At 46.4% G+C, this 72,089-nt stretch overlaps 2 protein-coding genes across 2 annotated transcripts; one reads left to right on the top strand and one right to left on the bottom strand.

The window, feature by feature from the left end:
• Positions 1-16,519: 16,519 nt before the first annotated feature.
• On the top strand, positions 16,520-19,483 carry LOC127585966 (probable G-protein coupled receptor 139). The gene is made up of 2 exons (XM_052043722.1): positions 16,520-16,661; positions 18,576-19,483. Exons 1-2 carry the CDS (start codon positions 16,520-16,522, stop codon positions 19,481-19,483), a joined length of 1,050 nt encoding a protein of 349 aa, XP_051899682.1.
• Positions 19,484-25,972: 6,489 nt separating this feature from the next.
• LOC127585965 (uncharacterized) lies at positions 25,973-53,541 on the bottom strand. The gene is made up of 7 exons (XM_052043720.1): positions 53,416-53,541; positions 49,756-50,054; positions 48,962-49,136; positions 42,362-42,602; positions 38,769-39,204; positions 33,196-34,094; positions 25,973-29,072 (listed from the first exon to the last, which is right to left on the bottom strand). Exons 1-7 carry the CDS (start codon positions 53,539-53,541, stop codon positions 29,020-29,022), a joined length of 2,229 nt encoding a protein of 742 aa, XP_051899680.1. The 3' UTR covers positions 25,973-29,019.
• Between the last annotated feature and the right edge of the window lie 18,548 nt (positions 53,542-72,089).

The raw sequence follows: 72,089 nt of genomic DNA, 5'->3' as shown, positions 1-72,089 counted from the left end.
GTATTGCGATTAACACAGCAAGTTATCCAAAGACCAATTACCGAAGCGTCACCATACAAAAATAAGCGAACAGGGAACGAATTAGAAGATAATTGGACAGATGTGGAGAACGTCGGCAACAGGGGTGGCTTTAAAGCCGCTTTGAAAAGGATGAATTAATGGTTGTGAGGGTGAAATGCAGCTTCCAGAACGTGGGATTTGGAACAATTGTACTGGTGAGATTCTGAATAGGCCAGAATTGAAAGCGAATGGGGATCTCGCGTCAATAGGGCTGGAGGCGGTGTTGGGGATAGCAAGAGGCGAGGATAAAGAGGGGCTTGCAATAGGAACGAGAACATTACCTTGCGGTCGAGCATGTTTCAAGTTGTAGGAAGGAGTGTAGGGAGCAGGGTGATGATCAAGAGAGACCGAAGGAAACAAGAGGTGGTGTTGCCCTCCCAGGAAGGGTGAAGGAATTTTAATCTGAGCCGATCTGACTGAAAGTCGTGTAAATAGAATTCATTTTTCTCCTTCTGTATATCCCTCCTCCAGACAGATTACCCGCCAATAACAAATCACCCTTGGTCTTTTCAGTCTCTCTTGCTGTATGTCCGAGCAACTTCGTTCTTCTGAACAACTTCGTTCTTCTGATGTCGACCCTACTCTGCATTGCAAAAAAAGCGTTAGATTTCCGACCTTATCGAGTTCTGATGAAACGTCAAGGAACTGAAATGTTAAATCTCCTCTCTCTCTCTCTCTCTCTCTCTCTCTCTCTCTCACCCTCTCTCTCTCTCTCTCTCTCTCTCTCTCCCTGTTAATTCGTTGCCAAACCAAGAAGTTTTTATTACGCTGAATACGAACTTAACCAATGAGCCGCAAATGTTCTAAATCTGAAATCGAAATAGAATGCATTCGAACACGCAGACGGCCAGGCGGAAGCCGTGGAGAAAAAAAATTAGAGCCAATGTTCCAGGTCAACGCGCATTCATCAAATCAGGCACCGTCAGTTCTACTTAAGATCCTTGGATCTCAAACATGAACACTTTTCACGGATGTTGCCCGACCTCCTAAGTGTTTCTAGAACTTTCTATTTTTATTTATTTTAACTTTCTATCTTTCTATTTTTATTTCTGTAGGCAAAAGAAACAGACCTCAAGCTTCAGGTCGGTGACTTTTAATCAGATGTTCACAAGCATTTTGGGACTTGGCATTTTGAAAGGAGTAAGCATTTTTTAAATAATGAACCTCTCGCTCTGCAGCTCGCTCTGTTAATCCAAGCCCATGACCAGCGTGACTGTGCTGCTGTATGCCACAGGACAATGAACGCTTTGAATTTCATTTACATTATTCCTCTGAGTATCTCTTGTGATTCGTTTCCATTGAGGCCATCGCTCTCAATCCAACCTTCAAAACCAACCCTAACCTCCATTACCATGGTGGTTATGTTTAAATATTAATTGCACTGTGCTTTCTCCTTCCTCCAGCGAACGTGCTGACGGCTGCCATCCTGTACCGGGGAAGTTGCGGTCTCTGCAAAGGAATCACGCGTTCCTTGGTGGCGATGGCGATCTCCGACCTGCTTTTGATCATCTTTCACGACTTTCTCAAAGAAATATACATTTACTCTTCCCCCAACTCCTTCCTATCCTGCAGCCCAGTGTGCCATACATTTGTATACCTGAAGATCGTCACCCTGGATAATTCCGTCTGGTTAACAGTGTCCTTCACCTTTCACCGCTTTTTCAACATTTGCAGTCCGAAGCTAAGACTCAGATATTGCACGGATAGGACGGCCGCCGAAAGGACAGGAAAGCAAGGGCAGTGAGACCGAGAAGTCCATAGTCTTATCTTCACCGTGTCCGGCACTTACATACAGCTGTGGTCCACGGAACGGTGGCATTTATCTGAACTCGAATCACAGTCACTTTCGTGGGCGGGGTCACATAAGCCTCTCTTACATCGCCAGTGAGATTGGGCTCTGACTCATGCTCCTCATCTGTGGAATGACCCAGAGCAGGTTCAGAGAGGAGGTGAAGAACGCGGCGAAACATTCAACTCGGTTTAATATTAAACCCATGAAACTGGCGCTGCAGTGGACCTGGAGCTGGAGGACGAATAGGACGCCGCGTTTACTATATTCCTTCACAAAACTGCGGCATTCTGTGACCTCTGTTCCAGCCAGAGCTGACTCATTGAACTGGAATCTTCATGGACTCAGATTTTACACCGTTTTCCAGTTCATTCTTGCCTGCTAAATCTTATCGTTTCATCCTGTTCAAAAGATGTTCAGCTCCTGTTCAAAATGATTTAAGCGAGACGTCGTGGTTCTTATATACCATGCATTCATAAGTAAAGAGAAATGTCCCGGGCGTCTTGTCCTCCTTTAATTTACCAGTTCTATCACTTAAGTTGTCTGTGGACATCCACGCCAAGGCCGCTCTCAGTTCACCCATCATTGTCTCACATTTCTCAGTTCCAGCTGTGCTCTCCACTGTAGTAAAAGGATTGCAACGATACATTATCGAAAAAAAATGTAGTTGGATTAAAATCACTGAATCTGAAACTATCAGCAGCTCCTTGAGAATTACGTCCCATATGTCACTATTATTTGTTTATGATGACTGACTGATTGCTTCATAGGGTCTGGGTTGTTAATAGGGTTCAAGAAATTAGTGCAATGGTTCTATCGCTTTCGCATTTAGGACCCTGATGCAAATGTCTTTATATGTAACAATTCATCTCTTTATCTTTCATGCGTTGCAGTCATGATAATATGTGCCTGAGGAACACATAACACAGACCCACAGCCACACGGGCGCAGACCCCACACCCATACACACACACACACACACACACACACACACACACACACACACACACACACACACACACACACACACACGGCAATGATTGGGGAAGTGGGATTTTCTGCAGTACGTTCGTTGTAAAAGTCTTCCACTGTTCAGTTACTGTTTCGCCTGCCGAGTTTTAATTCGCATTGATCTGTCCAAGTGGCATTTCCCCAGTTTTCTCCGGGAAAATCCAACGCGAACAATGAACCGAATGACCCTGTTCTTCGATGTAACTGCAGTGTATTTCCATTGAGTATTCTCTTTTTCTACTTTAGAATAACTCAGGCCCTTTTCCATGACCATTATTAAACATTTCAACCTTAAACAGTACATATGAAACTAATTCTATCTGCCTGCCCATGGTCTCTATCTCTCCATTCCCTGCCTGTACATGTGCCTGCCCAGAGCCTCTTAACGCTCCTTCCACCTGTTCTCCTGGCAGTGGGTTCTAGGCACCTACCATTCACGACAGAAAAAAATACTTGCCTCATAAGTGTCATCTGAGTTTTCCCCCTCTCATGTTAAATCTATGCCCTCTTGAGTGGTTGAAATCTGGATAGCGTTGCCTGAGGGGGTTGCTGGAAGCAGGTACACTCCGAATATTTAAGAGGCATTTAGATAAGCAGTTTCAGTACCATGGCATAGCAGAACGGCAGGGTGTAGAAACTTCAATGTTCATATTATTGGGTTGTGGGCTTCCCAAGTAGAGTATGACGTGTTAGACACTGAATTTGCCAAATTTCTGTAACCCACACCCCCTGTGTTCCTTACCATTCACACGTCTACCCGAGGTTTCTCCACATTTCCTCACGTTTTCTATCAATCACCTCGTTACCTACATTAAGTTCCCTCCCCTTTTTGGTTCCCTCTTCCCATCACCCACACATCTATCTACCTGAGTTTCTTCTCCCCTGGTTGACATTTCCTGTCCACTCCCCGCCCCGATCTGGTTCCCATCATCAGTCCTTTATCCAATCCGAACTATCACCTCCCAACCTCTATCATTACACTCCCACATCGCCCTCCTCCACATGTTTGCATCTGCCCATCATCCACCACTTTATGTGGCTCCACCTATCACCGACCAGACTCTGTGTCACCGCGCCCTTTCACTTCTATATATGTCGACTCTCCATTTGCCTACACAGCTGCTGCTTTACCTGCTAAGTACTGACAAAGGATTTCTTTTGTACCCGATCCCAACATTTGCTGGCCCTTGTGTCTCCGTTATCACATTGCAGTTTGCTCTGTGCAAGTTAGCAGAAACTATGAACTTCAGAACTGTAAAGCAAGTGCAGGATAACCCGAAAAGGAGTGATGGGGACCACCTGGAATTCAACTCTCTTTATAACTCCTCAGCAAACCTGAGGCTGGAACCCAAAGAAGTAAATGTCAGGAGAGAAGCCCAGATGGACTTCAAGGAGAGATGGATGGAGGGAAGGAGTCATGAACTCACTTTGCAGCGCTCCCTCATTACTTCACCGGGCGATGGTTGGGAGTATGGGTCGAATGTTCTGGAGAAGGGGTAGTTGAACCCACAAATATGAGATTGAAGCGAGACCCCACCTCCAACTCAGATAAACTGACATCATTCATTTGAAACGTCAGTGTACTTTATCTGAGAGAATTTTATTCCCAATCAACAAAGAAAACTGCTGGACATTAAGGCTGGAATTAAATGCCAGAAGCTATTCTCTTTACAAACTCTGACGTAGCTGCTCCATATTTCCAATGTTTCCCATTGTTACGTTGAACTCATCAGACGAGTGATACTAACAGCAGCTTAAAAAGAGACGGTAAATTGTTGTACGCAGTCAGACTGACCAAGAGAGCTCCACTTTCAGCCTGCATTGAATCAGCTGTCTTCGACAGGCTGGGAGAGATCCCACCCGGCGGGCAGAGTTCGGCTCAGTCCGGGTGACGACAAAGGAAGGCGAGATTGTGGAGACCAGAGGAGGGAACGTGGGTTACTGCCTTACCTCGGAAGAAACCTTCCTCCCCCCCCCACCCCCGGTGGATAGGTCTGTGGGCGATGGACAGATGGAACGAGGTGTGTGGGGTGGAAAATGTGAGCAAAGGGAGAGAGAAAACACGTGTGGACTGGTGGGAGTAGAAAGGAACATGAGAGTCTTGGCTACCTGAAAAACCAGTATCCATGCCGTTGATTTGCGGGCTACCCAAGTGGAATATGTGTTGTTAGACACTAAATGTTCTCGAAAATGTTTCCTTTGCTTTTGGGCACTCTGTTTCATGGGCTGCCTTCAAATTTCCAATGAAACCCAAAGTATCAGCAACTTCGCCTTCGGACTTGTCGCATCAATGTCCACAGGACCTACTTATTGAAGTCAAGATTTTCACATTTCCAAGTTATACCCATCATGGAAAGTCATTCACCTGAAAATTTAACTCTCTGTTCCTTCTCCTCTGACGCTGAGTCATCCCCGCATCCTCTCTTTGTACTTCCGATTTCCAACATGTCTCCTCTTTGGCTTTTTCGGTTGGATCTCACGGCCCCAACAACACTTTTCCTGACTCCTCCTGTATTCAGCCGCCTCACTCTGAGCTTCCGCCTGAACACCTGGCTTCGGTGATTTAATTTCTCTGACCTGATGGAAGGTTATCAACCTGAAAGATTAGCTGTTCATCTCTCCAGAGCAGCAACCGCCCGCTGAATAGTTCCAGCCATTCTTTGTTCTGCCTTTCAAAGCTCCGAAATGATGTGCATTTTAGCCAAATGTGAAACAAAGTAACAGATGCAATTACAAAAATCTAACGACATTATTGAGAGCACAATGAGGTGATAACTTACACTGTGATCTGATATCAAATAGTGACATGGAATTGGTCAGACTCACACCCAGCACGTTTGCTTCATGCTTCGTTTCCCTGAGTTCCAATGTTAACCATTTATCTCAGAATTAGAAATCTGCATTGAGCAAGCCATTCTGATTTGTCCCATCCCCTCTTCCGTGGATATAAATCTGATGAATTATAGATTGTCTTTCGGATTTCCTCGTGTTAAAACCTTCCAACACCAACCCTGTCGGCCGTTCTGTGAATGAAGCGACTCGCGTCCCAGGACTAACCCTCAGGTTGCATCTTGGATCGAGAGACGGATCAGTAATGACCCCAAAGCTTCCTGTTCTCTTTGCATTGAGTATTCCTCCACCGAGAGACAGGTGAAACTTCAGCACTTCTGGGGAAACAAATATGTTTGTTAAAGAGCCTGTGACTAATTTCATTGATCTGTCACTGCCCGAACCCACTAGAGGATTGGCGCGGGTATTAATGAGGATCCGAGCCGCGCTGCTTGCTCCATTGCGTCCCCGGGTTTGCAGCCGCCACTGCGACACTTCCAGAATGGGACGGGCTCCAATTCTGTACATGAAGGAAATCTCCTATCCGATTCTGGCCGCATTTGGGATCCCGGGTACTTCTTTTTATGTTGTTCAATGTGTTGCTGCTCTGGCTCAATGCTGCCTTGGTTTCTGTGTTCTGAAATCGTTTTCATAAACCCTTCCTCTCTTTTTTACCGCTTGTGCTCGGCAGTCTCGCTGGCTTCTTTATCCTCTGTCCTGCTGTCTCTGCTTCCCATTCATCAAAGGGGACCTCCCACGCCCGAGAGTCTGCATGTAAGGGATTGAATTCTCTCTCTCTCCCTCTCTCTCTCTCTCCTCTCCTCCCCCCCCCCCCCCACCCCCAACCCCCGAGGTCTGGTCCCCACATAATTCCGAGAGGGATTACGGTAACAAACACAGGTAACGCCTCTAATTTCTTCATAAATGGTTGCACCCTCGGTGTACGTCAGGAGGCTCCACTCAGTGCTATAAGTTCCGAGCGCCTGAACTCGCTGACATTTGATGCATTGCTGGGAGAACAGTACATTGACGGCGGTAACGTCCTTGCAATGCGATATGGAGAACAGATCATCTTCCATTGTTTCTATTGAAAAAGGTGTGGACTGAGACGGGGGAAGGAGAGAAGTTTCTGTCAACTCCCCTCCGTCCCCTTCCAATGTTATAAAGACATTACGGAATCGTTTCCTTATTGCTATTTGCGGAAGTTTGCTATATCCATACTGCACATCTTGAACATAAAACCAACAGCATGGTGCGTCAACACAATTGAATCATCCCAATTCACATCTCAGGACCGTCACCAGACAAAAACAAATGGACAGGGAAGCGACAAGGAGATAACCGGGCAATGGCAAAAAGCACGACCAAAGGGTAGGGTTGAAGCGGCTCATAACAAAAGGAAGCAAGGCAGTGAGCGTGAATTAACTTTCCAGAGGATGGAACATTGCGAGGATTAAATTGAAGCGGACAATACTGGGGGCAGTGGACACCTCGGAGCTGTAAGACTGAGGTGGTGATTGAGACAGGAAGAGGAAAGGGTAAGGAGAGATTTGCAGACATGGTGGAACATGATATTGGAGGCCAACATATGTTTAATTGTAGGGAGGGGTGTAGGAAACAAAAACAATGTAGTCATGGAGTTGTACGGCACAGAAGGAGGCCCTTCTGTGAGAAGGCGGGGACCGAGAGAGTGAAAGGTTCAAGCGGTGATGTCGCCAGCTGAGAGAGGGGGAAGGAATCTTAAACGAAGCCAATCTATCCGCAAGATATGTAAATTGAGGAGGGCTTGAGGACGTTCCAGTTACACCTCCACCAGGCACATCAGTTCCATTAACAAACCTTCGCCACCCTCTCTCAGACGGCACCTCCACCATTTGTCTCATCGAAGCTCCCATGGATTCCGCCCTGTCAAGCACAACAGCGTGATCCCCAAAGCTCCTCCTTCTAGTTAACGTAAAAAAAATTCGATTGTTGACTTCCCCAAGTCCTGATAACAGGTCGTCCACCTGTAATGTTAAATCTTGTTTCTCTCTCCTCAGACACTACCTAACCAGCTGAATATCTCCAGCATTAGCTATTTTAATATCATGTTTGCAACCACTGCGGCTGTTCTAGCTTTCTATTTGGAGCCTTTGCTTGCCAGGGACCCAATAACGACACGGGAAAAGAATTTCATTTGTTGAGAAGCAAAATACCGCATATGCGGTTAATACAAAATAATGCTGGCAAACCTAAGCGATCGTGCAACAGGAGTGGGTGAAGGAATATCTTCAATGTTTCACGTCGATAATTGTACAGCAGATATTCATCACGTTAATGTCGTGAAAGGCTCCCACTATCGGTAGGTAAATTGACCCCATTATGCAGGTGAGTGGTAGCATTCAGGGAATCAGGGGAATGGTTCATGGGAATAAAGAGAGAATGCGAAGGAATTGGCGTTTGATTCGTGAGGTCGGGAGCTCAGCGGTCGGCGCGGACTCGCTGGGCTGAATGACCTGTTTCCGTGCTATGTGGTGCAATTTTTCGCAATGAAATTCTGACACTGCAGCCCGCTATGCCGTTTCCCCGCATGGGCCAGTGTTTCATTGGGCTACTGAATGCAATATGCTAAGGAACGGTGGGGTTTCTTTCACGAAATAACTCCACTGATTCTCTGCAGTGATTGGTCTCCAGCGAGGCCACCGCTCCTTTCTCACAGTTACAGAAGCGGGAGCTGGTAGATGCTGGAATCTGGAAAAATAAACTATCTGCTGCAAGAACTCAGCGGGTGGAGCGGAATCTGTGCGGCGGAAAGGAATTTTCGACGCTTTGCGTCGAAACCCTGCATTTTAGGACATCGGTTCAAGAAAGATGTTGCATGAACCCTAAGTTCTTCCAGCAGATTTTTTTGTTGTTGCTCACTGTTTTATTTGGCAGCTGCCTAAGTGGTCATTTCGCTGTGTTTTGTGCTTCTTCCAGTGAATGTGGTGACGGCTGCGATCCTGTACCGGGGAAAGTGCGGTCTCTCCAGAGGAATCACGCGTTACATGATGGCGATGGCGATCTCCGACCTGCAGGTGCTCATTTTTCACGTGTTGCTCCGAGAAATCTATCTTTACTATCACTCTAACTCCTTCCTCTCCCGCAGCACAGTGTGTCCTTCATATATACACTTACGGGCACTCACTCTGGACTACTCCGTCTGGTTGACCGTGTCCTTCACCTTTGACCGCTTTGTCAGCATTTGCTGTCCGAAGCTGAGACTCAGATATTGCACAGATAGGACGGCCGCCGTGATTATTGTGTCCTTGTGCGCGCTAAGCTGCTTAAAGTACATCCCCTTTCAGTTCATGTACGAGCCTCGCTACACCGTGGATAACGTGAACTGGGGGTGTCGGCCCAAAGCCGCCTACTTCACCTCCACCTGGTGGATGGTTTTCACCTGGATGTGTAGCATCTCTCTCTCCTTCCTCCCCTTCGGTATAATTGTGGTCCTGAATGGGCTGACGGTCAAAAACATCCTAACGGCCAGTCGGGTCCGCCAGCGCCTGAAGGGACAGGATGGCAAGGACAGTGAGACGGAGAATAGGCGCAAATCCATCGTCTTACTCTTCACTGTGTCTGCCGCATCCATCCTGCTCTGGACCACAGCACCGGTGACTTTAATCTGTACTCGAGTCACAGTCAATTTTGTGGCCGAGGATCTCACAAGCCCCTCTGCCGTCGCCAATGAGGTGGGCATTTTGCTCATCCGCGTCAGCACAGGCGCCAACACCTGGATCTACGCAATGACCCAAAGCAAGTTCAGACAGGAGTTGAAGACCGGGATTAAAAATCTCACCGGGATTTTCATTAAACCCATGAAAGTGGCGCGGCAGTCGGTTTAGAGCTGGAGACCGAATATAACGCAGATGTTCTCTCGATTCTCCTCACTAGACCGCACCACTCCGGCCACCGCGGACTTGTGATCAGTGGACTTCAAAGATTTTATCCCGTAAAATTCGTTGACGTGGTTAATTCCCCCTCCCCCGTTAAACCGTTAACTGCGATCTCCTTCCTATCACACACGACATACCCCCCTGCGAGTCGGCCCATCTTCCTTGAAGTGTGACAACGCTGCCTTTTATATTCCATCTCCCGATCAGTAAACAGAATCGTCCAAAATACCTCCCACTCCCTGATCCACTTCAGTGGTCGGAAGACACGGACGCCAACTCTGCTCTCAGTACCCCGCTGCACCTTGCCTCGCACTTCTGGCTTCAGACTGTGCGCTGTCCTGAAATAAAACCACTGGCATTGACTAATATTTGCAATTAAAGTCAAAACGAATTCAATAGAAGTCGTTAGTTCAAAAACACCGAATCTGAACCCTCTTACAGCTCCTTTAGAATTACATTCCAAATTCAGTGGTCTGGCGGGTGGTCAAGAACACAAGAACAGAAAATAGGAGCAGAGTAGCTCACCTGTCACTCCAGTCTGCCGCGACATTCCTTATGATTATGGCTGAACTACACTGGCCTTACCTCCTCTTCCGTGCCAGGAAGCTATCGCTCTCAGTTCCTTGTTCTTTCAGATATTTGCCCACTTCCACCTTTGGGACGTCCAATGATGGAGCCACACTTTCCGTTTCTGCCTCTTGTGGTCTACGCTTCCCGAAATGTCCAGTCCATGAAACAGTCAGTCGCTCGGATGGGCTGCTGTTGTTCATGCTCCGCTACCGGTAGCACGAGTTCCTCCCTCTGAGGGCTCTTCCTGCACCTACAGCTGACCAGGAGATGGGGAACGTCGTCGAGTTCCCGTGTGGGACACCGAGTTTATTTGATTGGTCTAGGGGTTGTTGTCAGTCCAGTATTTATTCGGCTAATTCAGTTAACAGGATGAAAATAATTAAATCACAATTGCGTATAAATTACTTCATATTTTTCTTACTGAAAATAAACAATTGCATTTAACGATATCTCGTTCTTTGAAACTTTCGCTTGTTTGAACTGACTGCGACTGCCATTGTTAGAATTGCCTGTGTGGGAGATCCACGAGTGGGGCGGCCGGGACTGTAGATGGAAGTGGTAGCGGGGAACAGATTTCCCCTTCCAGACGACTGGCTCCTCACCTTGGACAGAAGTGCGTTAAAGAAGCCCCTGCGGGTGATGTAACCTCCGTGGTCTTCGGTTAGACCTTTGACGTGGTCACAGATGGGAAATTCGTCCAAAACTATGAAAGCCCATGGGATCCAGGGCTACGTAGTAAATTGGATCCGAAATTGGTTCTGTGACAGGATGATGATCGAGAGCTGTTTTCGCGATTGAAAGCTGTAACGAGTGGCGTTAGGCAGGGATCGGTGTTCAGACTTGCACTTTGCTTTATTCTTTAACAAATTGAATGTGAATGTCGGAGGCATGATGCGTAAACATGCAAAGGACACCACTTGATGGTGTTTGTAGTGTCGTTGATAATGTGGAAGATGTTCTTGTGTAAAGAACGATATTGATGAGTTGGTAAGATGGGCGGAGCAAAGACACGTGGAGCTTAATGGTGAAATATATGAAGTGGAGCACTTTTGGGAGGACTAACGAGGCTGGGATGTAGATACACAATGGAAGGTAGGAAGCTAGGATGTTCTGAGGATGCGTAAAAGGACAGTACGTGTGGAGGAGGGGGTGAAGAAGCCATATCGGATACTTGCCAGCATGCCAACGAACGCTGGGGTTTCTTTCAGGAAATAATTCCTCTGATTCCCTGCAGTGATTGTTCCCCAGTGAGGCCGCCGCTCCTTCCTCACTGTCAGACACAGGACACTGCAGAATTCGGAACAACAAACAATCTGCTGGAAGAACACAGCGGGTCGAGTCGCATCTGTGGGGGGGGGGGGGTGGGAAGGAACTCTCGATGTTTCGGGTCGAATCCCTATATCAGAACCTATGTCCTGATGCAATGTTTCGACACGAAACGTCGACAATTCCTTTCGTCCTACAGATGCTGCTCGACGCACTGTGTTCTTCCAGCAGATTTTTTGTTGTTCCTCACTGTTACACTTGGTGGCTGCGTCCAGCGAACGTGGTGACGGCTGCGATCCTGTACCGGGGAAAGCGCGGTCTCTCCAGAGAATTCACGCGTTACATGGTGGCGATGGCGATCTCCGACCTGCCAGTTCTCATCTTTCACGTGTTGCTCCGAGAAATCTACATTTACTCTCACACTAACTTCTTCCTCTCCCGCAGCACAGTGCGCCCTTCATATGTGCACCTGCAGGCACTTACCCTAAACTATCCCTGTCTGGTTAACCGTGTCCTTCACCTTTGACCGTTTTGTCAGCATTTGCTGTCCGAAGCTGAGACTCAGATATTGCACAGATAGGACGGCCGCCGTGGTTATTGTGTCCTTGTGCGCGCTGAGCTGCTTAAAGTACATCCCCTTTGAGTTCATGTACGAGCCTCGCTTCAGCATGGATAAAGTGAACTGGGGGTGTCGGCCCAAAGGCGATTACTTCACCTCCACCTGTTGGGTGATTTTCACCTGGATGTGCAGCATCTCTCTCTCCTTCCTCCCCTTCGGAATAATGCTGCTTCTGAACGGGCTGACAGTCAGGAATATCCTCGCGACCAGTAAGGCTCCCCAAGTAGAATATGAAAGCTAAGCATTGATTTTTTTTCCATTTCAGATAACCCAAACGCCATGTGTTCCTTACCACTCACACGTCTGGCCGGGTGTTCTTTCCATTTCTTCACGTTTGCCATCCCCTCCCCTCCCTTCCCCCGTTACGCTCATTCCGCTCTTCCATCTGGTTCCATCTGCCTATCACCAACATATCCATCTTACTGAGTGTCTTCTACCTTGGTTCGCCTTTCCGATCCACTCCCCGTCCCCATCTGTTCCATCTTCTCACCATCAGCCCATTATCCAGTTCGAACTATCACCTACCAGCCTCTATGTCCATATTCCTCCATCAGCCTCCCTCACGTGGCTCCATCTGCCCATCCTCCACCACCTCAACTGGCTGCACCCATCACCTACCAGACTCTGTCTCACTCCGCCCTCTCACTTCTATGTACGTGCGACCTTCATTCTGTTCTCAGTCCTGATGCAGGTTCTCGACCCAAAACGTCCACTATCCCTCTGCCTCCACAGATGCTGCTTTACCCGCTAAGTACTTACAGCAGATTGTTTTTGTACCCGATTCCAACATTTGCTGGCCCTCGTGTCTCCCTTATCATATTGCGGTTTGCTGCAAGCAAGTTAGCAGAAACCGTGAACTTCAAAACTGTAAAGTAAGTGCAGGATAACCCGAAAAGGACTGATGGGGACTATCTGTAATTCAACTCTCTTTATAAGTCCTCAGCAAATCTGAGGCTGGAACCCAAAGTAGGAAATGTCAGTAGAGGTGCCCAGATGGACTTCAAGGAGGATGAAGGAGAGATGGATAGAGGGAGAGGATCATAAGCTCGTGTGCAGCGCTTCCTCGTTACATCCGTGGGCGATTGTTTGAACTATGGGTTCGCAATCTGGAGCCACAAAGATGAGACCATTGGTATTGGGTTATTGGTATTGGTTTATTACTGTCACTTTTACCGAGGTACAGTGAAAAACTTGTCTTGCATACCGTTCATACAAATCAATTCAGTACACAGTGCATTGAGGTAGTACAGAGTAAAACAATAACAGAATACACAGTAAAGTGTCACCGCTACAGAGGAAGTGCATTGCAGGTAGAAAATGAGGTGCAACGTCACAGCAAAGTAGATTGTGAGGGCAAGACTCCATCTCATCGTTTTAGGGAGCTGTTTAATTGTCTTATAACAGTGGGATAGAAGCCTGCTGGTCTGTGCCCTCGGGCTCCTGCGTGATGGGAGAGGGGAGAAGACAGAAGGTTCCGGGTGGGTGGGGTCCTTGATTATGCTGGTTGCTTCACCGAGGCAGCGAGAAGTATAGACAGAGTACATGGAGGGGAGGCTGGTTTCCGTGATGTGCTGGGCTGTATCCACAACAGTCTGCAGTTTCTCGCGGTCTGGGGCAGAGCTGTGGCTATACCAAGCCGTGATGCATCCAGATAGGGTGCTTTCTATGGTGTTTAGATAAAAGTTGGTGAATGTCAAAGAGAACAAGCCAAATTTCTTTAGCCTCCTGAGGAAGTAGAGGTGTTGGTGAACTTTCTTGTGCATAGCGTCTACGTGGTTGGACCAGGGCAGGCTCTTGGTGATGTTCACTCCTAGAAACTTGAAGCTCTCAACCCTCTCGATCTCAGCACCATGGATATAGACAGGCGCATGTGCACCGCCCCCTGCCTGAAGTCAATGACCAACTCTTTTGTTTTATTACATTGAGGGAAAGGTTGCTGTCATGACACCATGTGACTAAACTCTCTATATCCTTCCTGTACTCTGACTCATCGTTGTTTGAGATACGGCCCACCACGGTGGTATCATCTGCAAACTTGCAGATGGAGTTAGAGCAGAATATGGCCATGCAGTCATGAGTGCATAGGGAGCAGAGTAGGGAACTGAGGACACAGCCTTCTGGGGCACCACTGTTGAGAATAATCGTGCTGGAGGTGTCGCTGCCTATCCTGACTGTTGGTCTGTTGGTCAGAAAGTCAAGGATCCAGTTACAAAGCGAGGTGTTCAGTCCCATGTATTGGAGTTTGGTAATGGGTTTGCTTGGAATTATGGAGTTGAAGGCGGAGGTGTAGTCAATAAACAATACTCTACCGCAGGTGTCTTTACTGTCCAGATGTTCCAGAGCTGAGCGTAGGGCCAAGGAGATAGCGTCCACTGTAGACCTGTTTCGACGGTAGGCGACTTGCAGTGGGTCGAGGTTGTCCTGGAGGCTGGAGTTGATGCATGCCATGACCAGCCCCTCCAAGCACTTCATGATGGTGGATGTCAGAGCCACCAGGCGGTAAATCATTTGGGCACGTTACATTGTTTTTCTTCGGTAAGGGGATGATAGTGGTCTTCTTAAAACAGGTGGAAACCTCAGATTGAAGCGGGGATAGGTTAAATATATCTGCAAATACCCCCGCCGCCCGCCCCCGCCTGCTGCTCAGCACAATTTCTGAGGACACGGCCAGGGACACCATCCGGGCCATATGCTTTCCACAGGTTGACTCTCTGGAAGACTGATCTTATGTCTTCAACGGCGACCACGGGTTCATTGGAGGCTGTTGGGGTGGGTGGTGTCAAACAATTCCCTTCTGTTCAAAACGAGACCTCACCTCCAACTCAGATGAATTGACATCATTCATTTGAAACATGAAAGTATTTTATTGTGAAACCACGGAAATGTTATTCCCAATTAACAAAGAAATCTGCAAGACGTTTACCAAAGTTTCAGGCGGGAGTTAAATGCCACAGGATCTGCTCTTTATTTCCAATGTTCCCATTGGTATCTTGGACTCTTCAGACGAGCGATACCAGCAGCAGCTTGAAAGGAGACGGCAAGATGTTATACGCAGTCAGGCTGACGAGGAGAGCCTCAGGCTCCTTTTTCCAGCCTTCACTGAATCATCTTTTCTCAGCAGGCTGGGAGAGATCCCATCGGGCGGGCAGATTTACTCTCAGTCCGGTTGAGGATAAAGGAAAGAGGGATTGTGGAGACCAGAGGGGGGATTCGTGAGTCATTGCCTTTCCAGGGGACAAAACCCCCCAGTGGATAGGTATGTGGGCGATGGACAGATGGAACGGGGTTGGGGGGGGGGGGGAGGAGGAGGAGGAAAAAGTGAGCAAAGGGAGAGAGAACTAGTGAGAGTGGAAAGGAACACGGTGGGGGAGGTGGGGAGGGAACTGAAACTGGAAAATTCAATGTTTATACCATTGGGTTGCAGGCTACCCAAGCGGCATATGAGCTGGTAAGCACTGAATATTCTACAAGGTGTTTCCTTTGCTTTTGGGCACTCTGTCTCACGCAATGTTCCAATGAAACCCAATATATCAAGTAACAGCAACTCACCTTCGGACTTGTCACGTTAAAGGCTACAGGACCTACTGTTAAATTCAAGAATTTCACATTTCCAGGTTATACCCATCATGGAACGTCATTCACCTGACAAGTTAACTGTCGGTTCCTTCTCCTCTGACGCTGAGTCATCCCTGCATCCTCTCGTTGTACTTCCGATTTCCAACATGTCTCCTCTTTGGCTTTTCCGGTTGGATCTCACGGCCTCAACAACACTTTTCCTCACTCCTCCTGTATTCAGCCGCCTCACTCTGAGCTTCCGCCTGTACACATGGCTTCGGTTATTTAATTTCTCTGACTTCTGATGGAAGTTGATCAACCTTTTCCTTCCCCTCCCCAAACCCGGCCCATCTGTCCATCGCCCAAGTACGTGTCCTCTGGGGGGGGGGGTTTAACCCCAGGAAAGGCAATGACCCACGATCCTCCCTCTAGTCTCCACAATCCCTCTTTCCTTGTGCTCACCCGGACTAAGCGTAACTCTGCTCTCCAGAGAAGCAACCGCCCGCTGAGTATTTCAAGCCATTCGTTGTTTTGCCTTTTAAATTTCCAACAATGTTGTGCATTTTAGCCAAATATGGAAAAAATTAGCTAAATATTGAAAGGCATAAAAAATCTATAAATTGATTGCCCCTTGTTAAAATCCTCCGAAATGTAAACATGACGGCTGTCCTGTGAATCAAGCGATTTTCCCCACAGCACAAACCCATCACATTGCAACTTCGATCGAGAGATGGGTCAGAAATGATCACACGGCTTCCAGTTCTCTTTGCATTTATTCCTCCACCGAGAGATAAGTGAAATCTCATCAAGTCTGCAGAAACAAATATGTTTGTTAAAGAGCCTGTGACTAATTTCATTGTTCTGTCACTGCCCGAACCCACTGGAGGATTGGCGCGAGTAATAATGATGATCCGAGCCGCGCTGTTTGCTCCATTGTATCTCCGGGTTTGCAGCCGCCACTGCGATTCTTCCAGAATGGGCCGAGCTCCAATTCTGTACATGAAGGAAATCTCCTATCCGATTCTGGCGGTGTTTGGGATGCCCAGTAAGTCTGGTCATATCGTTCAATGTGCTGGTGCTCTGTCTCATTGCTGTCCGGGGTTCTGTATTCTGATATCGTTTTCATAAACCCCTTTCGCTCACTGTCACCGCTTGTACTCGGCAGTCTCGCTGGCTTCCTTGTCCACTGTCCTTTTGCCCTTGCTTCCCATTCATCAAAGGAGACAATCGGCCCTCGAGTCTACTGGTAAGGGGTTGGATCCTCTCCCCCCCCCCCCTCTCTCTCTCGCTCTCTCTCTCTCTCTCACACACACACACACACACACTAATGGTTCCTCGTCTCCATCTCGCAAATTACTCGTGATCAAGCACAGAATCGTTGCCTTAAAATCCAGTCAGCGGCTCCGGGGAACGGACTGACTCCGGGTGCTTGTGTTTGATCGAATTGGTGCGGGTGGCCAACACTGGGATGGGAATGTGAGACCCTTTACTCTTGATTCCGAGAGGGATTGCGGTAACAAACACAGGCAGAGCCTCGAATTTCTCCACAAATGGTAGCACCCTGGCTGGTACGTCAGGAGGGTCCACTCAGTGCTGTAATTCATGAGCGCCCGATCTCGCTGACATTTGATTCAGTGCTGGGAGAACACGATATTGACGGCGGTACCGTCCTTCCAATGCGATATGGTGTACAGGACATCTTCCATTGTTTCTATTGAAAAAGGTGTGAAGCGAGACGGGGAAAGAGAGAAGTTTCTGCTCAATCTCCTCCCTCCCCGTTCAATGTCATAAAGAGCTTACGTGATCGTTGTATTATTGTTGTAGGCGGGAGTTTGCTGTGTCCACACTATACACCTCGAAGAGAAGAGCAATAGCAGAGTCCATCACACAACGGGACCTTTCCAATTCGTATCTCAAGAGCGTCACCAGACATAAACATATGGATAGGGAAGTGACCAGTAACTAATTGGGCAGTTGGCCAATAGTATGACTATGGGAGTAGATTTGAGGCTGCTCCTAACGGAGGAAAAAACGGTAGCGAGTTTAAAGTAAATGTCCAAGCCACCGGATTTTGCAACGACTAAATTGAAGAGGCCAGAATTCGCGGCAAGTGGACATCTCAAGGTTGTAAGGTGGTAGGGACAGGATAAGGAGGGATCTGCAAAAAGGATGTGAACACCAAATTGGAGGCCAACATGTTTTATTGAGTGGTGGTCGGAACGCAGACACGGTAGTGTAGCGGTTAGCGTAACAATTTACAGCGCCAGTGGCTCGGGTTCAATTACGGCCGCTGTCTGTAAGGAATTTCTCCGTTCTCCCCCTGTGTCTGCGTGGATTTCCTCCGGGTGCTCCGATTTCATCCACATTCCAAAGACGTACGGGTTAGGAAGTTGTGGGCATGCTATGTTGGCGCCGGAGGCGTAGCGACCCCAGAACACTCTGCGCAAAAGATGCATTTCACTATGCGTTTCGATGTACATGTGACTAATATAGATATCTTATCCTTCCATTTAACTTGGACCATATTCGAATTCTGATGAAAGGTCATCCACTTAAAACGATAAATCCTGCCTGTCTCTCCACAGATGCTGCCTGGCCAGCTGAGTGTTTATAGCATTAACTGTTTTAGTATGAGGTTTCTAACCATTACGGGATCTTTTAGCCAATGTTTGTCCGGGAGCCAATACCAACACGGAATGAGAATTTCATCGGCTAGATGCAAAATTCGTCAAAAATGGTCAATGTAAAATAATGCTGCTGAAACCTATGTTCTGAATGCAAGGTTTGCAACAACCTGTGTTCTGATGGAAGGTTTCGACCCGAAACGTCGACGATTCCTTTACTCCCACGGATACCGCTCGACCCGCTGTGTTCTCCCAGCTAATTGTTTGTTGTTCCTCGCTGTTACACTTGGTGGCTGCTTAAATGGTCACTTCGCTGTGTTTTGTGCTTCTTCCAGCGAACGTGGTGACGGCTGCGATCCTGTACCGGGGAAAGTGCGGTCTCTCCAGAGGAATCACGCGTTACATGGTGGCGATGGCGATCTCCGACCTGCAGGTGCTCATTTTTCACGTGTTGCTCCGAGAAATCTACCTTTACTATCACCCTAACTCCTTCCTCTCCCACAGCACAGTGTGTCCTTCATATATACACTTGCGGGCACTCACTCTGGACTACTCCGTCTGGTTAACCGTGTCCTTCACCTTTGACCGCTTTGTTAGCATTTGCTGTCCGAAGCTGAGACTCAGATATTGCACGGATAGGACGGCCGCCGTGGTTATTGTGTCCTTGTGCGCGCTGAGCTGCTTAAAGTACATCCCCTTTCAGTTCATGTACGAGCCTCGTTACATCATGGATAATGTTAAATGGGGGTGCCGGCCCAAAGCCGCCTACTTCACCTCCACCTGGTGGAAGGCTTTCACCTGGATGTGCAGCATCTCTCTCTCCTTACTCCCCTTCGGTGTCATTCTGCTCCTGAACGGGCTGACGGTCAGTAACATCCTGGCGGCCAGCAGGGTCCGCCGGCGCCTGAAGGGGCAGGATGGCAAGGACAGTGAGACGGAGAGTCGGCGCAAGTCCATCGTCTTACTCTTCACCGTGTCCGCTATTTCCATCCTACTCTGGACGACGGCAACAGTGACGTTTATCTGCACTCGAGTCACAGTCAATTTTGTGGGCAAGGATCTGACAAACCCCTCTGCCGTCGCGAATGAGGTGGGCATTCTGCTCATCCGCGTCAGCGCAGGCGCCAACACGTGTATCTACGCAATGACCCAAAGCAAGTTCAGACAGGAGTTTAAGAACGGGATTAAAAGTCTCGCTCGGTTTATCATTAGACCTATCAAACTAGCGCGGCAGTCGGTCTAGATTGGAGAACGAATGTAACGCCGGCGTTTATTCTATTCCGCCCTCCTGACTGGCATCTCCTTCCTGTTACCTGCGACATATCCTCTGCGAGCCGGCCCAGTTCCTACTGAAGAGTGACCTCGCTGCTTTAATATTCTATCCTTAGGTCAGTGAAGGGTTACATTTTGTGCCCTTTCTTCTCCCCGATCCACCTTAGCTGTCTGAGGACGTGCACGACAACGCCCCGCTCGGTACCCCATCATTTGCCCGCTGCACCTTGCCTCGCACTTCTCGGTTCGGACTGAGCGCTGTGCTGAAATAAAACCATTGGCATTGAGAAATCTTTGTAGTTAAAGTCAGCACGGAGTTCAATAAATTTTTTAAACCACTGAAAACGAACCCCCTACCAGCTCTTTTGGAATCGCATTCCATGTTCAAATGTCTGTCTGGTCGTCAAGAACGCAGGAAATGGGAACAGACGCAGGCCACCTGGTCACTCAGGTCTGATCCGATATGATCATGGGTGATCTACCCCTCCTCTTGCGTGCCACTTCGCCATTGCTCTCATTTGCACGATCTTTCAAATGTTTGCCAACCTCCACCTTAAATCCGTCTGATGATCTCTCCACCCTTTCCCTCTCTGCCTCGTGGTGTACACGTCCCGAGAAGTGCTGTCCATGAAACATTCAATCTCTCGGACGGGCTGCTGTTCAAGCTTCACAACCTGGAGCTGAGGACTCTATCTGCAGCTACAACTCACCGGGACTTGGCGAGCGTCCAGGAGATCCCATATAGGGTAGCAGGTGCATTTCATTGGTCTGCAGGGTGTTGCCAGCCATTGAATTATTTGGCTAACTCAATTAAAAGAAAGAATATAATTAAAACACAATACGTTCACGTAATTTAATATTTTGCTTACCCTCAAAAATATTAAACTCTGTCTCGTTGTTTAAAGTACATGATTGGTTAGACTGACTTGGACTTGGTCTTTCATTGTTACAATTGCTAGTGTAGGAGGTCCATGGCGAAACTGTAAGTGGCAGAGCTAAAAGAAAATCTCCCCTTATGGCTCACTGCCTCCTCTCCTCGGATAAAACTGTCAAAGTGCTTCCTGACGCACAAGACCATTGCAACAATCTCAAGGCTTTCATTAGCGCAAAGTCCCACACGGGAGAATGGTCCAAAAGGCGAGAGAGCGTGAGATCCAGGGCCACGTGCCAAATGGGATCCGGAATGGGTTGGGTGACAGGAGGCAGAGGTTGATGGTCAAGGGTTGTTTCCGCGATTGGATGTGGGTGACTGGTGGGCGTATCGCAGGGGCTGGTGTTGACTATCACTCGCTCTTTGCTATATCTATTAACAAACTGAATGTGAATGTAGGAGGCATGATGAGTAAATTGGCAAATGACATCAATTGGTGGTGTTAGATAAGGAAGACGTTCTTGTGTGAAGAACGGTATTGCTGAGATAGTAAGATCGGCAGAGCAATGACAGTGGAATTTAATATTGAAATAGGGGAAGTGCTGCACCTTGGGAGGACTAACAAGGCTAGGACATAATTACACAATGAAAGGTTGCGCACTGGTATGTTATGCGGAACAGAGTGTCCAAGGATCCCTGAAAGCAACAACACAGGTATATCAGGGAAGAAGAAGGCATACTGGATAGTTGCCGTCATTGGTGGGGACATGGAATATAAGTGCAGGGGGTTTATGGTACAAACATATTCTAATAGTTAGGCCACCGCTGGAGTACAGACTGCGGTTCTGGTCACCACGCGAAAGGGAGGATGTGATTGCACTGGAGAGGGTGCAGAGGAGAATCACCCGGATGCTGCCTGATGATTGATGATGATTGATGTATGACGATTGGAACGCTGCAGCCATGAGGAGAGACTTGATAGGTTGGATTGATAAATTGAAGGACAGATGGCTGAGAGGGTCCTGAGAGACTTGGTGGAGGGAGAAAGTCCCCAGACGGAGAGCGGAGAGAGGGTGGGAGTACGAGAGGCCTGGACAATACTGTGGGCCCCTCTGTGCTCTCACCGAGGTCTGGTTTCCTCCACCTGACAATACCTCATCCCTACCCACTCAAAAAGATATTCTGGGTGGGCGGTTGTGGACTGTTGGTAATGGCCGCACAAACACAGCGACCAGACAGAGAATATCAGAATACACAGGGACCGAACTGGAGGAGTACAGATCCGCACTTTCCCGTCCTCTGGACTCACACCTGCGGCATACGTGTACAACTTGAGGAATGCCTTATAAACCCTGAGGTTTAGTTTTCATAGATTCACACATGGGACGTGCATGTCACTGACATTTACTGTCTATCCTGTATTGCCTCCCCCAGCCGATGAGGCTTGTCCGAATCAATCACATTGGTGGAGCTGGATTTGGATTCAGGCCAGTCCGGGCAGTTTCCCTTCCCTGAACGATATCAATGAACCGCATTACTAACACTCGCTTTAAAGAAACAAGTTTACTTGCCAATTTAATCCCCATAACTGCCGAGGAGGGATTCGACCCCATTTTCCCAGATCAATGGTCCCGGTCGCTGGATGCTGGTCAGCAACTTTACTCTACCCCAGGTCCAAACTGTATTGTGACTTCAACCTGCAGCCTCCTGAGTTCGGTGACTGACAGCCGACAGCTGACCCTGGGGATCCTGAAGCCGCAGAGTCCCCTCCTCTGGGTCTAACAAGAAGGCTGCCTGAGCACCACCCATCATCAGCGTTTGGGCGAGAGCAGCCAACATCAGGAAGCCAGTGAGCATCTGCAAACTTGTGGATATAACTCCCAGTTCTCCAGACACAGCCCCCACCATCCATCCCCCCACCCCACCACACCATTACCCCCACTACGTCCCCAACCCACCATTCCCCCAACCCACCATTCCCCCAACCCACCCCCACCATTCCCCAACTACCACTCACCCCCACCATTTCCCCACCACCAATCAACCCCCACCATTCCCCACCCCCACCACCACCACCACCATTCCGCCCTCGGGTAATATCTCCACATGGCACTGGGTTTATCAAAGTTAAAGTCGAGTTTGCACAGGTATGTATGCACAGGTGCAATGAAGAACTTACTTGCAGCAGAATCACAGGCACATAACATCAGATACACAACAGTCACGAAAAAAAATAAATCATACTCAATTTTTAGAAGAAAATATACAAAATATCCTAGGCCGGTGGGAGTATCTGCGAATCTTTACACACTATTTAATTTGGGGTATTACTCGCCACACCCAATTTATGCATCCAAAATAACCTCCCCCCACCCCCGAACAATGAGGGACGTTATTTAAGGGGGAAATTGATTGAGGTGTATAAAATCATGAGGTGTATAGATGGGGTAGACTGCAGAAATCATTTCCTTATATAAGAGGGAAATAAAACTAGAGAACATTTAGGATAAGTAAGAGGTTTCGAGGGGGCCTCAGGGCGACCCTTTTCACCCAGAGAGTACATGGAATACACTTCCTGGAGGATGGTGGAAGCAGCTGGAAGATGAGATTAATACGGATGGGTATCCACGTTACCATGGATGCGTTGGGCCAAATGGCCTGTTTCCATGCTGTACGATTCTACCTCCCGATACAAGTAACTTCTCTCATCCCATCTATAATCCCGCCCTACCACAACATTTAGACAGCCCTCCAGTGCCCAACTGGGAGGAATCCAGTGCCCATATTCTGCCATCCAGTTGCCAATTGGAGCCATCCAATGCTCCCCCAAGATATCCGATGTCCAGATAATGCCACCCAGTGCCCATGGACTGCACCCGCTGCTCTGTTAGGAGCTGAAATAAAAGCAGAAAAATTCTGAAAATACACAGGCATGTCAGGCAGCACCTGTGGAGAGAGATGAAGAATTTCAGATTGAAGACCCATCGTCAGCGAAGACAAGCTCCTCTACTTCATCAGGAGGCTAAAGAAATTTGACATGTTCTCTTTAACCCTCGCTAATTTTTAATCTGTGCATCACAGAAAGCATCCTATCTGGATGCACCACGGCTTGGTATGGCAACTGCTCTGCCTGGGACCGCAAGAAACTGCAGAGAGTTGTGAACACAGCTCAGCACATCACGGAAACCAGGCTCCTCTCTACAAACGCTGTCTTACACTTCTCACTGCCTCGTTGCAGCAGACAACTTTATCAAAGAGCCATCCCACCCCAGATATTCTCTCTTCTCTTCCCTCCCATCGGACAGAAGATACAATAGCCTGAAAGCACGTTCCACCAGGCTCAAGGACAGCTTCTATCCCGCTGTTTTCAGACTATTGAACGTTTCCCTAGTATAGTAGAACGGACTCTTGACCTCACAATCTACCTCGTTATGGCCTTGCGCCTTGTCTACCTGCACTGCACTTTCTCTAACTGTAATACTTTATTCTACATTCTGTTATTGCTTTTCCTTGTACTATCTAAATGCACTGTTGTAATGAAATGATCTGTATGGATGGCATACAAAACAAAGTTTTTCCACTGTACCTCGGGACATGTGACAATAATAAACCAATTATCAATTTAGAACTTTGGGAGTGAGAAAACAAGTTAGCTCCAAGTGGCAGAGTGGATGGGGAGGGGTGAATAGGACACCACAATCTGATAGGATGAGACTGAGGTTGTCAAGGTAATTTACTGTTTCTGAGCTGTCTGATTGATAGATTAGTCGGGCAGCTAAAGCGAGAAAAAACAGCAATGCATAAAAAATTGTAAATCATAGTTCAGATCTATTGCTGCTGCCTAAAAGAAAAAGGATAATATTGGAAATGCCGAGCAGACCAGCCAGTGTCTGCCGAGATAGAAAACGAAATTCATATCACAGACTGATCAGTTTACCGAAGAATTGGCCAATTCTCTCCCAAAGAGAAAAAAAGAAAATTATCTGAAATGAAAACCAAACTGTGGCAGGTGCATCAAACCTCACTACTCGGGGTTGCAAATTGAACAGGTGTGTTCTGCAAAGTGGTCACTCAATCGGCGTTTGGTTTCTCTGCTGTACAGCAGACCGCACTGTGAACAATGAATGCAAGACCCAAGGTTGGAAGTGAACGGTAGCTTCATCTGAAGGACTGCTTGGGTCCCTGACGGCGAGGTGGCACAAACAGGTATTGTACCTCACCCGTGGTTGCACGGGAAAGTGCCAGGGTTGGTGGGGATGGAAGGGCAGACCAGCGAATCAGAAAGAAATCTGTATCTTTGAAATGCTGATGAGAGGGAAGGGGAAGATGTGTCTGCTGATTGACTCTAACTGAAAGCAGCAGGATGATCCATTGAACGGGAAGGCCAGCAAGTTGAAGGTGAGGACGAAGGCCGCACTATACTTGCTGCGTCTAGAACAGGGGCTGAGAGAAGAGGCGTAGAAAATAGATGAAATATGGTCTATGCCTTTGTTAACTAGGGGAAGTCATGGTTATGGATGGTTAAGGAGAGCCATCCAGTGCCCATGAACCACACCCAGTGCCCATGGTCAGTGGCCAGTGCCTAAAGAGAAGATATCAAGTGCCTGATTGGATCACAAGACAAAGGAGCAGAAGTAGTCCATTCGGCCCGTCGAGTCTGCTCCATCAGCTACACTAATACTATTCCTATCTAGCCCCAATTTCCAGCATTATCCCCATATCCCTTGATACCTTGACTAATTAGATACCTATCAATCTCCTCCTTAAACACCCCCAATGAACAGGCCTCCACAGCTGAATGTGGCAAAGAATTCCATAAATTCACTATGGCTAAAGAAATTTCTCCTCATTTCTGTTCTAAATGGGTACCCTCTAATTCTAAGACTGTGCCCTCTAGTCCTGGACTCACACACCAAGGGAAACAGTTCAGCCACATCTAATCTGTCCAATCCTTTCAAAATTCTAAAAGTTTCTATGAGGTCCCCTCTCATTCTTCTGTACTCCAGTGAGTACAGTCCAAGAGCCGATAAACGCTCATCATATGTAAGCCCTTTCATTCCGGGAATCATCCTCGTAAACCTTTTCTGAACCCTCTCCAACATCAGTACATCCTTCCTAAGATAAGGGGCCCAAAATTGCACACAGTATTCCAAATGAGGCCTCACCAGTGCTCCATAGAGCCTCATCAACACTTCCTTACTTTTATATGTTATACCTCTCGAGATGAATGCCAACATGGCATTTGGTATTCATTTCGAGAGGTATAACTATGGATGCTATCCAGTACCCAGACAGCCATTGAAAAGCAATCTAAATAACCTGCAGATGCTGGAAATCTGAAATAAAACCAGAAGATACAATAAATACTCGACAGATCTGACAGCATCTGCTGTGAGAAGGATTCCGAACTAATGCTTCAGGTCACGGATCTTTCCTCAGAACTGTCCTACAGACTCCCATGCAGTCCAAAGCAGGGAGTTTATCCAGAGTCCACGGACTGGCCTCCAGTGCCTATAATCAAAGTTGGGGTTCTAGACTAATAAATGTTCCAGGTTTCATTTCATTAAAAAAATCTTTATTGTACAGAATTGCATCTAGGGTTCATTAGTTTCATTATTAATGATAAAAATATGAACAATTACAATCACATCAGGCCTTTTAACAAGGAGGATCAATGGGATGTGTTTAAACATTGTCATAAAAAGATTGAGCATTTTTCAAAGAAGTTATTAATTTAAAAAGTTGTTTTCGTTCGTAAGAATCACTTTGTGCGCAGATCAGCCACTGCACAGTTCCCCTGGAGATTCAGTTGGTTTGCAGTGGAGATGTGGGGGGGGGGGGGGAGAGGTGAGGGGTTAGGTTGATGAAGCACTGCAGCTGGGGGAACAGGGGACAGTGGCATATATACTAGGGGCAGTGCCAGACACTGACACATGGAGACAAGGAAGTCACTGAGGAGTGTGTGACAGAGGGAAGGGAAGTGAAAGATGTGCGTGATGCTGAAATGTACTTTTGGCTGGGTTGGTGCAGTGGATTCTTCCAGATCCAGAAACTCACCATATGTAACTTGGGCTGTGCTGAAACCAAACACATTCTGGATGCTATCCCAATGGGATAACAGTACCAAGGTCTGGATGGAGAGGGAAGGTCCCATCACAGTCGAGTCTGGGATTCTGGAAAGCCCAATATTTCTGGCCCCTCCTGGGATATACTGAAGAATGTGGACACTGCAGGGCTCAAGGCTTCTCCTGGTGCTCTGGACAACATTCCGCACCACAGGCATCCTAACTGGCTTTGTGGTTGATCGCAGTCTGTGGGTATTCCAGACCCTGTCAAATCGCTTTACACTGCACTAGTAGTGCGTAAACAGAGTATGCCTGATCACAAATCCTCGCGAAGTTTGCCTGTACCCTGCCTGAGGGTGCCAGCACAAAGCAATGGAACAATCACTTACCTTCCTCATTCAGCATCAGGATCAGGGTGAGGGGACTTGGGTATCACAGAAACAAGTGCAGGAAAACACTCCAAGCTCAGCAAAACACTGATCCGTGGAGGTGAGACCATGGCCACTAACCACAGTTTCCTGGCCAACTGTCTGTGATCCAGGTCTACGGTCACCAGCAACGGGCCTGGGTCAAGACACTTGTGTTCAGCTGAGATAGGCTAATGGAGTGCGGACCACAGACAAAGCCAGGTAGCTCCCTGAACGGGGGCTTCACTCAGTTGATGTCCCTCAGGCACTCCATGCACCCTCGCCCTATGTCCTAGCCGAGGCTTTCTCACCACTTTAAATGAACCTCCCTCTAACTCAAAGGGTGTACTTGGCCAGACTGGTCCTCCTCCTACCCCTCCCATCCAAAGTAATGCTCCATTCAGTCCTGCCCATCAAACAGATTCCAACAGATAATTGACATTATCACAATCTGACAGGGGTTACTATTGCGAATCGCCTCTCAGATCATACAAGAAATCATTGACAGCAACACACAAAGTGCTGGAGAAACTCAGTGGGTCAGGCAGTATCTGTTGAGGGAAATTGACAGTCGACGTTGACTGTCCATTTCCTTCCATAGATGCTGCCTGAACCGCCAAGTTCCTCCAGCATTTTGTGTTGCTCCAGATTCCAGCATCTGCAGTCTCGTGTCTCCAGAAGTTATTGACGCTTGCATGTCAGCAGCACCACTGTTTCTGAATCACCCCTACTCCAGCATCTTGAATCTAAACTGGCTCTCCAGTGCAGTACAGAGGGAGAACTTACAATAGGACGTGAACCAGAGTTACAACGGCTGACGTAACAGATGCCATGGTCCTAATTCAAGGAGGAGGTGAGGAAGTATCCCAGGGTCCTGGTCACCAATCTACATTTTTGACTAGATTACCTGGCCGTTATCACATTGTTATTCACTCTGCAAACTGGTAGCCACAGTTACTTTTAAAGCACTTTGGGTTAACCTGAAGGGGAATGAAGAGAGCTAAGTAAAACTTAAAATATAAAACCTAAATCTATTTAAAAACTCTGATCAAATCTGAGGCTGTGACCCACATTCTCGCAGTCCGAGTGCTGATCCAATAGGCAAACACAAGCACAAACATTTCACAAGTTGAGATAAAGGATCCAGTCTGGGCAGAGAGATGCCCAACACCTTAACAAGCTGAAGAAAGAAATGTCAGGCCAGGTGCCCAAGAGATGTGTTTTAAGATGGATTCAGTAGCAGTGGGTAGATGGAGGGAGGGAATTAGGGTCAAATCATGCCCATACTATTCATAGTACATCTCTCATCGCTGTATCGAGTGATGGTCATGACTATGGGCTCAAATTCTTGAGAGGAGGCAAGGTTGAACACTCACCCACGTAACTGAGAAATGGATCCACCTGCAACTCAGCCAAACTGATACCATTCTTTACAATAGAAAATGTCAATCCCAATCAATAAAAGAATCTGCTAAAAGTTGATAAAAGTTTAAAAACACTGGTTCAATGCCACAACCTCTTCCCTTCACAGAACCCTCTCATAGCTGCTGCTTATTTCCAACATTTTCCATGTGCTTCCTGAACATTTCAGGCTCTCATAGTCCCAGCAGGGGCCTGATAAGAGAAGGCAAGAGGTTGTATGGACTCAGACTGACTAGACAAGTCCCACATTCCATTCCCAACCTGCAGAGAATGAACTGATCTCAATCAGTCTTCCATTGCTAGCTTGAGGGAAGGAAAAAAATCAGCCTGTTTGCTGTTCAAACCTCCTGCTGGACAGATTATGATATCCATGGAATGGCAGAACTGGCTCCGGGGTGCAGAGAACATAATAAAATCTCGTCCAAGACAAACTGTCAAATCTCATTCACCGTCATAGTCCACAGATTAACTCAATTCAAGGTTCAATCCAAGGACGACCAATAGCTCACCATGAATGGTGATCGGATGTGTGTGTGTCCATTCAATGCATCTGCACATACGCACATACACACTCTCACAAAAACACACACACACACGCGCACACAACACACACCAGAGGTGCGAAGAGAAAGCAACTCCAGATCCTGATTCCTGGGATCATCAAACCTTTGGGAATCAATGTGACTTTAAGCAGCTCTCATTGTCTGTTAGTCAGTTCCGAAATTAGTTCGTACACACATCTTCAACTTGTCTCAGTGGCTGCAGCAGATGACCCTTGCGCTCTCGCACCAGTCACTGAAAAGGTAAAAAGCGATAGTGAGTGATATTGGTGGGTGCACAGAGCAATGTAAACTAACAGGAAGCATACAGCAACCAGGTATTAGAGGATGCACACAGTAATGCGTTAGAGAGAACCACGTAATAAAAGTTGTAGAGAGTAAAAGCAGTAAAATAAACATTCGAGAAAACATAGTTACAAATCATGACAGAGGGTATGGCAACAATGAGTATTAGAGGACATGTCTATCACAGGAAAGTTAATCTTTCAAACTGTCCGATTGCTCTCTAACCAATAATGAAAAGATATTGCATTTCCTAGACTGCCCTTGGCTACGGCTTATGTTACTACTTCAAATATAATTAGCTCCATTAGACATGATTTTTTTCTTTTGAAATCAGTGCCATGATTCTTAATTATATTTTCTGATTCCATCAAAACCTGGAATATTTACTTATCCTTCTCTTATGAATGCAAAGCTTACTTGTCTATACTTCCTTGGACCTGCTTCACAAATGATTTCACTGTGTTTCTTTAACACTTTTTAACCATTGCATGCTCTCTCTCCACTTTTGTTGGTGCGACCACTATCAACTTTTCTTCCTGTGTACTCTCTGAGCATTTATTACCGCACATCCACCAGCAGCTTGCGTTAACGCACAAGCTGTTCAGCAAGGGTATGAAGGCAAACTGACTCTTGAATACAAATAGAACCGTAGAAGGATTATAGCACAAAAGATCGTTCAGCCCATCAGGTACGCATCATCTCTCTCATTACTTCCATGCCTGGCCCCTTCTCCCCATGGTAAATGGTTTCAGGAAGCATTTCTTCAGTACACTGTGTGAAGATGTGTTTCCTGAACTAATCAGTGAACTGCCTCGATTTAATTTTAGGATTATGTCCCTTTTTTTAACTCCTACCGGAGGAAATAGCTTCAAAACCCTCCTCATATGGCCCCTTTTGCCCTCAGTATCACTCTAGTGATTCAATGTTGCACACACTCCATGCTCAGTGTATCCCTCTGAGATGCAATGACCAGAACCAAATGCAGGACTTAAGACATGGTCTAACTGGGACTCTGAGCAGCTGCAACATAACTTTTCAGCCTTTTTAACTCTAGGATGTTGAGATAAAGTCCAAGATTCCATTCATACTTACATCTGTTTTACTAGCAATAGCAATTTCTATACTTGGATTCACAATTCTCTCTGCTCACACACACTTCCTTGCTCCAAAGTGGATAGCTTCACGCTTCCCCAAAATGAACTCCATTTGCCACTTTTTCCCACTCACCAATCAGAAAACTTGAAGGCACACATCTCTACTCCTTCAATCAAACCACATCGGTGGTGATGGAAGCAAGAGTCTAATACGTACATTTGGGGTCCCAACAAGTCACATCCTGCCAATCCATATCCATTAATCCCACATTGTCTCCTACCTCCTAACCCGTTCCATAAGCTAGCCTTCAGTTCAATGCTCTCTCCTTTCTGTCAACCATCTCTTGATTGATCCTTATTGAATATCCTATTATAAAACATCAGTGTTTTTATTAATCATGTTGGATGCATCTTCAATAAATGAACCTGGGTTCATTAGACATCCCTTAACCTTCACCAACCCATACCATCTCTCTCTGATACACTCACATCTGTCCAGGTGGTCCATCACACTCACTCTGATAAGAAATTCTGATTGCGTCTGCAGAGAAGCCAAACAGACATCAAGTCCTGCTTTTTTTTCTCTGAACCTTCCTTCAAGAATGGAATGACAGTGACAGAATCCCAATTCAAGGAGACAATTATTCAGTCAAAACGCTTTTTGAAAACCTCCTTACTGATACTTTTGAATAGCCTGGCGTAGAAAACAACCAGTCCTAATTGTTTGCCAATCTTGAACACCAATTTCACTATTAACATAGAACAGTACAGCACAATACAGGCCCTTCGGCCCACAATGTTGTGCTGACCTTTAATCCTCGCCCAAGACTATCTAACTTCTTCTATTACCATTTCTTTAAAAAACTTGTACTGAATCTAGTTCGCGTTTCCCCTTGACTTCTTCTGTTTTCCCTCACATTTCCAGTACATTATCCTCTGAAGGTCAAAAAATATCTATTTCCTGATCTTCATTCACAATATTCTCTGTGTAATCCACAAAAGGGACTACTTTTCACTGAATATACTTGCAAAAACCTCCAATACTGCTGGCACAGTAGCATAGCAGTTAGCGCGACGCTATTACAGTGCCAGCGATCGGGGTTCGATTCCTGCCGCTGTCTGTAAGGAGTTTGTACGTTCTCCCGTGTCTGTGTGGGTTTCATCCGGGTGCTCCGGTTTCCTCCCACATTCCAAAGACGTACAGGTAGGTTAATATGGGTTTAAAAAATGGGCGGCATGGACTCATTGGGCCTGAAGGACCAGTTACCATGCTGCAAATAAAATTTTAAAAAAATTAATACCTTGCCAGCTTTATTTCCTATGGCCCTTTAGCAGCTTTTTATTTTCTTCATTTACTTCCTACTGCAGCCCCCAAATTGCCGTTTTGAGAAGGTTGTGATGAGCCGCCTTTATGAACCTGCAATCCTTCTGGTGAAGGTTCTCCAACCACGCAAGTTCCAGGGTACAGACCCAGGATCAGGGACATTGAGGGTGATGGAGGGGAATGTGGAGGTGTTGTGCCGCCTATGTCCTTTTTGGTGGTGGACGTCAGTGGTCTTGGGATGTCAATGCTTATCACTAAATCTTAAGATGCTCTTTTTCGTTTACAAACACATTGTTTCCAAAAACTTCACCATATATATTCAAGCATCTATAGCCTTTGGAATTTAAACTTTTTTTGCTTCACCTGTCGGAGAAATTCAAGTTTCTTATTCGCACTCTAGATGCATCAGGAAATAAGTAATAGGTTCTTAAATCGAGAGAACAGGCTATCTCAGATTTGCTGTTTAACTATTGACTCTGCATGAAGCAGCAATGACGAACAGTGGATAAGGTGACTGAATATTACATCAGGTTTGAGAAATGGAGAAGCCGTGTTCTTCCATCTCTAAGTGATTCTGTTTCTGCACCTTCACCAATTTATTTCTGAAGTCTGAATGATCCAGTCTTACCCAGCTTTGTAATTAAGTTTCACTGATAACCACTGTGTTATAACATTTTAGCTCAACATCATCTGCACAAGCACAGCCCACTACCGTGCAGCTGGAATGATAGCTGAAACCATTCTCCTTCACACAATGACTGATTGTTGGGGCTGGGGATCAATTCTCCCACCTCCATCCTCGCCATCATAGTCGTACACCATATAAACAGGCCTTTTGGCCCAACTCTTCCATGCTGACCCTGATGCCCGTCTATGCTAATCCAATTTGCCTGCATTGGGCCCGTATCTCTCTACTCATTTCCTATCCAAATGCCTTTGAAACAATGTAACTGTGTCTGCCTCTACCACCTTCTCTGGCAGCCGGTTCCAAACAATCGCCACCCCACTCTGCGTGAAAATTACCCCTCGGATCTCCTTTAAATTTCTACCCTCTCACTTGAAACCTGTGCCCTATAGTTTTAGACTCCCCTACCCCTGGAAAATGACCATCTACCCTTTCTATGCCCCTTATAATCTTATAGGCTGCAGAGGCGAAAGAGGCTGCTGAGCGTTGTAGACTCAGTCAGCTCCATCACGGGCACAACCCTCCCCGGAGTCGAGGACATCTTCAAGAGATGGTGCCTCAACAAGACGGCATCCATCATTAAGGAGCCTCACCACCCGGGACATGCCCTCTTCACGTCACTACCATTGGGGAGGAGGTACAGGAGCCTGAAGACCCACACTCAACACTTCAGGAACGGCTTCTTCCCCTCCGCCATCAGATCTCTGAACGGTCCGTGAACCCACGAACACTACCTCGTTATTCCTCTTTTGCACTATTTATTTATTTTTGTAACTTATAGTAATTTTTATGTCTTGCACTGTACAGCTGCCGCAAAGCAAATTTCACGACATACGTCAGTGATAATAAACCTGATTCTGACTCTAAACCGCTATCCTCACTGCCTTCGGTTCCTACCATCCCAGAGCAGCCCACACTCCCGTTACAAATTTATCTTTGGTTTGTCCTCTGAGGTGGCGACTCTACCAACCATTAACTTCGGTGACTTGCACCTGGCCACCTCTGGCCCAGATGTTGGTGACAGCCGTCATGACCGCCAAGCACCTGCCAAACTCTTCGGCCGGACACTGGGCAGCGAGCGAGGAGAGTTTGCGAGCTACCTTGAAGGCCTGGCTGTATCGTTCCTGCTGAACCTTGGGCCGCTCCCGGGGGGACTGGCGCTGGGGAGAGCAGGCTGGGGATGGCTCGCCACCAGAGAGCATCGGGTGGTGGCGGAGGAAGTGCTCCCGGGTCCAGCGGTCCGAGCAGAGAGAGGGGTCGAAGAGCTGGACGCCCCGCAGCCGCCGGAAGGCCAGGATGTGCCGGCAGGGGAGCCTCATGGCAGTGCGGAAGGCGCACTGGCAGCTGGCCTGGTCCGTGACAATTGCCCGGCGCCGGCAGACAGGCCTGGCCGACTCCGGCTCCATGCCGAGGAAGGAAACCCCCTCCGCCTCCTCCAGTTCCCTCCGCACCCGCGAGAAGGCGAAGTCGGTCAGCAGGTCGCCATAGGCCGAGGCGGTGGAGCCGGCCTCTAGGCCGGCCGGCGGAACCTTCTGAAACATGCGCACCGCCCGGAGGTCGCACTCGGTGCGCAGCGAGTCGATGGCCTTCAGGAGGTCCCGGGTGAAGGACGGCACGTCGGTGAAGTCGCCAACCGCGGCCCTCAGCTTCTGGCTCAGGGCCTGCACCCGCTGCACAGTGCTGGTCAGGTAGCTCTCGTTCTCGTGCTTGAAGCCCTCCACCCACTGGTGCCGAGACTCATGCCAGGTCTTGCGGAAGTAATCGGTGGCTCGCTGCATCTTGGTGTCCAGCAGCTGGCGGTACAGGAGGTCGTATTCCTCAGCCGAGGCCGCGTAGCACATGCTGTGCAGGATCTGTAGGAGCTGACTCCTGGGAGAGAGGGTGGGGAGGGTGAAAAGAGGAAACAAAGTTAGCAAAACAAAGGTAGGTCAAATATGATGGCAGAGTATAGTATTAATGGTAGGACTCTTGGCAATGTGGAGGATCAGAGGGATCTTGGGGTCCGAGCCCATAGGATGCTCAAAGCAGCTGCACAAGTTGACTCTGTGGTTAAGAAGGCATATGGTGTATTGTCCTCCATCAATCGTGGAATTGAATTTAGGAGTCGAGAGGTAATGTTGCAGCTATATAGGACCCTGGTCAGACCCCACTTGGAGTACTGTGCTCAGTTCTGGTCGCCTCACTACAGGAAGGATGTGGAAGCCGTAGAAAGGGTGCAGAGGAGATTTACAAGGATGCTACCCAGATTGGGGAGCATGCCTTATGAAAACAGGTTGCGGGAACTCGGCCTTTTCTCCTTGGAGCGACAGAGGATGAGGGGGGACCTGATAGAGGTGTGTAAGATGATGAGAGGCATTGATCGTGTGAACAGTCAGAGGCTTTTTCCCACAGCTGAAATGGTTGCCACAAGAGGACATAGGTTTAAGGTGCTGGGGAGCAGGTACAGAGGAGATGTCAGGGGTAAGTTTTTTACTCAGAGAGTGGTGAGTGCGGGGAATGGGCTGCCGGCAACGGTGGTGGAGGCGGATACGATAGGGTCTTTTAAGAGACTTTTGGATAGGTACATGGAGCTTAAAAAAATAGAGGGCTATGGGTAAGCCTGGCAATTTCTAAGGTAGGGCCATGTTCGGCACAGCTTTGTGGGCCGAAGGGCCTGAATTGTGATGTAGGTTTTCTATGTGAACTACTGGCGTAGCTCAGAGACACAAGAGACCGCAGGATGCTGGGATCTGCAGCAACAGTCAAAGCGCTGGAGGATCCGAGGGTGCAGTCTCAGAACAAAGGGACGTCCCTTTAGAACCGAGATGAGGAGGAATTTCTGCAGCCCGAGGGTGGTGAATCTGTTGCCACCGAGGGCTGTGGAGGCCAACTCGTTGGGTGTATTTAAGGCAGAGGTTGAGGGGTTCTTGATTGGGAAGGGGGTTAAGGGTTACGGGGAGAAGGCAGGAGAATGGGGTTGAAACGGAAAAATCAGCCATGATTGAATGGCGGGGCAGACTCGATGGGCCGAATGGTCTAATTCTGCTGTTGTATCTTATGGTCTAACTCAGCAGGTCCCTCAGCTGTTCCGGTCCCCATCTCCCTCCCTTTCATCCATGCTCCACCTTCCTCTCCCATCAGATCCCATCATCTTCAGCTCTTTGTCACCTCCACCTATCTTCTCCCAGCCTCTGACGTCGTTCCCACACTCCCCCCCACCCTCATCTGCCTATCCTCCTATCCTCCCACCCTCCCCCCAATCACCTGGATGTCATGGTTCCAAGTGCTGGCCCTTGATTCGGCCCCATTGATGGTGCCTTGTTGTGCAGCACATGGATTCCATGCACTAATAATTGCATAACGACACACACCTGAGCCCCATCAAGAGACTAGCATAAGAACCCTGGTTTCACTAGCACTGGTTGCCAGAGTATTGGTCAACCTTTGGGTATACTTTGTCTCCTAGCTGCTTAGAGCTGTCAACTCTAGAGCAGGCCCAGTTTTGCTGTTTCCTCTAGGATATCCTGTTTCCCTGTTGGGACGAGACCTCAGAGCTCTGAGACAAGATTCCTCTGGTCACTACCTGCGTTTGGTTCTGGGGAAGCATCCCGACTCCAGTCTTGTACTGGTGTTCTGAATTAGGGTTCTCTGCAATCTTGTTCTTCGCTTGACATTGTGACACTGGATCCACACCTGCTAGCTCTTGCTCCACCCCATCCCTCCACCTCTTTATACCGGCTACCTCCCCTCTACCCTTCTGTCCAAATGAAGGGTCTTGACCCAAAACATCAACTGTCCATTTCCCTTCATAGATACTGCCTGACCCACTGAGTTCCTCCAGTGCTCTGGGTCTTGCACTGGTGTTGCTCCCTGTCCTCAGCCTCTTCTACCATTCCAAGCACTGGCAGGAGCAGAGCACTGCCCCCTTCCCCAACCACTTCCTATTTGGTCAGACCCCAGTGGCTGGTATTGGAGGATGGGATGCAGAGGTTGATAGCTGATGCTTGGGTGGGGATCCCTCTACAGCGCATAGCCAGGGGTGGTTTAGTGGACTCCCAGGCTGACCTTCCATTGCATTCCCCACCACAGCAACCCCTGGTGCTCAGCCTGAGTTCAACCCTGCTGTTCTGCTGCAACCATCCATAGCTCCACACCATTACATTTTACATTATTGTTGTCTTTTGCCCTTGTCACTTCATCTCCTCCTCTCCTGTAATGGGGTGGCCATCATGACAGGCTTTTCCCTATTGTACCTTATCTCTTTTCTTTTTCCTGGTCTCTGGTCTAGTTTAGAAATCGTTAGCTATTCCACATCCTCCAATGTCCAGGGCAACAATCAATCTGCTGAAGGAACTCAGCATGCCCAACAGCATCTGTTGGGGGGGGGGTGGTTGAGGAAGGAACTGTTGACATTTTGGGGCAAAACCCTGGATCAGGGGAGCTTCACAGAGGTGCGGAAGGTGCACTGGCAGCCAGCCTGATCCATGACGGTTGTCCGGCCACCACAGAATCTCCTCCAATACTTCTTCAGTCAGTCCTGATGCGGGGTTTCGACCCGAAATTCCTTTCCTCCCACAGATCCTGCTTGACCAGCTGACTTCCTCCAGCAGATTGTTTATTGCTCTGACTAGGCTCACCTTTCTTTCTCCAGGGATGTTGCCTGACGTGTTGAGTAGCTCAGCTATTGGCTCTCTTCACAATGTGGCGTATGGAATGCTTCTATTTGTCAAGGCATCAAGTTCAAGAGTCAGGAAGCTACATTGAAGCTTTATAATACTTGGCTTTGGCTGCATGTGGAATATCACATTCAATTCTGGTCGCCCCATTATGGGAAGGATGTGTAGACTTTGGAGAGGGTGCAGAAGAGGTTTGCTGGGATGCCACCTGGATTAGAGGGTACGTGCCATAAGAGGCTGGACAAACTAGGGTTGTTTTCTCTGGAGTGCCAGAAGCTGAGCGAAGACCTGATAAAAGTTTATAAAATTATGAGAGGGATAGAGAGAGTAGACAGCCAGTATCTTTTTCCCCAGGGTCAAAACGTCTAATACCAGAGGGAATGCATTTAAAGCCGGTGGGGGGGTAGTTTAAAGGAGATGTGTGGTCAAGCTTTTTTTACTAGACAGTAGTGGGTGCTTGGAATGCGCTGCCAGGGGTGGTAGTGGAGGCAGATACGATAGAGGTGTTTAAGAGGCTCTTAGGCACATGAATGTGCAGAGAATGGAGGGATATGGACCATGTGGAGGCAGAAGGGATTAGTGTAATTAGTCGTCATTTTGGCACAATGTATGTGGGCTGAAGGGCCTGTTCCTGTGCTGTACTGTGCTTATGTCCTAATACTCAAATGGTTTGCCATGATCCAAAAAACATCTGCCTGATCAGCACTCTATCCATTGGTTTAAACATCTGCCTCCCCCAACATCTGTGCACTAGGGTTACACAGTGTGCAATGCAGAACCTCCTTCAACATTTCTTCCATCGGATCTCCTAAACTCTCAACCTCCACCACCCAGCAGCCAAGGGCAGAGAGTATGGGAACTCCACCATTCCTTTGTAATGCATGCCTTTAGAAATGAAGAGCTTCGTTGTGACAGGCTAAAGTCCTGGAACTCACTACCCAACACCAACCTTCACACAAGTGGCAGCAGTTCACCACGGCACCTAAGGACGGGGAATAAACCAGGAATCAGCCTTTCCAACAACCTCCTGTATTCCGGAAAAGGTAAAAAAAAATATAGGAAGAGGAGAAAAAAGCAAGGGATGCTTTGGGGGAAAAAAAAAGGTGGAGGTATTGGGTTCAGACAGAGACAGTGGCAAATTACATAGCTAGACAAATAGATGAAGGTACCAGTGGAGATAAATGGGAAGCTACAGATGGACATAATATATGGAAAGCAACTTTGTAGATCCAGACAAGGATATGTTGAAATATTCAATAGATATATTGCATAACGAAATACCTGCATACAATAGGAGATGGAGATTACGAGAAGCAAGCAATTAAGCAATAAATGGACTGATGGATTTATAGCTGACCAAAAGATTAAGGTAGGAAATTAAAATGAAAATTGTGCAGATAATAGAAAGTGTAAACAGGCATTCCCTCTTCTGAATGCAGGGGGTTGGGAAAAAGTGGGATCAAGAAAAGGGGCTTGGGGGGGTGGGGGGAGAAGTGTTGACATGGGTGGGGGGGGGGCAGGCAGGAAAGCCAAGGGAGAGGATGCAGGGAGTGGGAAAGGAAAGGCAAGAGAGGGAAGAAAGAAAGACGGGGAGGGGGAGGAAGAGGAAGAGGGTGGATGGGGGAGGGGAGGAGAGGGAGGGAGGGCAAAGAAGGTGGGTAGGTTGGGAAGGTGGGAAGGGAGGCAAATGAGGCAGAGGTTGACTGGACTGTGGAGACCACACAGATGAACGCAAGTCACAGCCCCATCTGATCCACGTGCCCTGACAGGAACCCACAAGGAGGAATATTTGGGACCCCCCCGCTCCACACACCACCCCCCGCCCCCAACCCCAATGCTATCCCCGCCCACTCCTGCCCCAGGACGGAAGTGCAGCGGCAGAGCTTACTGTTGCCCACTGGTCACGTGCAGCTTCTCGCTGGTCACGTCGTCCTGGAAGGCACGCAGCATGTGGACCAGGCAGGTCAGCGGCTTGCAGTGAGGCAGGACGTCGGACACCACCTCCCCGCTGCACACCTTGCCACTGGTCACCACCACCACCGTCCTCTCGCAAGCCCGGTTCTTCTGCTTGAAGATGCGCAGCAGCTGCCGGACCGTCTCGCGCTCCTCGTTCTGCAGGAACCACAGGCACACCAGCTCGCTCTCCCCGTTGCCGTCGATCACCAGCAGCAGGTACGTGGCGAGCTGCAGGCCCTCCCAGCTGTAGGTGGCGTCCATCAGCAGCACCTCGGGGAACTTCTCGAAGGTCTGCCTCATGCTGCTGTCCTGGTAGTAGATGGCCTGCAGCACATTGGCCTTGCTGACAACCACCACCACAGTGCCATCTGAAAGCAAACATGGGCATGGGTCAGGGCAATCCAATACAGAGACACAGGTGACTGCAGACGTTGGAATCTGGAGCAACACACAAAGCACTGGAGGAACTCAGCAGGTCAGGCAGCATCTGAGTGGGGAAATGGACAGTCGACATTTCGGGTCGAGACCCTTCATCTGGACTGACATCCCAGTCCAGATGAAGGGCCTCGACACAAAAAGCCGACTGTCCATTTCCCTCCGTAGCTGCTGCCTGACCCGCTGAGTTCCTCCAGTGCTTTGTGTGTTGCTGGCTATCCAACACAGGGCCGACTTACAGCCGCTCCCTCTGACAGGAGCGGCAGCAGCCACCTCAATCCCCACACGTTTGCTGGAAACGCTCAACAGTCCGCATCTGTGGAAAGAGAAGCAGCGTTAAAGACTGTTTCAGCTCAAAGACCATTCGCCAGCCTTCAACTGGAAATGTCGACCCCGTTTCATCCTCCAGAGAAGCTGCTTGACCAGCTGAGTATTTCTGTTTTTAGAGGCACCGAGTTAAACATCCTCGGAATCAGGCCCTTCGGCCCAGCTCGTCCATGCCGACCAAGATGCCCATCTAACCTATGCCCATATGCCTGAATTTGACCCACATCCCTCTAAACCTTTCCTATCCATGTAAAATCAAGGTGGTTGCCTAGTCACAGAATCGTGGCGTGATACAGCACAGAAGCAGCCCATTCAGCCAACTGAGTCCATACCAACTATCAATGACCCATCTACCCTAATGGTAGTATAGTGGTTAGCATAAAGCTTTACAGAGCCAGCGACCCGGGTTCAATTCCGGCCACTGTCTGTACGTTCTCCCTGTGTTTGCATGGGCTTCCTCTGGGTGCTCTGGTTTCCTCCCACATTCCAAAAGACGTACGGGTTAGGAAGTTGTGGGCGTGCTACGTTGGCGCCGGAAGCGTGGCGACACTTGTGGGCTGCCCCCAGGACACAATGCAAAAGATGCATTTCACTGTGTTTCGATGTACATGTGACTAATAAAAATACCTTACCCAACCTTACATTAATGCCATTTTTATTTTCCCCACATTCTCATCAACTCTGCCCAGATTCTTCCACTCACCTACACGCGAGGGACAATTAACAGCGGCCAAGTCACCTGCCAACCCGCAATTCTTCAGGATGTACAAGGAAGCCAGAGAACCTGGAGGAGTCCCATGTGGTCTCAGGGAGAATATGCAAGTTCCACACAGACAAGGTCAAGATTGAACCCAGATCACTGGCGTTGTGAGACACCAGCTCTTCTAGCTACGCCACTGTGCTGTCTGGCAGATTCTCAGCATCTGCAGATCTTTGATTTTCAATTTTCAATTAAATTCCTTTCAGTTGAAAGTACGCCATTTATTTTTGTTAACAAATTGAAAACATATTTACCCTCTACCTTTGGGGAAAATACTTTCGTGAAACAACTAATTTTCCAATCAGGGACTGGTGGGTGCCACAGGGGCTCGAGTGCATTCTGGATAGTCATGACCATGTTATAATTTGAAACTGTAAATAGTGAACCATGAAGTACTGTAAATTTGTAATAATATGACACTGTAATCACTGGATAAACCATCTTTGGAAAAGGAATAAAAGGGTAAATAAGGACAGGGAAAGAATGGATTAGATGCACAGTAAAGCCACAAGTACACTGTCCTGTCGCACACCCGCAGGGTAGGGACAGCACAGGATACTCTCTCTACACTGTCCCGTCACACACTCCCAGGGCAGAGACAGCACAGGATACTCTCTCTACACTGTCCCGTCACACACTCCCAGGGCAGAGACAGCGCAGGATACTCTCTCTACACTGTCCCGTCGCACACTCCCAGGGCAGAGACAGCGCAGGATACTCTCTCTACACTGTCCCGTCACACACTTGCAGGGCAGAGACAGCACAGGTTAGATAAGGAGTAAAACTCTCTCTACACTGTCCCATCGCACACTCCTGGCACAGAGAAAACATGGTTTAAGCTGCAGGAAGGCTGTCCCATTCCACAAGATCAACCTAATTCTGGTTTCATTCCAAACAGTAGCAGACCCTGGTCCCATCCTGGTGACAATACCAGACCAGGCCAACGTCAGAGGGAGCATCAGGGGTGGGAGTGACCTGGGGGTGATGGGTTGGGGTGAGTGAGCAATTGCCAGAGAAGTGGCCCCTGGGACGGGGGTGGGATGTGACCTGTGGCCAGAGGTTTGCCCCATCCCTGGGATGGCAGGCAGATGGTGGAGAGACTGCAGAGGAATTGATCTGTTAGTGAATCAGCTTCCTAACCCTGCAGTGAAGGGGGGAGTGATCTACTGGTTGGACAGCATGTTCCTGAAGGGAGGGTGTGAAGTGTGGGGCGGCGACCGGGGTTGGAGAAGGCAAGTAGTGAGAGGTGTGCTGTCCCTGCCATGGGGACAGAGGGAGGGCGGATGGTGAGGGGAGGGTGGGTTGATCTGCTGCAGGGGCAGCAGGCTCTCTCCAAGGTGATTGAGAAAGTGATCCGGTAGCAAATCACTGCCTCCATCCCTGCAGTATTGGAGACAGTGAAGATTCCCATGGTGGGATGAGGGAGTGATCTAGTGACGCAGTGGTACACTACCCCAGGGTGGGGGGAAGAGTGATCTAAAGACATAGCAGCACGCTGTCCTGGGCTGGGGGAAGAATGATCCAATGAGAGAGTAAAACACTGTCCTGGGCTGGGGGAGAAGAGATCTAATGACAGAGCAGCACACTGTCCTGGGTTGGGGAAGAGAGAGCAAATGTGAGAGTAGCACGCTGTCCTGGGATGCAGGAGGGAGTGTTCTAGTGACTGGATGGTACACTATCCTGGGATCAGGGATGAGTGATCCACACACCCTGGGATGGAGGTGGTGGGGATTCACACTATCCTGGTGCTGAATAGGAGCGAACCCATTATCCTGGGAGTGGGGAGTGGTGATCCACACTATCACGGGGTAGGGGAGGTGGGAACCATGCTGGACTGGGGCGGGGGAGGTGGGAACCACGCCAGACCAGGGTGGGGGAGGGGTGAACCCCACTGTCCCGGGGTGGGGGAGGGGTGAACCACACCGTCCCGGGACAGGAGAACAAGCGGTGCAGGCCTGGAGCAACACATTAGCCCTTGGAAGAGGGACTGGCTGGACACCTACCCTTGACAGCCGCCAGCGTGGGCACCATCTTCTCCACGTCAGTCTTGTGGACCTTGGAGCTGGCCCACTTGTCCTTGCGTACGAGGCTGTGGACATCCTGCCGGATGAGCACTTTGCCTGCGACCTCCCCCAGCTGCTCTTTGACACCGGCTCCGTTACTCTGCAGCGAGACCATAGAAGCCACATCCCCACACAGCGCTTTGACAAGGCGCCTTTGGTGCGGAAGCCTCTCCTGTTCTGCCTGTGTGGTACAAGTAAAGATCTTTTAACGTTCCTCCAGTGACCACCATCTCAACAATTTTCTGTCAACCATTGCATCAAAAGTACAGACTGAAACTCTCTCATCCGGCACCTTGGTATTTGAACTGGTGCCGGACCACAGAAATTCCCAACCACAGAAATGCCCCGATCATCTTTCTCCGAGCAGGAAAACTGTTCATATTAAATTCAGACACTCCCCAGACCACACAAGGCTTCAGAGAACTGTCTATAACATAAAGTTTGTCAGAAACAGTCACCTAAGATCGCAAAAGTTTCACTGGTAGGTTAATTAGCTATAAATGAGTACAGATCTTAATTTTAGATCTTAGTTGGAATTAGTTAATTAGTACAAATCCGTACTGCAGATTCAAAACATGCCAGAACACAGGAGTTGCCAGTTCACAGACTGCCAGACTAGAGAGCTTCAACTGTATAGCACAGAAACAGGCCATTCGACCCAGCTGGTCCATGCAGGTCATTTGCTCCACCCATCCCTCTTCATCTCAATCCATCAACTCATTCTTTACTCCTTGTTCTCCAACTGTGGATATTCAACTTCCCTTTGAGGTTACCTGTATATTTCACCTCAATTATTCCTTGAAGGAACCATTTCACAGGCCAGGTGGCTCGCCTATTCACTGGGATAATATATGGACAATCTTCTCACCATGTACTAGCCTTTTGCCAATACTGCTTCATATGATTGGTTGTTCGGAATCTATCAATCTTAGATTTAAAATTTAATATTAACTGTTTCCCAAAGATGCGCGAGTTGCGGTAACTTAATTGGCCACTGTAAATTGCCCCAAGTGTACAGGTGAGTGGGAGAATGTGGGGGGAGTTTCTGAGAGTTGGGGGAGAATAAAATAATGGGATTAATGTAGGACTGGTGTAAATTGGTGGTTGATGGTTGGTGCGGACTCAATGGACCAAAGGGCCTGCATCCATACTGTATCTCTCCATGACTCTAACTTCACTCACAAAAGGCCATCGCTGGTTTTACACCACATTCCTCGTCCCGAGCTCCTCAATGAGCAGCAATAATCTCTCTCCATTAATTCCTCCAAATTCATTCAGCTGAGCAGATGAGACTTTGACCTGCTAAATTCCAGGAAATGCATGACCAACTTCTCCTCATCCCTTGGACAAGTATAATTGTGATAATTCTACCCTGCACTCTTCTGTCATTTATCCTCTACCTTCCCCTCCGAGTGGTGATCAGCGGGAAACAACTTTCTACAGATGTACAGCAGAGAGCACTCTGACCGGTTGCTTCTCAGCCTGGTATGGAGGCTCCAGTGCACAGGATCACAAGAGGCTGCAGAGGGCTTTAGACTCAGCCAGCTCCATCACGGGACATCCCCCGTGATGAAGCTGGCTGACTCTCATAAACTCCTCATTGAGGACATCTTCATAAGGCGGCACCTCAAGAAGGCAGCATCCATCACTGAGGACCCCCACCATCCGGGACATGCCCTCTTCTCATTACTACCATCGTGGAGGAGGTGCAGGAGCCTGAAGACTCACACTCAACGATTCGGAAACAACTTCTTCCCCTCCGCCATCAGATTTCTGAACGGTCCTTGAACACTATTTTGTTATTCCTTTTTTTTTGCACTATTTTGTGTCATTTATAGTAATTTTATCTTTGCACTGTACTGTTGCCACAAAACAACATATTTCACATCGTATAAGTCAGTGATAATAAATCGGATTCTGATTCAGTGGTGTGATAGTATCTTCAAATTATAGATGATTGCCTAAGTAACCCAAAATAACAAGACACAGGAAGTCAGGGTTCCAGCCTCGACACATCTAGTAATACAATCCTCATCCAAGGGCTTATTCCATCCCACTTCTGACCTTCGTCCCTTGGTCTGTCCCTTTAAGTTCATCCAAAGTTTGCTGCTCACGGTCCTGGTTGACTGACCAGTCCCAGTTAGTATAAGTGTATGTTTGTGTTAGTGTGTGCTTGTGTTAGTATTAGTGTTTTTTTGTGTTAGTGTGTGTTTGTGTTAGTATTAGTGTGTGTTTGCGTTAGTGTTTGTTTGTGTTAGTATTAGTGTGTGTTTGTGTTAGTATCAGTGTATGTTTGTGTTAGTATTAGTGTGTGTTTGTGTTAGTATTAGTGTTTGTGTTAGTGTGTGTGTTAGTATTAGTGTGTGTTTGTGTTAGTATTGGTGTTTGTTTGTGTTAGTGTGTGTTTGTGTTGGGATTAGTGTGTGTTTGTGTTATTGTGTGTTTGTGTTAGTATCAGTGTATGTTTGTGTTGGTATTAGTGTGTGTTTGTGTTGGTATTAGTGTGTGTTTGTGTTAGTATTAGTGTTTGGTTGTGTTAGTATTGGTGTTTGTTTGAGTTAGTGTGTGTTTGTGTTGGGATTAGTGTGTGTTTGTGTTATTGTGTGTTTGTGTTAGTATCAGTGTATGTTTGTGTTGGTATTAGTGTGTGTTTGTGTTAGTATTAGTGTGTGTTTGTGTTAGTATTAGTGTTTGTTTGTGTTAGTGTGTGTTTGTGTTGGGATTAGTGTGTGTTTGTGTTATTGTGTGTTTGTGTTAGTATCAGTGTATGTTTGTGTTGGTATTAGTGTATGTTTGTGTTGGTATTAGTGTGTGTTTGTGTTGGTATTAGTGTGTGTTTGTGTTAGTATCAGTGTATGTTTGTGTTGGGATTAGTGTGTGTTTGTGTTGGTATTAGTGTGTGTTTGTGTTAGTATCAGTGTATGTTTGTGTTGGTATTAGTGTGCGTCTGTGTTGGTATTAGTGTGTGTTTGGGTTGGTATTAGTGTGTGTTTGTGTTGGGATTAGTGTGTGTTTGTGTTGGGATTAGTGTGTGTTTGTGTTAGTGTGCCTGACCCACATGGTGTTCCAGTTACACAGCATCTTGATTTTAAGGTCCCCTTATTTTCTTTCACATCCTTCCATGTTCTCAGTACTTCCTAGCTCTGTAATTTCGTCTCGTTGTATTCCACTCTAAAATCCCTCTAAATCTGGCCCTTGCCCATCCCAGAAATTAATCATTGTATCGCTGGCCACAACTTTAACTGCTATGGTTCTAAGATTTAAAATTCCCTCCCTGCGCCTCTTTATCACCCTACAGTAGTCATAGAGATGTATAGCACAGAAACAGGCCCTTCAGCCCACCACATCTATGCCATCCTTCTTGCCCACCTACACTAATCCCACTTGCCCGCACTAGGATGTATCCTTCTATGCCTTCCCTGCACAAGTGTCTGTCTAAATGCCTCTAAAACCTTGAAATCTACCTCCTCTTCTGGCAGCGTGTTGCAGATATCAACCACTCTCTGCGTAAAAAAAAACTTACCCCTCTGATCCCCCTTAAAACTCCTTCCTCTCACCTTAAACCTATGTTTCTTGTTTTCTGATACAGCTATCATGCGAGAAAGATTTTGACTTATCTCCCCTGTCTATACCTCTCATAAGCTTACATACTTCCAGCAGATCACCCCTCAAAACCCACCTGCTTAAAACCCACTGTAAAACATTTCTTGAAACCCATCTTAACCCAGTTATTGGCCATCTGCCATTATCCGTCCTGAGCCAGGTCAGTTCGATTTGTTTGCTACTTCCCCTAAAAGGCAGCTTGAGATATTTTTGGTGTATTAGAGGAACTACATAAATAAGTCTTGTTGTTACTGTTGGGAAGTGACCAGTAAAATAGAGGACATCAATATGGCTCTGTTAATCAGTGCTGAAGTTGTCATGGTTTAGAGTTCAGAGGCTGGGTTGACATCCCGGCAGTGAGTGTAACACTCTCCCATAGAATTATACAGGCTCGTCAGCCCACTGAATCCACACCAACCATCAAGCACAGTTTTTACACTAATTCGCCATGACGCCCACTTTGACACAGGAGCAGTTTCAAGCCCCACTTACATGCTGATGCCTCAGAACAGTACAGCACAGCAACAGGTCCTTCAGCTCCAATGTTGGTGCCAAACCAATTCAGCTAATGACACCTAATCCCTTCTGTCTGCACATGGTCCATATCCCTCCGCTCTCTGCATATTCATGTGCCCATCTAAGAGCCTCTTAAACGCCTCGATTGTATTTGCGTCCATCACCACCCCTGGCAGCGCATTCCAGGCACCCACTAATCTCGGTGTAAAACACCAACCCCACACACCTTTCAACCCTGGGGAAAAGATACCAGCAGTCTACTCTGCCTATGCCTCTCATAATTTTATAAACCTATCAGGTCTCCCCCAGGCCTCCCGCCGCTCCAGAAGAAACAACTCAAGTTTGTCCAACTTCTCCTTATAGCAAGTACCCTCGTAAATCTCCTGGTAAATCTCTTCTGCATCCTGGAGCAATATTCTTCTCTAACAACAAAGCAGAAACTAACCTGTGATCGTACTGCGCAGCGTCAGTTTTAACAAGGCTTGCTTCAAAAAGGAATTTCCTTACATCACCTCAACTTGACCCACAGGGAAGAGATAGGTGTGCAAGTCCAAAGGTCCCTGAAGATGGCAGCGTAGGTATACAACATGGTTAAGGCGGTATACAGAATACTGACCTTCATTAATCAGGGCAGTGAAGCAGGGAGGTTCTGCTCCAATTTTATAAAACACTGGTCAGACCTCAGCTGGGGTACTGCATACAGTTCTGGTCACCACACTGTAAGAAGGATGTGACTGCACTGGAGAGAGTGCAGAGGATATTCACCAGGACGTTGTCTGGGATGGAGCATTTTAGTTATCTGGAGAGGTTGGGTCTGTTTTCCCTGGAGCGGAGGAGGTTAAGAGGGGACATGATTGAGGTATATAAAATTACGTGGGGTATAGATAGGGTAGACTGCAGGACACTATTCCCCATATCAGAGCTAGATAAAACTAGAGGATGTAGATTTAGGGCAAGGGGGAAGAGATTCAGAGGGGATCCATGGGGGACCTTTATCACCCAGAGAGTGGTGAGTACCTGAAACACACTGCCGGAGAGAGTAGTGGAATCAGAGTTGCTGACTGCATTGAAGAAGTGTCCAGACAAGTACTTGAATTGCATGGGCATAGAAGGCTACTGGCCAAGTGCAGGAAGATGGAATAAATACAGATGAGTTCCCACTTGTCAGTGTGGACATGACGAACCGAATGGCCTGTTTCCCTGCTGTATAACTATGACCCATGGTGACAGCCCTTTGCTTGACCTATCCAATTAGCACAGGGACGACTCTTTCATCATAATTGTGCTTTCTTGCTCCCTTCAACGTTTACGCAAGTCCCTGCTTTGGCCATCCTTTCATGGACCCTCGTGGCATTGCCAGGTCCTTTATAGTCTGTATCCTCTGGCACCTGATGCTTCTGCCTCTGGATACAACTTCTCTCTCTTTACTCTATTGTCACCACCTGGGTTTCCTCCTGGCGCTCTGATTCCTGCCACATCCCAGAGACATGCTGGTTACTGGGCTACACGGCCACTATAAATCGGGTGGGTGGTAGGAGAATCAGGAGGGAGTTATAGATACATGGGATCGGATACATTACTGGGAGAAGGGGATTGATAGGATTTCTTGGAAAGCTGGCAAACTCAATGGGCTGAATGGCCTTGTTCTATTTTGTAACAAAATACAATTTCATTTGAAACCTTCCCTGCACCAAGAATAGCCCAACCTTGAGCAGTCTCTCCCCACAACTGAAATCCCTAAACTGTTACTATTCTGGATCCCGAGCCGTCTCCTGAACTCAGATTGGAGGCAATAACCAATGTTTTTTTTGCAATTTAGACCCTTTTACTATTTATTTTCAATTTATGTGCAACTTTGCTTTAAATTCTTGATGGGTCTGGCACTATAGTCTTTGCAGACAGGTTTCTGCTGAACTTGGCACAGACTATGCCACTGTTACCATGAGAACGAATCACTTTACCCCAGGAGTGACAGTGTTATTCTTTGCTTTGTAGACAGAGGCACATCTTTTGCCCCAGTAAAATTCTGTTTCGTTACACCCTCAACCTTCAGCAGAACCGCATGCTCGCTTTGGTTTCGAGGACCACAGTTATAGCCAATAAAACAGCTTTGCACTCAGTGCTTCACCGTGCATTGTTGTTGCTTTTGTAATCAGACTTTCTGTTGGTAAAGCCAAGGATCCACATGTCTTTTTAAAAAGCGCTTTCAATTGTACTTTGAAGATTTGTGTGTACCCGTGCTCAGACCCCCTATACTTTTGTACAATGTTCTACAAGGTTCTTAATCGCACTTTTAAAATAATAACACTGACATATTTGACACTCCAGAGGACAGGGGTAGTACCGTATGTGTATAGAATAACATACAGAGCTCCCTGCAAAAGAGGAGACGTGGGACAACATACACAAGTAGAGACTGACCCGACAATCTGAAGCAGTGGCGGGTCCAAAATTTCCACCTGGCTGGTATCTGTGTGCTGCTTTTACCTGCTGCACTGTGTGGTTATGCGATTCGTTCATCTCTTTCACCACAAACTTGTCTCCGTCAGGAGAGAGGCGGACTTTAATAACGCAGGGACACTTCATCTTGTTGGTTCTGAAACAGACAGTGGGCAGCAGTGTGCAAGTCAACTGGGGAAGGCCAAAGACCAGCAGTGGTTGATCTTCCTTCAGAATCAACACTGAATCCAAGAGAAATATTACATTCACTTTGCTGGCCGGCAGAGTGCAAAAGAAGGATAGAAGACAGTGTGCTGAACGACTGATGGTATAACTGAAGATAAACTCCCTTCCTCTGCTCCTAAAGACATCATCTGTCACTGGGGCCCTGGGTCACCCACTGCCAATGCCCAATAAAGTGCATGCCATGTGTGACAATGAGCCTTACTCTGTGTGTGTGTGTGTGTGTGTGTGTGTGTGTGTGTGTGTGTGTGTGTGTGTGAGCATGCACGTGTGTAGAGGGAGAAAAAGAGAGGGACATAGAGAGACAAGGAGAGGGAGAGGGGCGAGAAGAGGGTATTGGTTAGGGGATGGGGAGGGGGAAGGGGGAAGGGGAAGGGGAAGGGGGGAAGGGGGAAGGGGGAATGGGGAAAGGAGAAAGGGTGAGAACATGGGGGGAAGGCGAGGGGGTAGAGCAGGAGGGGGAAAAAGCAAGGGAGCGGGGGGACTCTGCTGGGGATCTCCATTGCGCTTACCCACTGCAAGGATCCCCTCACCTCTGGTTCGGCCGTTTCCCAGAACCTTTCGTCTTGAATAACTTGCCCCCGTGAATGCAAGCGTAGTCGATCTCAGCAAACTTCAGCGCATCATTCATTGGGCGCTTGGGTGCCCTTCGCCTCTGGGCCTCGATGGTCCGCGAGTGCCTCGTCCACAGCTGCACGGAGCAATCTCTCTGGTAGCGTCGGTACTCCCGGTGCAGCTCGCTGTAGCTTGAGAATTCAGCTCCCACTCGAAAACCCGCCACCTGGGACATGGCTGCCCCCGCTTCAGGAGGAGGTCGACAGACTGCTCCCAACTGGAAGAAGGGAATTGAGAATAAACCACAGGCAGCAGCATGGCAGCCAAGACAGAAAGGATCAGAGCATCTCAAATACAAGAGCAAACTATATACAGGGCCACTGTAAGTTACCAGCAGGGGCCACAGTGAGCTACAAGCAGGGTCCAAAGCAAGATACACACAGGGACCACAGTAAGTTGCACACACAGGGTCCAAAGCAAATTACCCATAGGGACCACAGTAACTGACATAAGTCCCATTCTCCTGGCTTTAGGACTCCCAAACCAACGAATCTCCACGTCCCACCCGTTTTCCTATCCTCTCCAGATCTTTTCCTTGCTCACTGCTGGCAACGGCATCAATTAATTTTTCTTCCTCCTGTTTTTTGAGCCTGAAGATCCATGCAAGAATGATTCAGAAACAGCTTCTTCCCCTCCACCATCAGATTTCTGAATGGTCTATGAACCCATGAACACGACCTCGTTATTCCTTTTTTTTTTGCACTATTTATTTTTGTAACTTACCGTAATTTTACGTCTCAAATAAAATTACTGGCTCACCACCTTACGCACCGAGAACAAGAAAGATCGTCGCCCTGAAAATCCTCCCTCACATCCGGACTACTTCTAGAATTATGGGCTTTCATTTGTGAGTTCCAGCACTCCTTGATTGCCCCAGGGTTACATAGGAAACAGTGAAATAATTCAAGTTACCTTACGACTGCATCAGCCACAGGGAAATATTGATGTTGAAGTGGAGTCAGATACTCCAGCATTCACGAGGATTTCTCAGGAGATGTCAAAACCAAGGGTTATCGGGGAGTCAATACTACTCCAAAGGAGAGGTAGAGTTAAAAATTCCATTAAGTTACCAGGCCGACATCTACCATGTGTGAAATATGCCTGGAAATAGCCAGCAGGTCCGGCAGCATCTGTGGAAAGAGAGACAAAAAAGTCATTCACTTGAAATGTTAACCATTTCTCTCTACACAGATGCTGCCTGATTTGCTTCAGTGTTTATTTCAGATTTCTAGCATCTGCAGTTTTTAGATTTTCACAAAATATGCCTGGAATTTGGAAAACAATGTCATGTTTTTTGAGCCTGAAGATCCACACACAACGATTCAGAAACAGCTTCTTCCCCTCCACCATCAGATTTCTGAACAGTCCATGAACTCATGAACCTTACCTCGTTATTCCTTTTTTTTGCACTATTTAGTTTTGTAATTTATAGTAATTTTATGTCTTTGCACTGTATTGCTGCCACAAAACAACAAGTTTCATGTCATCTAAGTCTGTGATAATAAATCTGATTCTATGTGATCAATTTCAATGAAATAGCAAACATACAGTAGTTATAAATCATACAAGTTATTCAAGACTCAAATTTTCATCCAGGCTTGTCCTTGTGCCTGACACACTTAAGCACAAGATGCTGGGCATATGTGGCAGCCTCCAATCGACACTGAAGCCATTCCTGTTCCGGGGATTTTCAACCATAATGTATGCTTTCTCTCCCTTCAGGTAGAGGCAGGAATGGGTTTTCAAAGGGCCTGTTACTAGTGCTTCCAAGTGATACTGAAGAGGTCAGTCTGGGGTCTTGGGCAATCACTGGCAACACAAGCAATGTACTTTTGTCCGGATCTACTTGGGGCCCATCCACAACCTTAACCGACCTCACCCTACCCACTGATCTGCCAACTCAACTGACCCCTCCCAGTCACCAGGCCTCCACCCTGTTCCTCCTGATTACCAGTCCTCGTCCCCAAACTGCCCTCTGACCCGAGCAATCCCCAACTCCCCAGCCCAACATTCATATACCCAACAAATGCTCCGAGCTCCAGCCCCAAGACTACTGATCCTACCACCATCCAGATGATCGATTCTACCATGACCCCAAATACCAATCTAACTGCTGTCCAATAATTAATTCAACCACCAAACTAGCCAGTTTACTATCATATCACCAACACCCCACCCATACTCCGACTACTGACCCTACCATCTGCCACCAATGAATTACCGATCCTACTACCTCTCTCAACCACTGAACCTACCACCCACCCCCATTTGCCAATCCTACAGCCTCCCACCAACTACTGATAGTAATGCTATCCCAAACTACCAAACCCAACGCCGAAAATTGTGAGGAGTCAATAACCAAGATGCAGACAAGGGAGGGCGGTAAACTCCAGGACATTGGGGAGGGGATAAATCCCAAGAATGCAGGGAGAAAGAAGGGCCGCAAGGAGGCAAAATGCTCGGACATGTGACAGATGGGTAACCCAGAGAACTCAAGCGTACGGCCAAACTTCTGGGGCACATATAGAGGGGCAAAGGACCTGGGAGACAGGGGTTGAGAGGGAAAACCTCTGGAACATGGGACAGAGGGGGTAAACCCCTGGGGTGAGAGGAGATCCTAGACTGGGACAAATCCACAGGACTGGGGGGGGGGGGGGGGGTGGTAATTCCTGGGATTCAATGATAGTCATCCATGTGCTGGCAGGGGGTAATTCCCTGGCATTGGGATCCAGGAGACAATCCCAGCAATTGGGGATGGGGCAATTCCCGGGTTTAGGCAGGATGGTAATTCCCGTAATTGGAATGATTGCCATCCATGGGCTGGCAGAGGCTATTTCCTTGGGTTTGGGGGCAGATTGCAATCCCTAGAATTGGGTGATCAGAGAGAAATGGCAGGAGAAATCCCCAGTATCGGGGATGAAATCCAATCCTTGGAATTGGGGGACGTTGCAATCCCGAGGATCGGAGGCTGTGGGGGAGTCCACGGGATCAAAGTCCTTGGGTTTGGGGAGACGATAATTCCTGGAATGGTGGGGGGGGTTTGGGGAGACGATAATTCCTGGGATGGTGGGGGGGGGGGGGGCAGTTTGTGGCAATCCCCGGGATCAGACATGGAATGGGTTTGGAGAGGATAGTAATTCCTGGGATCAGAATGAAAGTCTGCCATGTGCATGGGGGGGGGGGGGGTGGAGGGGGTGATTCCCTGGGTTGGACATCTTGCAATCCTCGGGATGAGGAGATTGCGGGGAATCCTCGGGGACGGGGGCAATTCCTGGGTTGGCCAGGAATTCCTAGGGGTTGGGATAATGTACCCGTCTAGGGGTGGAGGGTAATTCCTAGGGATTGGGAGCCGTTGCAACCGCGGGATTGAGAGGTGGGGAGGGGGCGATCCCAGGATTTCTGAGGATGGGGGTGGAAATTCCCACCTATTTCACGGGTGCCTGACCCGCAGCCGCGGCCCCGGCGCTTTGTCTGGGCTCCGGGCCCGGGCCCGGGCCTAGGTTGCCGGCTGCCGGCTATCCTGCCGGCGGATCGGCTCTGCTCTCTGATCCCCCGGACGCCTACCGTTCAACTCTTACCAGAGCCTCCTCTCTCTCCCCCCACCATCCGTGTCCAAGCACTGGGAGACCGAGCCGCAGCCTCTCATCTCCAACAACAGCTTTGTCCCGTCCACATCCGCCGGTGCTGCCGGCCGCTAGGCACATGCGCACTGACACAGCAACCTGTCAAGATAGGGCGCTTTCTCCGCCTCCTGGCATTGTGGGATATCCGGCTGCCATTGCTGTCCCATCTCCGCTACATCATTGTCTCTGAGATTGACGCCTATTACAGTGAGAGTAAATTAAGTAGCTTTCAAGCAGGGCTGTCAAGGTGGACGGAGCACAGCGGAGAGATTTAAGGAGGAAATGCGAGGGTTTTTGGCTTTAGTAACTGAAGTTACAGCGGTTAATTTTTTCGTTGTAAAGTATGATGGCGATGAAAAACACTGATGCTGGAGGAACTCAGCAGGCCGGGCAGTATCCGTGTACGATGGAGCGCTGAAATCTCAGTGGGTTGACGGATTAGAGGAGGTAGGTTAAACGGGGAAATTAATTGTTATTTCAGATCCACTGTTTCCTGAATGCAGATTAGCAGTATAATTTGCGAAGTATTTCCGGTTTTATTTTTGATTCGCAGTGTGTTACTTTTGAATGAGAGACTGGTTCTGCTTCCAAAGGTCTCCTCTGACCTTGTTTATCGTGACCCATTGGGAGTGAATGTACAAGAAGGATCAGACAGGAAGGGCCCCTCCCTCTAGCATACACTGCGAGTCTTGGTGCTTGTTGGTGAGTTCTGGTTAAGAGGCATTGGGTCTGCTCCTGCCACGCCTTTGTGTGCTTCCAATGCACGGCCTCAGGGTTCTCATTACCTTGAGGCTAGTCATCTTCAGACAGTATACCTACGTTTAACTGAAGTGGCTTGTGCAAGTCCAAATGCAACCCATGGTCAGAGAATGGTTCAGTACAGAAGGAGGTCAGTCAGACCATTTCGTCGGTGCTGGCACATTAAATGAATAACCAATGTATTCCTACTCCTGTCACCCTGCTTTTTTTTATTTCACACACTGCTAACTTTTGAAAGGTACTGTTGAATTTCGTTCGACTATCACTGCTGAAAGTGCAGCTACGATAATTTAATAATTTACGGTAAAAAGATCAATTATCTTACGTCTTCGCCCATTGGTTGTTCGTGTACCCGCCGACAGAAATGTTTTACCCGCCAGTAACTCCGCCAAAACCCAGAGCCAGCTATGCAGGTCCATGCAAATCCCATTATCACCTTCCTTACTAATCAGATTCCAGTTCTGGTAGCCTTTGTGCTGCTTATCACCCTTTCAGCTGTCTTCATCACCCTTTTCTCCCCGACCAGGTTCCATCTGCTTCTTTTTTTTTGTCAGCCTTCATCTGTCATCCACCTTCCTCTGTCTCCCAACTCCATCCGTCCCCCTCCTGGTTCGAACTGCCCATCATCCTTCACACCTCCTCGGTCCACCAATCGCCCCCGTCTCGCCACTCCCCGTCACCTCTTTATACTGGCCATTTCCCCTCTCCACTCTTAATCCTGATGTAGGGTGTCCAACCGAAACGTCGACATTTCTATTTCTCCCGATGCTGGTCGACCTGCTGGAATTCTTCTAGCTGATTGTTTGTACGTCCATGCAAAGCTGCAGTATTTTTCAGTCGTTCACTCCTGGAATGCGGTGTCAGTGGTTCGGTTAGGAAAGGCCTCAGCAAGCAATGCGCATTCCAAACTTCCCCCGGTGAGTGAACCGTCGTGGCATCGACCTTCTGCAAGTGTCCAACTTCATCAGGTGGTTCAGTAACGTGCATTTAAAACGGAGAGCGGAAAGGTCGTTGAACGGTGCAAACTGCACCACTTCTCTCCGGGTGCCGGCCCCTGTCAATGTGGCGTGCGACCGGGAGGGTGAAGGGCTCGGTGGGTGGGGGAGTTACCGGCCCGGTACGTGGCTCGGAGGGGGGCGTGTGCTGCCTCGGGTAGAGGGGAAATGAGGAGGGGGGGGCATAAAGGAGGGCCCACGTTTGAAAAGCGGCGGGAAGAGGGTTGGATGATGTGGGGGTGGGTAAGAAGGGCCTCGTCCTCCACCCACCCTGCTTCCCCCTCCACCCGAGGCGCGGCTGCCCACTGCTTTCCCCCACCCCACTCCCTCCTCTCCAACCGAGGCGCGGCTGCCCGCTGCTTCCCCACCCCCTCCCTTCCACCCGCGGCGCGGCTGCCCGCTGCTCCCCCTCCCTCCCCCACCCTCCGATTCCTGGGTGCCCACCCTTCAAGTTCGTTTGTTGGAATTCAATCACCCTTTACGATTTTAGCCCACCCAGAGCCCATTTTCCCCACTTATTTAACAAGTTGATTGTTGTATGGATTTTTAATGCTGTTATAGAGTCATATGTCACGGAAACAGGCCATTCAGTCCATAATGCCCATCCAAGCTAGTCCCATTTGCTGGCGTTTGGCCTGTATCTTCTTGAAACCTTTCATATCCATGTATCTGTCTAAGTGTCTTTTACAAATTGCCATTGTACCTGCCTCAACCACCTTCTCTGGCAGCTCATTCCACATACAGACCACCCTCTGTGTAATTTTTTTTTAAATCCCTCGTTCTGATTAAATCTTCCCCTCTCACCTTAAACCTATGCCCTCTTGTTCTCAATTTCTGCAGCCCTGTGAAAAAGGGTGAATGAACTCAATCTATTCCCCTCAAGATTTTATACACACGAATAAGATCACCTCTCAGTCTTTTGTACTCCAACAAAAAAAGTCCTAGCCTGTCCAATTTATAACTTGTATAACTTAGTCCCTCAAGTCCCAGCAACGTCCTTAAATCTTTTCTGCACTCTTTCCAGTTTAATAACTTCTTTCCTATAGCAGGGTGATCAAAACTGAACACAATACTCCAAGTGCAGCCTGTTACCATGCGTGTGATTAGTTTCTTCTGACGCTTGGGTGCTGCCTCTTTGGTTTACTGATGCTATGCATGACTTTTGAAATTTGTATCTCAAGTCCATGATTTGCAAAAAAAAAGCAGACCCCTCTCAGGGTAGATTGATCGCAAATGATCAGTTCCAGGTTCTCAGCTAGTCTAGAGCTCATGTTGGGCCATTCTCAACCTGCACAGCATCCCAGATTGATCCCAGCCCATGCAAGGAATACTTACGATTGAGTGACTTGGCATTCTTCGTCCCACAGTTTATGGGAAAACCCACTTCTAGTGCTGTTTGTTCCTTAAGTTGCTGTGTCAGATGTGCATTGTTCACCTGGTAGTGGACATGTACTTTATGTATGCTGTTATATCAGTTTGCTGCCTTGTGCCCTAGTATTACTGTGATGCAGGGTTTCGACCCAAAACATCAACAATTCCTTTCTGTTCCTTCCCTTACAGGTGCTGCTCTACCTGCTGCGTTCCTCCAGCAGATTGTGTTGCTCCAGATTCCAGAGTCCCTTCTGTCCAGATTCCAGAGTCCCTTCTGTCTCCATATCGGTTTGGAGAATTGATGCAGGTTGATGTGATTTTGAACCTCGTCATGCCCAGACTTGGAAAAGGGGGAATAGATTCTGTCGGAAAAAGTAGGGGTTGGTGCTTTCATTAGCATTTAAAGTTCAGCAGTTTTACTTGTGGTCCAGTCTGGGAAGTTGCACACAAAATTATCAGTTAATGCTTTAGTACTGTAAATAGAATGTACAGCACTATCACAGTGGCTGTCTTTTGCCTTCTGACCTTCCCAGTGGTTATAAATGATTCACCCGTATTTCAAAGAGGGAGGAATTCTCCCCTGTAAGAGCCAAAATTAATCATCGACCAGCAGAAGAAAGCAGGTTATCAAGTTATCATGATTCTCCAAGCTTGCTGTGCACAGTTGAATACTTCATTTCTTGCAACAATGAAGACTCTTCAAAGCAATGTCATTGACCTTAAAGTGATGAAAGATGCTATGTAAATTCAACTACGTTTTTATTTCCTGATGGATTTTCTTGCTACATTCTCAGAGCATGGTCTAATGGCTTTGTCCCTTCTCATCTGCATGCTTCCTCCTGTCCAAAGGACATCAGATGCTGTATGTAGACTGATAATGCCCATTATCACCACTTCATTTAACCTCTCAATTGTTAAATTGCTTCTATGATATCCAATATTGGAACAGCAGAAGTCAATCTCGAACAGCAGATGTCAGCCTCTAACACCAGGCAAGGAAACGCTTGGTCTATCAAATTTGAATTGACTTCTTTGAAGGGCACCCCACTTACTTACACACATCCATACCGTCCCTGAAAATTTGAGTAAGGTAAACCAAAAGCTGATGTATAGTTATTTCTTTTATTATGTTTGTTTAGTTCAGACACATTTCAGGTCTTTATACTAAACAAACATAAATAAGTGAGATTACCCAATGTTCCCCTTTTTTGTTAATCTTTATTGATTCTTAACCCTTTTAACTGTTAAGGAAAACTTGGTATCTTTATACACACACACACACACACACACACACACACACACTCCCTTCCTGATTCATTGCGGCATGACAAGATTATTGTGAATAAGACCCACAGAAGTGAGAAGATTTTTAAAAAGCAGGAGATGTAAACTTATTTACCACCCTAATCTAGTCACACTTCCAAACTGCCTTGGATGTTCCATTTCACAGTGGCAACATAGGTAATTTGAATCTGCATATGACTGATTATGTAACGCAGATCTTAATGTTGAGCAGTCAAGCCCAAACTGCAAATTGTGCAATATGGGTTTGAAACTCTTCAGAAACCAAACAGCAAAATTACTACATTGAACCCTGACCTATTAAATGCTACAGCATCCTAATAATAACTTAACAATCTCATCATTTCCAACTACAGCACAAATCTACAAGCTATGTAAAACAATCAAAAATCCAATTGTAGGACACAGATTAACTTTAATCTTCTATGCATAAGCAAAGTGAGCTAATTTATAAAAGCTGCTGTGTAAACTATATAGAATCTTACATGGCTTAAAGAAGGGCAGGAATTGTTATCATTTCTGGCCATGGGGTTTTTGGACAAGGTAGAGAATGGGATGAAAGAAGAAGGAAGGATCAAAAGATCGGTGAAAGGGTCAGCTGCAGTTGTGAGGAAGATGATATCCTGGGATAATGAACTAGGTGGGACTGAAGGATTGTTACACTGCTGGGAGTGATGAAAAGTCAGATGGAAATGAAAGCAAATACGTAGGAAAATTTCTCAGGTGCAATAACAATAGGTAGGAATATGCAATGCCACTGTTTCTAACTGGGATAAAACTAGTGCAAAAGGTACCCGGTGTGTAATGTTGAAAATGTATTCAAAAGTTCTTTGTACTGAGCAAGCTTAAGAAGAGAGCAGACATTTCTGGAGGTAGTTTTCAACAAATCTGGGCAGATGTAATGGGGATATGGAGTGAGTGATAATTCAATTTGATTTATTATTATCCTGAAAAGGGACCAAGTTAGACCAGAAATAAAAGCTCTTAATTAGAATAAAACAATTTTTCTAAGCTGAGGTATGCTTTATTTAAAAAATGGACTGTAAACAATTATTTGAAGGTAAATGTGCCAGAACATTAGGAGGCACAGAAGGTAGAGATAGTGAATATTCAAATATGATCCCATTTAAAATAAAAATGGAAAGAAGGACCAAACCTCTTAAAAAGGATATAAGGTAGAGCAGCAACAAAGTTATGGCAGCTGCTGAGAGCAACAGTCTCAGAGCGTAGAACATACAGGAATGAAAATAAAAACAAAATTAGATGACAGCAAAGAGTTGGGGGGAAAAAAGGTGGGCTAGTAAAATCTAGAAATGTTAGAGTGCTTTATAAATAAAAAGCAAGGAAATATCTAAGGAAAGAATAGAGCCTAATAATGTCCAAGCAAGTATCCTGTGTAAAGATGCATACTTTGGCCAGGAAGTTTCTTCCTTTGAACTTTGTTGTGCACCTTAATATGGTTTGTGAAAGTTCTGTAAAGATTGAGATCTTCAGTTGTCAGGGTTTATAGAATAGCTTTGTTAGGTTTTCTAGATTTGATAGCATGATGCAACATTCCCTACAGATCTATACAGAGTAATGCACCATAGAAACGGGCCCCATCATCCAACAAGCCCACATGGACCGTCAAGCATCCATTTAGACTAATCTTGTACCAGCTACTCTCCATGTTCCCATCCACTCACCTGCACACTAGGGGCAATTTACAGTGGACCTACCAACCCGCACATGCTTGGAACGTGGGAGGAAACGAGAATGTCCAGAGGAAACTCACTTGGTCATGGAGAATGTGCAGAATCCACACAGGCAACATCAGAAGCTGAACCCACTGGAGCTGTGAGGCAGCAACTGCACCACTGCTGCAACAAGTTCTGGCAGCTGCTAGTGTCATGAGTGTAAGTTCTGCAGCCAGCTCGTAAAAGGATATACCACAATACAAGCAGCACTCTCTCAGCTACAGGAATGTACAAAGATAGGGAGCGGTGTGAGAATCTCCCCAAGGAGAGAGGGACCTGGACAGTGAAGAACAGTGTCCCCAGGAGGCATGTCCTTTATTTAAAAGTGTCACTGAGACCCTTCGGAGCCTGGTGCTCCTGGCAGGGCATTGCTAGGGAGGTCTCTGTAAAATCAAGAGCACAGTGTATGAATACAAGGTAGACCAATCCCTATGCATCACACAAGATGGAGGAACTCAGCAGGTCAGACAGCATCTATGGAGAGAAATAAACAGTCGACATTTCCGGTCGAGACCCTTCATCAGGACCTGATGACTGTCCTGATGAAGCGTCTCAACCTGAAACATCAACTGTTTATTTCTCTCCATAGATGCTGTCTGACCTGCTGAGTTCCTCCAGCATTTTGTGTGTATTGCTCCAGATTCCAGCATCTGCAAAATCTCTTGTGGGGCCAATCCCTTTCTCTGCTCTGCCTTTGTCCAGGGCACAATGAAAAGTAGACAAAGTATTTTCTCCTTCATTATGGGATTAGGTGATCTCACCAGTGTAGCAGTGAATGCCAGGCTAAAATGATCCTGAAGTTAGGAAGCTGAGAATGACCATAACTATGATCTCAATGGACAAAGCAGGGACAAGTGTGAACTTGTCTTTGAAGTTGCCAGAAGTCACAGATCTGTGAGGGTGAAGAATGCAGTTTCAGTGTTCTCCCATTATAGAGCACTGTTTCAGAGGCAGTGAGTGAGTGAAATCTGGTTGTTCTGTAAGTAAGAACTCATTCTTTAGATCCATGTGCTTCAAAATCACATGAGAGATGAATTTTGTGTGTGGCACTGCCATTGATGTAATTTGTAGCAGTTTTATGGTAGAGAAAAGTTGCCAGGGCAAATGGAAATTCTGCAAAAAAAAAAGTTGAGTTCAATTCCCACACAAATGCTAATATTCCCAGAAACGGGCACAATATTACCCTCCCCTGAGATAAGCCAGTTGTTAACTACTTGGTGCTTTCCTGAAGTTGTGCATGAATAATTTCAAGCTATCTGTGTCTAAACTGGTTTACAAAGAAGGGCAGCAGTGCAGACATTGTAATGGAGAAGGAACGTGATGTGTTGGATAAGCTAAAGTCAATAAGGGGAAATTTTAAAGCTTTTAATATTGTGGGAAGTACATCATCCACTGATCTGAATGGAATGTATCTCAATCTGTTGAGAAGCAAACATGGAAATAACAAAGGCACTGGCATTTGTATTATGGCTACAGGTGTGGTGCTGAAGGACTCTTAGCATTACCTCATTGCAGGTGACCCCCTGCGATATGGCCATTCGGGTTACTGAAATTGCAAATCACTGCCCAAAAATTTGAGATGGAGAATAAAATTCACTCTCGTAGAATTTATGTAAAAAAAGTAAATAAATCAATGCAAAATTTATTTTTCTTCAATTCCTTTTTCTTTACACATGCACAGGTGACATGGTTTTGCTATGGAAAATTTGATGGCAATATAGACTGTTCTCGAGGAACACAATTCCGCCCCCCCCCCCCCCACACACACACACACACCGGAGGTCGCCCGTATTTTAAAAAAAAATTTGTGAAAATGATAAGCCAGTTGTTCTTTTGTGGTGGGAAAATAGCTCGGAAAAAATAATGAAAGACAAAATTAATTGCTTATTAGACAATGATGGATTTTTCTTGGCAAGTTTCTTTCTGGTAGATTGCTGAGATGCACATGGGATCCAAGAAAAAATAAGAGCCTATGAGATCCAAGGAAAATAGGCAACTAAGATCCAACATTGGTTCAATCAGTTGTATATTTTATGTTCCTGCTACAAAAACAGAGCTCGTTACTCTCTTCGATCCTTAAATGCCTGGCTTAATTATGTTGAAAATAGGGAGGGAAATGTTTTTGCTAGAAAACAGAAGGCGGTGGAAATGTTTAGTGGGTCAGGCAGCATTCCCTAAAGAGCAACAGAATTAACATTTCAGGTCAATGACGCTACATCAGAACAGAAGAAGTCCGAAAGCAAATGTGTTTTAAGTTGCAGAGGGGACGAAGGTGGAGAGAGCAAAGGGAATGTCTATTGCCAGGGTCAAGTTTGCAGATGATACAAAATGGGTTGTGTCATTAATAGTGGTTTCTACAAAAAAAACTGTAGATTGCAGTAACTTATCAGTATGCAGTCAAGTAGGAAAATAGACTTTAACATGCATAAATTTCAGATAATGCACTTGGGGAGAGCAGCAAAGCAAAGAAAAAACCATAAATAGTCAGATATTGAGTGTGAAAGAGACTGGTAGGTTAGACTAATGGGTTAACTTCCCTTATCGACAAAAGCATAGAATATACTAATTAGGTCACAGTTAAAGTGTTGTGTATAAAACTAGTTACCAAATGACAGGAAGGATATTGCATGAAAGACTACAGAAGAAATATGATGTTACCAGGACTGGACAACCTTGGCTACAATGAGATAGCTGGGCTTGTTTTCTGGGCTGAATGGGGATTTATTTAAGCTGTATATCACTGCAAGGAATGTATGGAAAAGGCCATTTCCCTTAGGAAAGAAGAAGAGGGGCATGGGTTTAAGGTAATTGGCGGACAGGAACTGGGGAGAGATGGGAGTTTGGCCTTGCCTGGTGACAGTGAATCTTCACTGTAATTACAGATTGTTTGGAAGTGCGTCTGAAGTGCTGTGGATTGCTCCTCTTTGGTAGAGACACAGTGGACGTAGAACGGCCTGTAATCTTTAAATGTTCTCTTGATCCAAGAGCAGTTTCTTTGGATCGGAAAGCTGTCTGCTTATTCTTTTTGAATAAAGTTATGAGAAAGAAACCAGGATACCAGTAAGCCCAACATAAGTTGTTGAATAGTGAAGTATACATTGATGGAATGGGCTGAATTTTTTTTTGGCTGATTAGATACAGCTTGTGTGAATTTTTAAAGGATTGTAGCAGACAAACCAGTTTGAATAGTCTTGGAAGTATTTAAGGTTATGGTTTGAGGGATGTCTATGGACATTATTTAAATTGACATCCAGAAACTATTTGATGAAAACTCTTACAATAGACAACTGAGGTTAAAACTCAGGTCGGAGGTAATTTATTGACTTGGTTGAGAACACAGTTGAACTAGAGGAGATATTGAAAATGTACTCTGGCTACAAGGTGCTATTGGGCCTCAGTTTTTCATGCATTTTGTAAGTGACTTAGATGATAGGATAGAAATGCACATGTGCAAGATTGCAGTGGCGCAAGGATGAAGAGCAATTTAAGCAGTGTAAATTCAGCATTAAATTACAAAGAGGTGTGAATAAGTCGAATAGGCAACATTGTGACAAATGGATATCAATAAGGGCAAAAGTATGGTTGAAAGATGTATCACTTCGTATAAGTCATTCAACTATCAAGAACAATTGCAGAAAATCAGAGGCTAAAGCATTGCTTGCCTTTGTATGCAGAGAACTGGAGTATCAGATGATGAAAGTTTTGTTAACAGCAGTACAGACCCCTGGTTAGACAGCAATGGAGCACTTTGAGCAGTTACGGACATTTCAGTCTGGTCATTTTGACTTTGGAAGAAGTGCAGCATAGATTGACCAGAAGGCTGCCTGTAGTTCAGGAGTTAAATTACAAAAACTAGTGTTGCATTCTCTGAAATTTAGGTTGAGGGCTGATTTCATTTTCAAGATAGGCTACGTTGAATGAAACAGACTATTTTCCTTGTTGGGGCATCTGATACTGGAGGAAGTAGTTAAAACTTTAGTTCCAGCTTCTCGGGGATAAAATCAGGAAGCAGTTCTACTTGTAAAGCATTGAAGAAATTTGGAATTCTTTTCTGAAACATCAATTGATACCAGGCAAATGCACAAAATGCAGGAGGAACTCAGCAGGTCAGGCAGCATCTATGGAGGGAACCAAACAGTCAACCTTTCAGGTCGAGACCCTTCATCAGGACTGGGATGGCATCCTTAATCATGACAGGGCGAGAAGAGCTGTCAACAAGGTAACTGTGGGAGTCAATGGGTTTGTAAAAGTGGTTCATCCGTTTCTGGAGATGGAGAGATCCAGAAAGGGGGGAGAGGTGCCAGAGATGGACCAAGTAAATCTGAGGGCCGGGTGGAGGCAAAGTTGATGAAATTGAGCTCAGTATGTTTGCAGGAAGCAGCACCAATGTAGTTGTCAATGTAGTGGAGAAAGAGTTGTGGAGCATTACAGGTGTAGGCTTGGAACAGGGACTGTTCCACGTAGCTGATGAAAAGACTGGCATAGCCAGGGCCCATGCGAGTGCCCATGGCTACACCTTTGGTCTGGAGAAAGTGGGAGGAACTGAAGGAAAAGTGGTTGAGGGTGAGTAACAGTTTTGCCAGACAGAGGAGGGTGGCAGTGGAGGGGAACTGGTTGTGTCTGTTGTCGAGAAAGAAGCGGCAAGCTTTAAGGGCTTTCTGATGGAGGATGGAAGTGTGCAGGAACTCGACGTCCATGGTGAAAATGAGGCAGTCAGGGCCAGGGATCTGGAAGTTGTTGAAGTGATGGAGATTATGTGTAGCATCACAGACGTAGGTGGGAAGGGACTGGACCAAGAGGGATGAAATGGAGTCAAGACTCCATATGTGAGTGTAGATTGTTGTTAACTACTTAGAGATCTTGAGAAAAGGTGGGTACGTGGATTAAGGTGACGAATCCGACCACTCTTAATGCTACAGAACAGGCTTGAGACTTCAATTGGCCTCCTGCTGTTCCTATTCTCCCTGAAGAATTTTGGCACAATGACCAGGGGTATGAGAACAGCCTCCAACAAGCACACCTTGCTTCCTTTGTGCACAGACATGATCCCTCCAGCACCCCACTAGTGCCAGTCACTCAACCTGGGAAAGACCTGTATATTCCTACTCTTCGCTTAGTGTCAAACAACCTATTCTCAATCCATTTAACTCAATTAAGAGTAGGCTTAACAAGTATATGAGGGGGGCAGGGATTACAGTAATAGATTTAGATGAGGAACATTGCGAGGAAGCTTATGGAGCATGACAGGTTGTTCTGTTGTATATCCTATATAATTTACATGACTAAAAATCAATAGTTATGTGCAGATAAAATTAAATTCCTATGACTTGACTTAGGAAGTGATCAGATTGTAAATCTACTTCTACCAACTTTTCTGATTTGAAATTTGCCAAACCATCCTCAAAGTTGCTATTGTAAAGCTAGAAGTTGCCATTGTGAAAGTAAGGAGATAGAACAGACATAAAGTCATAACTAGTTAGCTGTCTAGTTTACCACTATTTTACTGGCCTCATTAAGTTTTAAGTTTAAGTTTTATTTACAGCATGGTAACAGGCCCTTCTGGCCCAATGAGTCCGCGCTGCCCATTTTAAACCCAAATTAACCTACCCATATGTCTTTGGAATGTGGGAGGAAACCGGAGCACCTGGAGGAAACCCACACAGACATGGGAGAACATACAAACTCCTTACAGACAGCGACGGGAATCAAACCCTGATCACTGGTACTGTAATAGCGTCGCACTAACTTCTATGCTACCATGCCCTTAACATTCAGTCCCCTAACAGGAAGAGAACTGTATTTCTTGTTTTCAGCCTCTTCTACTCTGCTTGGTGCAGTGGGTGGTGTAATAACTATGGAGCTGTTGATATCACCACCTGCTAAATTGGGCAGAAGTATTGCATGGCATTAGATATCAGGGGTCTGGTCTCAGGTCCTGGATTGAAATCAACTATTGCTGCTATACTTTGACACACATTTGTTTGTCACCACCCACCCTGACAGCCTCCAATGCAACTGAACCCATGGTCACTGTTGAGGGCACAAGATCAGTCTTGTGGAGAGTGAACCAGAGGAAAGCATCTGGCCTGGATGGTGTCCCTGGCTGTGTCATCAGATATTGTGCTGATCAGCTGGTGGGGTTATTTTCTGACATATTTAACATCTCCCTGCTTCATCTGAGATTCCCACCTGTTTTAAGAAGACCACCATCCCAGTAACATGCCTTAATGACTACTGACCGGTGGCTCTGACATCCACCATGAAGTGCTTCGAAAGGCTGGTCATAGCACACGTCAACTCCAGCCTCCCGGGAAAAACTTGACCCACTGCAATTCGCCTACTGCTGAAACAGGTCTACAGTGGATGCCATCTTCCTGGCCCAACACTCGTCTCTGGAGCATCTGGACAGTAAAGACACCTCCATTAGACTATTGTTTATTGACTACAGCTCTGCCTTTAATACTATAATTCCAAGCAAACATCACCAAACTCAATGACCTGGGATTCAACACCTCCCTCTGCAACTGGATCCTTAACTTTCTGACCAACAGACTGCGGTCAGTGAGGACAGGCAGCAACACCTCCACCACAATTATTCTCAACAATGGTGCCCCACAAGGCTGTGTCCTCAGCCCTCTACTCTCTATTTTCTCATGACCGCACGCCTGGATTCTGCTGTAACACCATCTACAAGTCTGCAGATGATACCACTGTAGTGGGCCATATCTCAAATAACGATGAGTCGGAGTACAGGAAGGAGATGGAGAGCTTAGTGACATGGTGTCATGACAACCTTTCCCTCAATGTCAGCAAAACACAAGTTAACCTACCTGCTCTTCAATAGCTTTGAAGTCAGTTCACTTTCAGTTCGTGTTACCAAGCAGTATGGATTGCTCATTGCCCTCTACAGTGTCACCTGTGCTCCTTTTAAACATAATGTTTTGAGACTGTTTCTATGTTATATTATAAGCAAAAATGAGTCATTGCAGCCAACCCTGAATGATCTCAGATTTCAAGTCTTTCCTATACCATTCGATATGTTGCGGTTTGGACATTTTTCTGTGGAAAAGTATATTTAAAAAAATATATATTAATGCTTTTGCATGTAATACCTGATAGTCTTATCTCTCCACAGTCAAATATTGATGATTGCCTATCTAAAGAAAATTGGCAGAAACTTGGTACTCGTGCCCTGATGTCTGAGGTAAAATAGGTTATGGCTCATTATTGGAATCTGTTTTAATTGACCTATTGGGATATTACAGGAATACAATTTGCTGAGCCATGGTGTTGCATACTGCCATGACACTATCACTTCACGTTCTTTTTGCCCCTCATCATTTAGCCCCTCCACCTCCTCTCAAATGAAGGAAAAACATGCTGGCCATTGCTAAAACAGGAGATGGAGTAGTGTGAATGATAAAGGGATGTTCCTCGTATACTGGAGACTGGTCACTTGATATATCTAAAAATCTTTGATAACTGTTTTGCTCATTGTTAATCATTTGTGAGAAATATTTTCACGAACCAACCTTTAATGTTCCCAGATTTTAGTGACAAATTTACTAAGTCGTCAGGAATTTGTCAATTTGTCCCTCCCATGATCAAAGTTATACAGCACTGGTGTAAAGAAATTGCATCTGAATTATCTATTTGATATCTCATTGACTGCCTTGTACAATTGTTTTGCTCTTCCCTGCATGTGAAAACATGTATTCTTGTATTCCGTCGACCCAAAGCCTTCCCTCAATCTATTCATCTTTTTCTGATGTTTAACTTCAGATCTGGTACCAGTACTAATTAATCACTTTTGCAACCCCTCCAGTGCCTCCATATCTTTTTTTAAATATTACTGTAACTTAAATAGAACTAACTTCTCAAAATGGTGGTTTTGTCCCTCTAGAAATAAATCTGAGTGCTTAGATTGCTTTTATTTTGGGCCTTTTTCCTGATCTGTAGTTCCTTGTTTTCTCTCTCCCTCTTTCCTTAAAATAGTGACGTTGCATTTGCTACTTTCCAACCCGTGGGAATCCTTCTACAACCCATGGAAATTTGGAATATGATAACCAATGTGTCCACCTGCAAGGCTACGGATCAAGTTCTGGAATTTGGACAGCCCTTTTCCAGCCAGCGTGGACACCACCTTTGTCATAAGCTCTCCATGATTCCCTGGAAATGGGAAGATTTGTCTGATGCACACAATGCAATGGAAGCCCGGAACTCTCTCCCAAAAGGATTTTGGATGCTGCGGGTCAGTTGAAATTTCCACAGCCATGGTAGATAAGATTTTTAGTGAGAGCAATATCAAGGGATTTGGAGCAAATGTGGGGAAACAAAGCTGTGTCCAGGCTATCCCCAGGTAACACATGGGTTCCATTTTTTACAGATGTCCTCAAATTGTTTTTGTCCATAATTTGGAAAATACACAAAAATCACTCGATATGATAACCATACCTCCACAGTATTGGAATGAATGGCATCAAAAACACACAAGACTGATTTTTAAAAAAAGAATTACTAGAAGTGGAGAGAGAAGAAACTAATTCTGCTGTTTATAGGAATGAATGTATGGACGTTGGACTTTTGAATTTAATAATATTATGGGAGCTCGTTCGTATGTACGGCTGTCTGTAAGTTGAGCGTTCGTAACCTGAGGGACAGCCCGGATAAAGATCTGTCATGGTTTAATTGAATGGCGAGAAAGATTAGAGGAATTGAATTGTTTTTGGGACTTTTGCTTTGAAGAGGGATGTTCTGAAAGTTATCTTATTGAGGTATAGAAGGGTATAAATGGCATCTGGAATATAATTTTAAATTAAAGAAAGGGAATGGAATGTAGAAGCACAAGAGCAACAAATTCAACATATGCTTGTGTAGTGTCTGCAGTGATGAACAATTGTGCTATATGATGAGCAAAGTCCACTGATTCCCAGGCGCACCTTCCACATGACAAGGCATTCACAGAAACGTAACAGAGCAAAGAAAATTGCCTAGGATTCTTTTGCTAAATCTGTATCCTCTGGTTGCCAGCATTTATGTTGTTGGAAAGATCTGATTTACTCAATATACTTAATTATCTATGAACTCTCCTTCTACCTTCTCTCCTCTAAGCATAAGTATCCCAGCTTCTCTCAATTTTCCATGTAAGATGAAGTCTTTCATCCTGATAGCATTCTGGTTGATTTCTGCACCCTTTATAGCCTGTGGTACCCATGATTGGGCAGACTAACCTAGTACCAGGTTAGACTTGTAATGTCAAAATTTAGCGTGGCTAACTTGCTTTTATACCTTACATCTGTGTTTATGAAGTCAAAGGTTCTGTATACCTTTTTTAAACAGCTTTCTCAACTTGTTCTGCTGTGGTTTAAAAATTGTCTTTGTACATTGGCTGCAGTCCCTGTCTCAGCATCACTTTAAAATAGTAACATTCAGTTTACATGGATTGTAGAGGGGTTAGTGAGAGCACAACTTGGATGCTGTTCCTTCTCCATTGCTTGGGAAGTCTGTGCAACAAGGATATTGATTCTGGGATGAGTGATGCAGGATGCATGGTTTTCAGTACTGGTCAGTACAACCAGTGTCAGGATTCAGGCACATGTAATAGATGGCTCTTAGTCCAATATATTGGAGGTAAAACTTTGGAGGTCAAAAATCACTGTAGAACTAAATGCATATATGGGTGATAAAATGCTTAAGCTTTTCCCATGATTACAGGCATCTGATAATACCATGAAAAACTCTTTCAGCCAAGAAGCATGCAAAATTCCATCACTTTAAACCATTAATCCCATTAGAAATTGCATTACATGCAACACTTAATTGTCCTCCGACACCACTGGAGTGGTAAGTTTGACTTGTAACCTTCAATTGATCAATCTTGAATGCTGTTATAAAGTGACATTTATACCATCAAAATTGATTAGCTGCATAATTTCTTTTTCATATGATAAGAGCCATTAGAAAAATACATTTTTGATCCAACAACAATGGTTACTCACTGTGTATCTCCTAAGGCTGAACTATCGGAAGATGTTCTTGTCTTCGATAAATCAATCCAACATTCTCACTAGAAGTCCTATTAAGATGAGTTCTCACCTTAGTATCTCAGATAAAGTACAGCAAACAGCAAAGTTAATTTTAAAACTTTATTGATGGAAAATTTGGTCAAAATATGGCAAACCATTTTGCAGGCCTTGTACAAATCTTACAATCCACGACCGTGTGGCCTTGCACCTATTCCAGGGATTACAGACACCTGCACTTCGACAGAGTCATCCGTAACAATTCTACCAGTTCTTGTTCCTTGCACCAGCTGCTAACAAGTTATGGTTAGAAGGCTTAGCACAGCAACCAACACATGGGAAATATCAAAATCCATCCTTGGATACGAATTATTCATATCAAGATCCCACCAGAATGAGTCATCCCTAATCTTGCGCAAGTCATTCTATATCTCAAGTTTAGTGATGCTGGGAGTGATAGATCCATTTCATCACCTCTACCAAATGTTCTGGCAGAGGTGGAATCCTGGTGTAACTGATACTTTAACTCAACTTTGGCAATGACATCTTGCTGATGTAAATGAATGCTTAACAAAATCTGTGCCCCATGACACATAGATTTAACTGGGATGAAACCTAAGTTCCCACTGTTATGGCCCAGGTCATACTGGTATTCCTACTGTATGGAGGCAACATTTTATTCACCAATCCCCTTGTATGCAAATCTTATGACAAATTGACCTGCAATTGCCTTCTCTGTGCAACTCATGCTATCCTATGTCCATATGGGATAGGGACGTGTTTCACCATGTCATCAGGGTAGACAAATATATTCCCAACCTCAGATGCATCCTAATGTGGTCCCATCCACCAGGTTACATACTTGGGGGTATGGTCATGCTCTGTTGAATGGTTCTCTGGTGCACCCTCGTGTTCTCTGTACAGAACAAAGAATTTGTGATTGCATCTACAAGCAGAATAGGGTAATATTGTAGCACTCGTAGCATAATGATATTGTTTTATTTTGTCAATGGCTTTAGTGTTTTTAGCAGGTGCACCCTCTGAATCCCCTGATTTTTGCATTTTCTGGTGGACTGCTCTTAGGGGTTCATCAGTGATAAATGAAGGGAGCTTTCCTTCTGTCATGAACTGCAGTTTTCTTGAGCTTGTTCTGCCATCCATGACCTGTAGATTCCAGTTATGTTATTTTGCATGGCATTCTTTTCCTCTTTTGTAATCCTTTTATCATGGGATTCTAAGTACCTAACAGCATCCCATAAATGGATGCTCAAAATTTGGCTCTCCCTTAATTCCTATTTCCCAACTTATTTATATAGAACTATTTTCTGGTGAGTTTTTGTTTTCTGCTTTTGCAGATTGAGCCAAACCAGGTAAATCAAAACTGATAGCATTACAGAGGATATCTGGCAAAATAACAGGTTATGTGACCCCACTGGCTAATGCTGACATCTATGCCCCACTTGAGCCGCCCCCTGATATTCCTCCTCTAAACCTATCAGTGCAACCTTCTATTCACTTCTTGTCCAGCCTGTTCCTAAAGTCAGCTATACTAATTGCTTCAACCACTTCCTGTGGTCGTGAGCTCCACGTTCCCACTAAATATGGGTAAAAATTTCTTCTGTATTCTTGGTTATTTTTAAATAACTGTATCACACTTATGGCCTTCAGTTATGCTCATTCCCACAAGCAGAAATGGTCTTCCTGCATCCATTGTTTTTGAAAAACTTCATAGTTTTTCTATTAGTTCACCCTGCAGCTGCCTTGTCTCAGGAGAAAACTTTTTTCCTTTCCTAATATGTATACAATTGCATTTCTGGTGTTATCCTTGTAAATCTTTTATGTTACCCTCTCCAGTGCTTCCACATTATGAATAATGTGGCGGCTGGAGGTAGAGGTTGCAGTGTTGGAGACAGTATCCTTCATAACATAAAGATAGCATCACTTATCAGTCCCTGTTGTCATCTGGATTGATCACCTTTAGTCCCAATGTTTATCTTTAATTCTATCACCATTCCCTTTATCCATATGATACCACACGTCCAGCTCAGATTCCACCAGTGTTGCATTTGTCCATTTACCAAAATTCTTTAACATTTGCTGTTGAATCTCTGGTCCCTCTAATTTTATTCCCACCTGCCAGGCCCACCTCAAGTTAGTTGTATTATAACTGGACCAGAAGGTGGTGCAAATCACAATACGATACCAATAAAAACAGAAAATACTGGAAACACTCCACAGGTCAGGCAGCATCTGTGGAGATATGTGATGGGTATCTGACTACTGGAGTACATCCTGTGTGAAGTTGATGCCATTTTGCCAAACCACAGCAGCACTGCCCGTGTCAGTGGTGATGATGTTGGGTTTGGTCTTTAGTGAATGGACTGTTGCAAGCTCAGAAGAGGGTAAGTTAGAAAGAACCAAGCCAGTGGGAAAAATTGGGATGG

The sequence above is a fragment of the Pristis pectinata genome, chromosome 34, assembly GCF_009764475.1.
Source record: "Pristis pectinata isolate sPriPec2 chromosome 34, sPriPec2.1.pri, whole genome shotgun sequence".
In the NCBI taxonomy this organism is placed as follows: Eukaryota; Metazoa; Chordata; class Chondrichthyes; order Rhinopristiformes; family Pristidae; genus Pristis; species Pristis pectinata.
The sequence above is the reverse complement of the archived record's forward strand: the minus strand, read 5'-3'. Positions and strand labels throughout refer to the sequence as shown.

What these genes read in the sequence shown, in the direction of transcription:
- LOC127585966 (XM_052043722.1), top strand. Translation starts at nt 16,520, where the DNA reads ATGATGATCCGAGCCGCGCTGTTTGCTCCATTGTATCTCCGGGTTTGC. An exon ending in GGCGGTGTTTGGGATGCCCA is followed by an intron (nt 16,662 to 18,575) that starts GTAAGTCTGGTC and finishes TGCTTCTTCCAG; the next exon opens with CGAACGTGGTGACGGCTGCG.
- LOC127585965 (XM_052043720.1), bottom strand. Translation starts at nt 53,541, where the DNA reads ATGTGCCTAGCGGCCGGCAGCACCGGCGGATGTGGACGGGACAAAGCT. An exon ending in GGGAAACGGCCGAACCAGAG is followed by an intron (nt 49,137 to 49,755) that starts GTGAGGGGATCC and finishes TGTCTGTTTCAG; the next exon opens with AACCAACAAGATGAAGTGTC. An exon ending in CACGCTGGCGGCTGTCAAGG is followed by an intron (nt 39,205 to 42,361) that starts GTAGGTGTCCAG and finishes GTTTGCTTTCAG; the next exon opens with ATGGCACTGTGGTGGTGGTT.